Source organism: Andrographis paniculata, unplaced genomic scaffold (genome assembly GCF_009805555.1).
Source record: "Andrographis paniculata isolate CXL003 unplaced genomic scaffold, ASM980555v1 Contig46END, whole genome shotgun sequence".
Lineage (NCBI taxonomy): Eukaryota > Viridiplantae > Streptophyta > Magnoliopsida > Lamiales > Acanthaceae > Andrographis > Andrographis paniculata.
The window spans coordinates 858,418-930,506 of NW_026137580.1; the positions used below are offsets into that span (position 1 = coordinate 858,418).

At 29.5% G+C, this 72,089-nt stretch overlaps 6 protein-coding genes across 7 annotated transcripts; 2 read left to right on the forward strand and 4 right to left on the reverse strand.

Moving 5' to 3' along the window:
- Positions 1–2,253: 2,253 nt before the first annotated feature.
- LOC127252732 (uncharacterized) lies at positions 2,254–11,567 on the forward strand. The gene is made up of 11 exons (XM_051277041.1): positions 2,254–2,449; positions 4,516–5,068; positions 5,699–5,784; positions 5,865–6,337; positions 6,463–6,960; positions 7,060–7,591; positions 7,692–7,922; positions 8,036–8,160; positions 8,663–9,039; positions 10,129–10,542; positions 10,625–11,567. Exons 2-11 carry the CDS (start codon positions 4,532–4,534, stop codon positions 11,102–11,104), a joined length of 3,753 nt encoding a protein of 1,250 aa, XP_051132998.1. The 5' UTR covers positions 2,254–2,449; positions 4,516–4,531; the 3' UTR covers positions 11,105–11,567.
- Positions 11,568–13,371: 1,804 nt separating this feature from the next.
- On the reverse strand, positions 13,372–17,366 carry LOC127252733 (probable receptor-like protein kinase At5g18500). The gene is made up of 9 exons (XM_051277042.1): positions 17,130–17,366; positions 16,671–16,934; positions 15,046–15,729; positions 14,852–14,956; positions 14,648–14,770; positions 14,396–14,566; positions 14,194–14,323; positions 13,906–14,118; positions 13,372–13,781 (listed from the first exon to the last, which is right to left on the reverse strand). The coding sequence occupies exons 3-9, from the start codon at positions 15,705–15,707 to the stop codon at positions 13,662–13,664; spliced, it is 1,524 nt and encodes a 507-aa protein (XP_051132999.1). The 5' UTR covers positions 15,708–15,729; positions 16,671–16,934; positions 17,130–17,366; the 3' UTR covers positions 13,372–13,661.
- A 12,354-nt stretch (positions 17,367–29,720) lies between these two features.
- On the forward strand, positions 29,721–32,325 carry LOC127252543 (uncharacterized). The gene is made up of 4 exons (XM_051276758.1): positions 29,721–30,088; positions 30,621–31,211; positions 31,360–31,471; positions 31,573–32,325. The coding sequence occupies exons 1-4, from the start codon at positions 29,986–29,988 to the stop codon at positions 31,766–31,768; spliced, it is 1,002 nt and encodes a 333-aa protein (XP_051132715.1). The 5' UTR covers positions 29,721–29,985; the 3' UTR covers positions 31,769–32,325.
- Positions 32,326–32,527: 202 nt separating this feature from the next.
- LOC127252544 (uncharacterized) lies at positions 32,528–36,110 on the reverse strand. 2 transcript variants are annotated; one of them, XM_051276760.1, is made up of 9 exons: positions 36,003–36,082; positions 35,429–35,515; positions 34,949–35,011; positions 34,816–34,868; positions 34,257–34,411; positions 33,860–34,003; positions 33,527–33,630; positions 33,209–33,404; positions 32,528–32,879 (listed from the first exon to the last, which is right to left on the reverse strand). In XM_051276760.1, the coding sequence occupies exons 2-9, from the start codon at positions 35,431–35,433 to the stop codon at positions 32,802–32,804; spliced, it is 798 nt and encodes a 265-aa protein (XP_051132717.1). In that variant the 5' UTR covers positions 35,434–35,515; positions 36,003–36,082; the 3' UTR covers positions 32,528–32,801. The 2 variants fall into 2 exon arrangements, with proteins under 2 accessions (XP_051132717.1, XP_051132716.1); XM_051276759.1 differs by having other exon boundaries at positions 34,816–35,011; positions 36,003–36,110.
- Positions 36,111–46,652: 10,542 nt separating this feature from the next.
- LOC127252701 (pectin acetylesterase 10) lies at positions 46,653–49,923 on the reverse strand. Its single transcript, XM_051276994.1, has 12 exons — positions 49,524–49,923; positions 48,883–48,965; positions 48,556–48,685; positions 48,386–48,459; positions 48,217–48,303; positions 48,019–48,143; positions 47,868–47,928; positions 47,736–47,789; positions 47,569–47,646; positions 47,366–47,471; positions 47,136–47,281; positions 46,653–46,974 (listed from the first exon to the last, which is right to left on the reverse strand). Exons 1-12 carry the CDS (start codon positions 49,744–49,746, stop codon positions 46,867–46,869), a joined length of 1,275 nt encoding a protein of 424 aa, XP_051132951.1. The 5' UTR covers positions 49,747–49,923; the 3' UTR covers positions 46,653–46,866.
- Positions 49,924–50,516: 593 nt separating this feature from the next.
- LOC127252699 (protein NRT1/ PTR FAMILY 4.5-like) lies at positions 50,517–55,750 on the reverse strand. The gene is made up of 6 exons (XM_051276992.1): positions 55,603–55,750; positions 55,424–55,517; positions 55,128–55,345; positions 54,314–54,745; positions 53,515–53,639; positions 50,517–51,733 (listed from the first exon to the last, which is right to left on the reverse strand). The coding sequence occupies exons 1-6, from the start codon at positions 55,603–55,605 to the stop codon at positions 50,812–50,814; spliced, it is 1,794 nt and encodes a 597-aa protein (XP_051132949.1). The 5' UTR covers positions 55,606–55,750; the 3' UTR covers positions 50,517–50,811.
- Between the last annotated feature and the right edge of the window lie 16,339 nt (positions 55,751–72,089).

The window sequence follows — 72,089 nt, forward strand, 5'->3', positions numbered from 1 at the left end:
TTAAATGTGAAGTATGATACTTCTCTGTCCCAATTCAACTGGGCATTTTGGTATTTTAATTAAATTAAAATACAATAATATTTTATTAGTTAGTGAAAATGTATAAGAATTTTTGATATTTTTGTTATTTTATTTTATGTATAAAGTAATTACGTATAATGATATATTGATAATTTAAGTAAAAATTAAGAGTATTTTAATATTAGTGTATTATTAATTTTTTTAAAATGGAAAATTAATATTTAAAGTGAGAAGTAATGATAAAAATAATATTGTGAATTGAAACGAATGAAGTAAAATATGAGATAAAATATATTTTTGATTATTTTTTTTATTTACTAATGTGTGAATTTTAATCCAGTTATTTTTATAATGATAATTTTGGCCCTTTATTTATTTAAATGGTTCAATTTCAGTTATTAATTAATATTTCTTTTAAAAAATAATAAATATAATTATTACCCCCTTAGCGAATTAAAAATATGATCATTATTTTTTACATCTAAAAATATAATTATTTTATTTTTAATTAGAAATCATATATATATTTACTATAAAAGATAAAATGTAAAAAAAAAAAAAGAAAAAAAGAAAAAAAACAACATATTAAAATTTGTGTCGAAAAATTTGTACTTATTTTTTTATGACTGAGGTCATGTATGATTTCAAAAGTTTTATTCTTATTTATAATTTAAATTAATTTTTATATATTTTTTAAACATCTTCAAACAAATATTTTTCTTAGATAAATGTTTTAAAACAAATTTAAACATCAAATTTAAAAATAATTCGTCTAAATAGCATAATTGCAAGGTTTTTTGTCTTAATTAAATTGCATATGAAAAATAAAAGAGCTTTTTTTTTTCTTTTTTTTTTTTAAGAGAAAAATATGATATCAAATGTGGTGATATATATATTGTTTTTGTTGACAGGTACTAAAGAAATCAATTTTTATGAAATATATTTTTAAAGATAGTATATTTGTGTGACAATAAATAAAATAAGTATATCTATTAGTTCTTTTAGAAAAATAATAATTATGAATAAAATTTGAATTATATTAATTGATAAAAGATCAAAATTATTATTTTAAAAATAAAATAAAAAAATTGACACAAATAAGAATAAAATATTAAAAGAGTCATTTTACTACTATAGAGATTAAAATTGACAAACGTGAATAGAATGATCAAAAACATATTTTACCCTAAACTATGAATGATATAAAAATAATACTCCCTTAACATTAAAAATATTATTATAATTGTATTATTAATAAACATATTTTTGTCATTTTCTATTGTTTTATATTATATAGGTATAAATATAATAATTAATATTTAAAGATCAATATTGTATAAAGTCAATGAGAACATTTTTGCATGAGGAATGAAGTATTTTATATTAATTTTTACTTTTATTAGTCAATGAGAACCTTTTTGCGGGACGAATGGAGTATATTCTATATTGTATAAATATACCATATTTTTAATAATATTTTACCTGATTTATTTTTAGATGAGATGACTGTTATAAAAATTATAAAAAATATAATATATATAATATTTTCTTTTATTTACAAAAATTAATAATTTAATATTCTTTTCGTCCGTTGCTAAAAGTCAAATTTATATTTTGTATAATTGTACTTAACATTAAAAATATATTTTGTACAAATATTTTTCTATTAGTATTATAAGACACTAGTAAAAGTATTTTTGCTATTTTTCTTAATTCATATTATATTTTTATATAATAATTAATATTTAAAGATAACATAAAAAAAATTAAATAAAAGCGTTAGAGTTGGACGAATGTAGTATAATAATATTTTATATAAAAAATAGTTTCAGTATAATTCCTCTTACCTACTATAAAAAAATATATTTATAAAAAAATACAAAATGAATCAACGTGTTTTTTAAAATTGATACATATAAAATAATTATTTCTTCACAAAATATTATATGTAAATTATTATTTAATTATTTATTAAAATTAAATAAAATTTATAAATACCAAAATCAATGTTTACAACCACAATTATTTATAAAAAAATACTATAAAAATAATTTTGTTATTAGTGGGCCGCATAGCCTTACTTATTCAGACGTTTTAAATACATTAATTGAGCTTTGTAATATATGTATATATATATATATATATAGAAAATATATTGCGTGGGCGTGGGGATGTTTCTAGATATAAATTATTTAAATTTATTTATTTTCTCTGCAATTTCTATTGTGTTAAGTCACAAAATTTCCACAATTATATTTTTCTTAAAATATTTCTTTTTCTACGTCCAAACTGTTTGCGATGAAATCGTTGAAGGCAAACCCTAACCTACAGTTTTGAGAGGTTTCTTTTGTCTCCGGCGAACGCGATCGAGAAAATTCTAGGATGCAAGGGCCTGTGGATGAAGCAAATTGGCGAGATTGATGTCAAGGTATTTTTTTGTTTGCTTTCTCCAATTTTTTTTCATCAATGCATAGCATATGGATATTACTAGAAGCAACTTCCTTCAGGGACAGGGGACCTGAATCGTTACACGGATTGAATCTGTTGTTTTTCTGTTTAACCAATTGGGGATTTAGTGGAACAATACTAAGGATTTAGTCTTTTCGGTGTTTATTGCTGTTCTAAGTCTTGATGAATGGAATGATCGTGATTTGATTTTAAGCTGTTATTATTAAAGGGCAAATGGAATAATAAATAAAGAATACTACCATCTTTAGTGTTTTTGTAATGATAAGCCCTGAAATTTTAAATTTTATGTGAAAGCTTTATGGTTTTTCTGCCCCATTTGTTACCTTTTCCTTCAGGTGATCAGTCATTGCAAATCAAGATATTCCAAATATGAATGTCGTGTTTTGACATGTTTGACATCAATGCGAAGTGTCGACTGGATGACTTATGTTTTTGAGACTTTTGTTGGCTTTGTTCAATTTTGAGGATTTGTATTTGTTTGTGAGAGGAGGTAGTAGTGCATTTGACCTGGTGAACTCCTTATTTGTCTAAGGAATCATTCTCTGGATTTATATATATTTTTTTGTGAGAGGAGGTAGTAGTGCATTTGAACTTGTGAACTTCTTATTTGTCTAAGGACCATAGAGGCCCTTTTCAGTAATGATGATAGAAGTTTTATGGCATATCAGTAGACCTGTGTCAATATGTCTGTTGTTAGTCCAGTACCTTCTATTATTCATTAGGGTTAGTGGCTTATGTGTTATATACCATTGGTTGAATGGGGTGAGAAGCTGCATGCAGACTTATGTATCTATATGTTTATACATGTATATATATTTGACATTCCTTTGTTCATTAAATTGAGACTTTTATGTATGCCTTAACATTAGTTAATCAAATTCATTTTCCTTTACCATTACCTTTAGCAAGTCCTGGTTGTCATAGAGATGGTTTATATCTTTTCTATTTTTGGTTTCCTTGATAGTGTAATTTGAGTTAGATAACCAAAATAGAATAACGTAATCAGCTACAATTCAAGTTCTTGAGTTTCAGTATTTTATTAATAGTGAAATTAAGTTAGCTTCAGGTAATTGTGCCTGATGTGAAACGTTCTTCTTCTTACTCTATTCACACAGGGTGAAACTGGATATGATTTCAATTTAATATCAAATATGAATAATGCTTACTTGGTAGGGTTCATGTATGGTAGTTGTATCAGGTTGTGTGAGTTCTGTTGGTTTAGGTTATACAGACAAGCTATGTGGTGAAGAATGGTGAAAAAAATTCTTTTTTGAACTATGCAATATGTAGGTATGCACATCTACAACATATTGTACCATGAGATGTGCCACTCAGTTGATTTTATGAATAATAAGTGAACTTAGTTTTGGTTTCATTATGTATATTTGGGCCAGAGAAACTATATGGATATCAAGCTGCTGCATGAGTTTATCATTTATGCACTATATGGATGATTTAGAGGTTAAGGATCTGAAATTTTTGTATTTGGTTGTCTGGGAACAACTATGTGAGTTATCCTGTTTGAGGACTTGTTAAAATTATTAGAGAGCAAGTGCACAATGTGCACTACAAGTCTATAGGTATTAATCTGTAATTAATGGGCAATCAATATATATTTACATTGTTATATTCTCTCAAAATTTTTTAATTGCATTGTCAACATAGATCTGTGGTCTTGCTATCTTTAGATACTACCCAATCTGATGCCTTGTTCTCTCTCTCTCTCTCTCTCTCTCTTGCATGCACACACACACCTGCACAAATTTTTGGTTAGAGTCCTGCTAATGATGCCTTTAGTTACTCTATTAAAATCCAGAAGGTTGATTATAGGATGAAGTTTGCTGGGTCATGAAACTTATTTTCTGTTCTTTTCAGCTTGTTTTTATATGAATAAAGATCTAATGAAATCATATGATGAGCCTACTGAAGAAACATGTATGTAGCATGTTGAAAGTGGGCAGACATGTATCCTGAGCACTGTAGAGGGGACTAACTCGACTTCTGATTCTTTCTCTGAAATTGCAGTTGGTGAGGCACCTATATGGCACCTGATGCAGCTGCATCAGATGATATTTCTGTGCAATCAAAGTCCAAAAATAAAAGCGTTTCAGAGGCAAATGATGATTGCTTCTCTCGTGCAAGTAGAACTGATGAACATGCCAATCAGAAATCTAGTACCGAAGATAGTAGAGTAAAGAACAATACAGAGAACAACATTAGTGGAGAAAGTTCTAAAGGGCGACCTAGTAGTTTGCAAGCTGAATTGTATATACAAAATTCTATATTGGTGAACTCAGCCATTTCAAAAACCATCAACACTGCTGATTCAGTTAAAGCTCAAAATACTTCGTTGCAAGGTTCCAACCAAAAGCTAATGGATGTGAACAATGATACCCCTTGCAAGGCAAAGAATGAACTGGAGGGCTCAACTGAAGATTTAGTTCCATCACCCACTGGAGGTGTGACATGTGCTGACCCACCTCAGACAGTCTTAAATTCCAATGAAAAAAATGATGGCATGGAGTTGGAAGTTCCTCCGGTCAATGAGAGTGATGACTCTGATATGGTGGAGCAAGATGTAAGAATGTGGCTTTATTTTTTTTTGGTGGCTGATGATAGATTTATTCATTTTATCATAGGCTTTGACAATTATTTTCCCAAATTTATTACATAGAAAGAGATTGCATATTTAAAAAAATTTCTACAGCGAAAATATTTCAAATGGCTCGTAGTGTTTTGATTTGTGGCTACGTCTCATGGGTCATGAAGAAAATAGATAATCAATTTCTGTTCTTAATATCCTGAATGAATTTGTATTTTTAAATTTAAATAGCAAATGCAGAATCACCAGTTTAATTTTGTACAATAGTTACATTTATAAGCCTGTTCTTTGCTTCTAAGTGCTAATTTCTCCTTCAAAGTCAGTTTTTATGCCTACTTCAGCATACATTGATAGTTTAAATCTATTGTTTCACCTATCTATGAAGTTAAATGGCATATTATAGGATTTTACCCAAGTATTTATGATAGTCCTTAAATCAGTTTATGGCTACTTCATCCATGACTCTAAAAACATTCCGTTTTGATGCGGTTTATTGGTGACCATGAGTTTATAAACAAGTTATTTCATCCCATGTCACTAGTGTGTGTGTGTGTTTTTTTTTTTCAGTGACTAAGGGCTGATTAAATTTCATCTCTGCTTTGAAAGGTGAAAGTTTGTGATATCTGTGGAGATGCAGGGCGAGAGGATTTGCTTGCCATCTGTTACCGATGTAGTGATGGGGCAGAACACACGTAAGCCTTAATATTCGTTTACGAAGTGTTGTACTCTGCATTTATAAAGACAATACAATAACATATCCATTCTCTCCCAGTTACTGTATGCGAGAAATGTTGTCTAAAGTCCCTGAAGGTGAATGGCTGTGTGAAGAATGCAAGAATGTAGAGCGGGCTTCAACTGGAAGGCGAGAAAAGGCTGGAAGGATTGATGAAAATGAGAAAAATAACTCCTCTGGTCTAGCCAGCAGTGAGCACCCTCATAGTTCTGATGCTGAGGGACATAATACAAAAGGGTACATGAAAATTTCTTGTAAAAGACCGAGAGATGAGGCTGATGGTGAGGTTTCATCGAAGGCAAAGAAGCCTGCTCTTGACTCAATAGTTGGGTCACCAAAGAACTCCAATTCTAGCAAACCAGCTGCTTCTCTTTCTCGTGAGAGTTCTTCCAAGAACTTAGTTAAGGGTAGGCTGCAAGCCTCGCATCTTTCTTCCTCAGGTGCTGTCCAAGTTAATGATGCTACAGAACCAGCAATTTCTGCTTCAGATCTACGAGCACATAATTTTCGAGGTATTGCATTTGCCTGCACATTTTAATTTTTTATTTTTTCTCTCCCCGGACATTTGCAGATTGTTGGTCCTGGCTTGGGTTTCACCACAAGCATAGTTCTTATTAACAATTCATCAAATTTTCAGGTACCTTCTCAAAGTCCAATTCCTTTAATTCTCTGAACTCAAAACCAAAGGTCAAGCTTGTAGATCAAGCCGTTATCCGGAGGCAAAAATCTGCTAAGGAATATAGCTCATTTCGTTCGAAGGAGAGTGTTGGCAGACCAATGGGAAAATCTATGTCATTTAAATCTACAAATGCCAACCAAACTGAAACAAAAATGAAGATGATGTCTCCTAGATTGTCTGAGAGCACTCAGGACACTAAAACTATGAAACAGAAAACTCCGTTTGAACATCAGCGCTTGTCTAGAGCTGAGAATTCATCTATGACTTTTATGAAGGGTACATCATTGAGTCCTTCTTCAAGAAATGATAAAAGGTCACTGTCTCGAACAGAATCTTCTGTTCCTACCATTGCTAGCAACCATGAAATGAAGCCTGCTCAAGGTGAAGGCAAATCAGCTTTATCCAGATCATTCAGTCTTGCAGGTCGAAGGACCTCAGATATATCCAGCTCTTTAGGTACAGTTTCATATTGTTGTTTGAGTTAGTTTGTTGTACTTATTAGTTTTTATCCTTTTTTTTTAAATGTTGCTCTAAATTCTAACATTATCTGGGCAGGCGAAGCGAAAAGACCGTTGCCATCTAGTCATGCTACTTCAGCTAATAATGGAGTTAATAACATTGAGAAAAGATTAAACCAGGCTAGTCTGAAGGAAGAAGTATCTAGTTCTGTTTCTGCTGAAAGACCACCTTTTGTTGGTAATGAATCCTCTGGAAGAGGAATTAACCTTAAAGCAGCTATTGAAGCTGCTGTACTAAAAAAGCCAGGGGTGTATCGAAAGAATAGAACATTGGGTCAACCTGATGATTCATCTGCATCAGTTCTAGCTGGAAAGAAAAGGTTATGCACTGATACAAATCTGCCTGATAAACCCGCAGAATCTCGAGGCATAAATGCTGATTCCCTTGCAGAAGAAATTCCCAATAATGTTAAGCATTCAACAATAATTTCTGGTGAGGGTGCTCTACGTTCTGGAGGACAAGAAGGTATCTCTGGCCTGTCCTCTGGGGGCATGAACCGAAATGTTTCAGCAGCAGTTCCGTTGCTTCTGAAATCCGTACCAGTCCCTGAACATGAATATATATGGCAGTATGTACTTATTTTCTCTAATCATAGCATTTGAATTTTACCTTCTCATGATTTGGTGCTACACTAGTTTATTTGTACTGATACTGGGGCTTATGTACAGAGGATGTTTTGAGATATATCGTGGCAGTAAATTATTTGACTTATGGGAGGGAATTCAAGCTCATGTATCGACATGTGCATCACCTAAAGTAATTGAGGCTGCAAACAAGCTTAAAGACAGAATAGTACTCTACGAAGTGCCTCGCCTAAGCACCTGGCCAATACATTTTAAGGAACATGGTGCCACAGAAGATAGTGTAGCCCTTTTCTTTTTTGCTAGAGATGTTGAGAGGTGAATTTTTTATTTTATTTTTATCTTCCATTAGTAATTTGGATCATATTCATTTAATTTAAACATACTGATTTTCATCTGTTTTAAGAGTTCCCGCCTTGTTAATGGAACAGCTATGACAAAATTTTCAAAGTTTTACTGGATAATATGATGAAGAATGATCTTGCTCTCAAGGGAAGTATAAATGATTTCGAGCTTCTGATATTTCCTTCCAATAAGCTTCCTCACAAGTCCCAGCGTAAGTAAAATGGAAATTTTGTAGATTGTAATTTTACCTTTTTATTTCAATGCTTGAGAAATGCTTTTTTCTTTTTTACTCAGTTTTAAATGCATGCATTACTATAAATTCTGATGAGATGTGAAAGTTGAAGTCCAAAATTTTTGCTATTGATGATCAAAATGCTTTGTTTTAATGAGTGTTTTATGATCTTATTTGAAGTTGTTTCTATTTGAAGACAACTTAGTGTGCGTCTGTGCATATGCCTGATGTGATTATGTGAACCACATGGAGCTGAGATTATTATGCTAACCAACAATGAAATTCCTTAAGTATTAAATACAATTTTATCTGTTTGCTAAATTATATGGTTGAATTTCTATCATCCATAGATTGCTTTTATTTATTTATTTTTTAAAATATTTTATTTGCATGATAGTATCTAGTTGTTTCTTGCATATGCTTAGTATTTTCAATAGCTCAAGATTGGATAGAATGTATTTATGTTGTAATCTACTTGCAGGGTGGAATATGTTATTCTTCCTTTGGGGTGTTTTTAGAGGCAAGAAAGCAAACTGCCTGCAACACATGCCTGAATCCTTGAAACAAATTGGTGCTCCCCAAGATATTCCTCCACCTGTAATGTCCTTGCCTGATAATAGATGCTCACAAAGACCGATTACTGAGGAATTACCTGCAACTGGGGATGTAGTTCAAGTGATCAGATCCCCTACCTCAGAAACCTTACCAAACGCATTGCCATCAAGACCTGTTAATGGAGATCTTGTTGCAAAACTATCTATTTTGGGTCAGGTAAATAGCAGTGTGAATTCTAGTTCCCCAGCTGCAACACTGAGTGGTACTGAAAATAATTGCAAAGAAATGAAGAGTCTTTGTCAGGTAACCTTTTTTTTTGCTGCACAAGCATGATATTGCCTATGTTATTTAATTGCTAGTTTGAAATAAGCATGTTATTCAATGTTTAAGATCTAGATCATGCATCTTTAATCTTTGTTGCCTATATGGTGAAGAAAAGGTAGCATTTAATCATTTTTGGTGGTCCTCTGATTACGGTTGTCTTTTTTTGTTTGGAAGCTGTTACATATAAAGAATATTACTATGATGATTGATACATTCTTCTTTACTTTTTCAAATTCAGGTTTCTACAGTGCCTTCTTCTACTTTATGATTTTCAAAGCTATAACTCCTCTTACAGTTTTGTCAGTGATATCCTCATTTTAAAAATTAACTCTGTTATTTGTTTCTTGTATACATTCTACAGTTTCACCAACTTCCTTGTGTATTACTCCTTCTGATTATTGCAATTATTGAGTACAATCACATTGCTTTTGACACGCCCAAGAATTTGGGGTTTTGGTTATGTAGCCCAACATATGGGCAAGATATGGTCTTCAGGTCTAGCCTTTAAAGAAATATATTTTTTCCTAAGCATGACAAGAACATGTTTGCGCTTTCAGTACAATATTTGTTGGAAGTGATTGGGTTATGCTTTAAAATGTGTACACACTCTTCAATTGACAATTTTCTAAGTATAGAATTATTAAGCATGGCTTTTTAAGTTGTGCCTGGCACCCAGTTGGTGGTTTATAACTAATACTTTTTCACAGGACACTACTGCATAGAGGCATCTCTATTTCCAGTAAATGTCTAATTGGTATATTATTGACATTCAGTTATCAAATTCAATAACTCTTGTTTTGTTTTGGTTTAGATGCAATGAAAGTCTACGCATATTCCTGTAAAATATTATATGTTTCCGCGGTTTCCTCTGCAACTTGACCCAGCTTGATGATTTCATGATTGGCTGAATCTTGTTTTGTATTGTTCTTGTTGTTCTTTCCTAGTTGTGGGTTATTCTTCTTGAGCTTAATATCTATCAAGATTCTGCTGTGCTGATGTTTATGAAAATGTTATTATGCGGTTTTGCATGGAACTTTGATAGTTTATAATGTATTTTATACACCATAGGTTGGAGGCGATAATCCCAGCTCCAGTGCTTCCCCTGCTACGAAAAGTTCTGGAAGGGAGCAAATGCTGATGCAATTGGATAATCCCCTTGATAGAGTACAGACTTCACCTTGCTCGATGGAAGTTGCAGCTGGTAATGTCGGGGGCAACATAGTTGTAGGACCTATGTTGGATGTAATAACTGCTGGAAATCAAGTGAACACACTAGTAGATTCTGGAGGTCCTTTGAGGGATGGAAAACTTCCATTGAAGAATGAGAGGTTTAACGGAGACCTTAACATGGAGCCTGACAGATGGAGTTTTAACCACAAGGAGGGCATGCCTTCTGAGCAATATGTGGGCCCTCAAACTTCCTTTACCGCCATTGGTCCGCTGGAAATGAGGAGTCACGGAAGTAGCGGAGCACATGAAAAGGTAAAGACACGCGGGAGACTTTTTTTCTGATTTATACATGTGATGCTAGAAAAGTTATTTTGGCTATGGTTTTGTGTCACAGATGAATCCATTGGCTTCTGCAAATCTGCATGAAGAAGCTCATGTCAATACTTTAGTTAGCGAGTGCAACGACAATGCTGAAAGGCGCTTCTTCCCCATCGAGTCGCAGCCTGAGAAGGGTGGACATTTGGCTGATAGCTCCATCCCCTGGAAATTGCAGCTGCCGGAGCAAGACCAGCTTAGTGATAGGGCACCGAATCTTGAACTTGCATTAGGGGGTGAAAAATGCGTGAGAGGTCTGGATATCCAACCCTTGCTGGTTGATAAAGTACACCCGAAAGTGAATGAGGAACATATACTTAAAGAGACGGTCCCCAAGGCAGAAGATGATGTATCTGCGACACTTTCCCTTTCCCTCTCCTTCCCGTTTCCAGAAAAGGAACTCAGCGCAGAAGCTGCTCCGAAAACCAGTAGACGTATGGGTGAGAGGGAACACATGAGCTCGTCGATGCTTCTGTTTGGCGATCTAGGAGACAGTTAGCAAGGAAGGAAGGTGACTTAGTGGCCTGCCTGAGAGGGAACACATGAATACATCATCATCGATCAGCCTGCGTCTATGGAAGAAAGGTAAAAACAGAAACGAAAAAGAGAGGGAGAAAGGGTAAATAAGAAATAGTGTTGTCACTTACTTGAGAGTTGTGGTAGAGAGAGAGAGAGAGAGAGAGAGAAGAGAGTTTCCATAATGATAATTGCTGGCTGAGCTTTATGGTGGTGTTTTTTTGGCCCATAAGTAGTCTCCTTTCACTCAGGCGACTTTGCATTTGTTATAAGAAGAGAGTTTATGTTGATGATGACATGACATGACATGACATATTCCTTATATAAATATCATCATGATCCTCCACTCTTGTTTCGACACTTGATTGGACTCGTGTTTGTCCAATGTCAATCTCTAGCTCCACCTAAAACAGCCTTCTTTTTAATCTCTAGTTCCATGTGTATTATTTTGGCCTTTTGTTCTATCATTTTCAGAGAGCTTCAAAGCTTTACAATTCTCAAATATTATTATTTTTGTTAATACTTACTATTAATGTGTTTTTTTTTAATGAAAAATAAAATACTAATGTGAAATATTTAGAAATACAGAGAAATTAAAAGTTAAAATTCAACTAAAACCAAAACAAAATAATACACACGTATTTAGTTTGTGTTAGATTTTTAATTTGAATTTAAATCTTAATTTATATTAGAGCTGTTAACGATCCGAGTCGAATCGAGCCAAATTTTAAGTGTTCGTTAATGTTCGCGAACAAGGCTCGGGCTCGTTCGTTAAGCTTTCGAGCTCGTTAAGAATTTTTGTTGTTTGAGCTCGTGTTCGTGTTCGGTTCATTTAGGCTCGATTAAGCTCGTTCGAGCTTGTTTGTCTTATTTTTTTAAATTTATATATAAATTATAAAGAAAATTTTAAATTATTTTATTTATATATAAATTATAATTTTATATGTATATATAATATTTATAATAAATATATTATTTAAACGAACGTTCGCGAACAAAGCTCGAACTCGTTCGTTAACCAAACGAGTTTGTTTATGTTGTTCGGCTTGGCTCGTTAACATTCGCGAACGAACTTTAATCGAGCCGAATCGAACTGAATTCACGAAGGGCTCGATTCATTCAACAGCTCTAATTTATATAAAATTTTATTTACAAAATATTATAAAATATAAATCAAATTAGAGCCATCAATATAGGATAAATCCGTTGGATTGACAATCCACCTCACTTATAGGAGATTGGATTCTAACTTTTGAAGCTATGTTAAAATATAAACATAAGCGAGTTTAATCTAAGCGGGCCGTGAGTTAGAAGTGGGTTAGCCTGTGACCAGACAAACATAATAAATAGTAGTATCTAGTCTCAATTAAATGTATTTATTTTTATCATTTTCATTTGTCACAATAAAAAATATTAATTTTCTATTATAATAAAAGTAATAAAATATTATGCCAAAATATTTTTTGTTTTTGCATAAATTATAAATATACCATTATATATACAAGTAATTTATAGATAGGTAAAAAAATATCAAAATCATTTTATACGTTCTTTAATAAATAATATATTATTATTTCTTAATATATATTTTTTTTAAAAAAAGATATTTTTAATTGGACTGAAAAAATTATATTATCATCAATTTAAACCAATTAACCAATATTGTTTAGGTCGGTATTCTTCTTCTTTTAACTCTCTTGTCAATGTTTATTTCGATTTTTTATTATTTATTTTATTTGTCTTTCCTTTTACTATTTTATAATTTTATAGACTCCTAAAATTCATTATGATGGTTTAAAAATAATTTTTTTATTATTAAAATTTTTAAATACACCAACATGATATTTATTTTATTCTTATTTTTTATTTTTTAAATTTTAATATTGATCCGCAAACAGTCCGCTGGTTATGATCATGGTAGGTTAATCCAGTTCGCTAATCAGTTTTGTCAGGTTTAAACCAGTTGTCCGAATTTTTATTTTAGCTTGTCCAACTCTACGTACAAAGAACAAAGGGTGTGTATACTTGTCAGTCGGATTTTCCAGCTGATTTTACTATTTTAATTTTTATTTTTTTCTCAAAAAATATCAAATCAAAAATCCAATTTTTATTTATTTTATTACACTAAAATTTAATTTTACATTCAAAACATCACATCACATCACGTCAACCAACTATTTCAATTCAAAATCAAAATCCAAAATTAAAAACCTCACAAAAACACACCCAAAATGTATCTGCCCAAGAAAATAAAAAATAAAAAATAAAATAAAAATGTCAGGATCCATCCACATATATAACGTACACTATTTCCATAAACACAACCAATCATCTACCTATATTCGTTCACAAGAATTAAACACACCAAACCAGACCAGATATATATGGAGAAGAAGATACTCGTCAGAAAATTAAATTTAGAAAAAAATAAAAATAAAAATCTACCAGCTACATACATATGTCTCTACTACTGGAGGCTTCAGCAATGCCCCCAAATCCCTTCTTCATCCCTTCTCCTTCAAAATAATTTTCACATGTTATCAAGACTTCCTTTTACTCTCCGACGTTAAATCCTGACCGTCGCTTTTATCCGTGTCGTAGTTATCGCGTTGGCACTCGATCTCAATGCTGCTCGCTCGGGTCCTTCGCTGCCTCCGATCCTGCACAACATTACACTAACAATTCAAACCTAAAACAAGATTTTCATTTTTCCATCTCATTCTATCTTTAGTGCAAAAAGTTCGTAACGAGCGATGCAAAAGGAAAGAAGTCGGTCATTCATACCTCTCTCGGTATAGGATATTCTTCCGACTCGAGCATCCGAACAACTTGGCTCATCCGGGGTCTTTTGTCCGAGTCAGGATCGACGCATCTCAAAGCAGTAAGAAGAGCTCTTTTGAGGGCTCGTGTCGATGGTCTCGTATCGATATTTGGATCCACAACCTCATCCGATCGCCTGCTCCCGACCATCATTTTCAGCCAGTCCACCAGATTAACCTACCGAGAAATATTTCCTTTTATAATTCAAATTGTGTCGAAATATCGACAAGAGTTCGTGGATGGAGTTAGTACCTCAGGTGCGGGTCGTCCATAGTCGACCGGATCCCTCCCCGTAATTGCTTCCAATAGCAAAACCCCGAAGCTATAGACGTCGCTCTTTTCATTTAAAAGTCCCGTGTTTGCATATTCGGGAGCCACATATCTGTTTTATTATTTCGATCGATGAACAAAGATTTCATATTCACAACACTTGAAAACAGAATCGGAAACTAACCCGAAGGTACCCATGACCCGAGTAGTGATGTGGCTTTTTCCGGCGCCGAGCAGCTTAGCCAGACCGAAATCTGAGACTTTAGCGTTGAATTCGTCGTCAATCAGTATGTTGCTCGATTTTATGTCTCTGTGGACCACTTTCGGTTCGATTGCCTCGTGCAGATATGCGAGGCTGTCGTAACAATTGCCAAATTATTGATTTAACTAATATCGAAACGGACAGAGAAAATAATTGGTTAAATGAAGAGCTTACGCTCTAGCCGTGCCGAGGAGAACCTTCATTCGGGCTTCCCATGTAAGAAAACCGTGCTGACGCATTGCCCCGTGAAGCCACTGCTCTAGATTCCCATTGTTGACGTATTCATAGACGAGCATCCTGAGACGACTCAGACAATCTTGTTAAAACAAATACTATGATTATCATTCGACATTATCTTAAATCGATATTGAGATGTACCTATGAGTTCCTTCAATACAATATCCCAAAAGTCGGACCAAGTTCTTGTGCCTGACATGGCCAATTGCCTCGACCTCCACTCGGAATTCTTTCTCTGCTTGACCTCTGTTTCGGAAAAATTTTATTACTTAAGGAATTCGACCAGAAAAAAGCGAAAATTCATTAGATCGCAAGAAGTAATGTTAGCGACTCACAGATTGTTGAGGAGCTTCTTAACGGCAACGGGAGTTCCATTGATAAGCTGCCCTCGGTAAACAACGCCATAACCGCCTTCCCCGATAACATTCTCCTTCGAAAATCTGTTGGTCGCAAGTTCGAGGTCTCGTAAAGTAAACCAATGGCCCCAGCCCAAGTGAGAAAACTCGGGCAGTCCGGTCAAGGGAGAAGGAGCCGTTATTGGATGAGATGACGAGGACGGCTTGCAGCCCATGAAAGTTCCCGAGCTGCCCTCTTCGCCTGATTGCGATCCGCAGTCGACGTGATGGAACGAGCCTGATTGGCTGCTGTTGTCTGCATTCTTGGCTTTGGGCATTTCCAAATGGACCAGAACTTTGTCGGATTCCTTGTCGCTCGATTTGTCGTGAATTGTGAGAAGAATCCCGTCGCGCGGGACAAATTCATTTGTCGACACATGCTCTACTCTTACTTCTTTTATTTCCTTGGATATGGTGGGGATTTGGCTAACGGGAAGCTTTTCTTGCGCCCTTCTTAATTTCTTCCGCGAAGTTAAATAGAAGGTTAGCGCGAAGAGGATAACCACAATCAATATACCGACGATTATTCCAATGATTTCCCAAACTTTGAGGCCCAGAACGCCGGCATTCTGTGATAGTCCGGCATTGAGATCAGAAGCCATTCCTTTAAACTGTCGACGCAACCTGTTTGATAGAAACAGAACATGCTGATCAACGGCACAATTATTTCACATAAAAAAGGTAATACGATGAAGATATCATACGAACAATAGAGTTTGTATAACACTAATTCACATGATTAGCACTAAACGACAAGTTTATGCTTTCAAGCAAAGTGTTTATTCAACTTATACTTGCGGCAAAATGTGTACTAATTTTTTAACAAAAGGGCGACGGATTTATTAATGCTCACATCCGACCATTCGTTTCACAATTTTTAAACACATCGAACCAACAATCAAATCCAACCACATGAAAACATATATACGAAGGGCACTTTTGCATAATGTTACATTCAAACCGAAACCAATAAAAGGGTACTATACGACGACAGTTCTTTCACATAATGTTCTAACAAGGTGGACATATATTAACTGATGAGCAAACTCGACCATGTAAAAGGTACGTATAATGAGCAAATTATGTTTATTCTGACAAAACAAATCGATGACATACTCAGCAACATAAAATGGTATGTAGGATGACACCCTTCTTCCACATAATGTTTTTAGCACAATGAACACATCGAATCGATCGACAGCTCAAACCTATCGAAGTAAAAGGGTATAACAATGGCACTTCTTTCACATAATGTTTGTATCACGATAAATACTTCAACCGACGCTCAGACATGATCCCGTAAGCAGCAGTTCATTACTCTCAATCCCTTCCTCGGACAAATTCAATCGATAAACCATTCATTTCGAGCAAAAGAACAGGGATCAAAATGTACTTCCTAATCAGCTTAGAGCTGCAACAAAAACAATAAACTAAGCAACGGCGAACAGAATGATTGCTAAGTAGATCAACAACACAGTATGAACAGTAAATCCATCGACAGACATGATTCTCGACATCATTGTGCCTAATTCATAAAAAGATCTCAAAAATCTTTCTACTCTGACCTTTAATTGAATCAGACAACACAGTATTCACCCTCAGTTGCCAGATCTCGAACTCAAAATCCCCATTCCAACAGATAAAATTGCGTCCAGCAACAGATCCCCCTTTCAAAAGAAAACCCTAAATTACCTGCAAAGAGCTCCCGCAATCCCAAATCCTCACTCCCAACCTCCAAATCTGACGAATTCCCCTCCAAACACTACACCGCATTACCAAATGCGGGCTTCTTCCGAGCCCAGACGATGACGACAATAGGGTCACTGTATCTGCACGGACAATACATAGAGAGACACACAGAAACGCGATAAATTAATTGTGGCTTCAGGTAAAGGGCTTCTGATGAATTTGTTGGGTATATATAAACAATACAATAATTTCGAGGGGAGAGAAAATGGGGGGGAAAGGAAGAGTGCAGTTATCAATGGTAGGTAATGAGAAAAGGCCCTGATAACAATTCTCACACTACAGTAGTAAAATCGAAGCATGTACGAGATGGGTTGGGTGGATGGCAGGCACCCCTCTGTCTGCCCTTGTCTAATTTTCAATTGATTAATTCTCTTCCCCTTTCTTGTGAAGATGACTTGTGAGCCAGAAAAAATCATCAAACAGAATTCCAGACTTGTAAGCAAGTTCCTTCCTTTTGCCATCAAATAGCGAAGAACAGCCTGTAATTTGATGGAGCTGAGAGAATTCTTACGGTTAGGTTTACTTCAAAAATTATTTCTTGTAAAACTGAAATTTAAATGGATAATTCACATCAGCATTATGTAAATATGTAACTGTAATAGTGCAGTGATGGGACCTAAAGTTGGACCACTTTTTACGCGACTTGCCATGTAGGGAAGAACAAAAAGAGGATAAATTATAAGTACATACATACATATATATATCTATAAAGAAGTGATTATAAATTAAAGAAAGGAAACAGATGAGTAATGCTCCATCTCCATGTCAGGCTTTGTGGACTAGTCTCTTCTTGCCTGCTTTTGATTAAAAATATGGTTTTGAACAAAATAAGAAAAAAATGGTTTTGAATTAAAATACAGATGGATAGATGTGTGATAACAAAAAATGTATATGTGGGTGTGGGTTTAAAGATTTGTGTCGAGTTGCAAGTGTACAAAAATGGATACTGTAAAATAACTCCTTTGAATATTAATAAGACATTATCTGGATAGCTGTCCAAGATTTCAAACATTCAAGTATAATTATATTTATATCATTTTTCTTTTTCGAAAAAAAAAAAAAAACATTAATATAATGCAGTCGGTTATCTATCAATCATTTTATAATGAGGGCCAAATTAAAGGGAACTGGGGGGGTTATATTTGGGTGTGTTTGGTCTCAGTTGAATTTTTTTATTTGAATTTTAAATAGTCCCTCCGCCTCGTAAAAAAAAAAAAAAAAAGATAAGGGTAATTTTAAGGTGATATGATTATTTATAAAAATAAAACTATTATTTTTGGGTATTAGAACGGAGGGAATAATAAATATGCTTAATTTAAATATATATATATTTTTTAATAGGGTTAAATATTCATATTTTGTCAAATTCAAATCAATATATATGTTCGAATTTTTTGAAAAAATCAATTTAAACTGATCTGAAATTCGAATTAAAAAATTTGAATCCAACTTTAAAATTTTGAAATTCTCTCTCTTTTTTTTTATTTTAATTTTCATAATTTTTTTAATAATATTAAATATATATAACAAATAAAAATAAGTGTATTAAAATATAATTAATAATTTTAAATTTTTATTTTTATTATATTATATATAATAATAAAATATATTAAAATATTATATTTCAGATTTCGAATTGGTTCGAATATTTAATATTGGATTTTAAATTTTAAAATTTATAAACTATTCAATCCGAATCAAATTTTCGAATTTTACATATTCCGCTTACTCTTATTTTTTTTAATAGAGTATAAATTTATATTAATATAATATTTTAAATATAAAAATAAAAAATAAGAAATTAATTCAATATTTTTGGAAAAAAGAAAATAATTGATATATAGCAAAAGTATTGGGAAAACCCCCAACCAAAGAAATAATTTTTACGGGTTGTTTGAAGATTGACATAGACTAATAGAGCCGTGTTTGTTTTGTATTATTCTTTAGTGTGTTGAAAATGATGATAATAAACTATTTAATATTTTTTAGGGGTAAAAAAATGCTACTATAATAAATTCTTATACAATTTTTTAGATAATAGAATATTTTTTATTACTAATGGTAGGTGGCTGATGCTTATGGTTAGTGTCGTATTCATAATCATAGGATGAACACAATTATATATACTCCCTCCGTCCGTCCAAAACTAAATATCCATTTCCTTTTTGCATGTAGTTTTAGAAATATTAGTATTATATTGGGATATAGTAGAAATAAAGTAGAAATGACTAAAATAACCTTATTAGTATATGTGATATAAATGTAATGATATTTGTTTAATATATTGTAAGTTGTAAGGGTATTTGTAATGTAAAGTAGATAGTACACTAAAATGATAAAATGGATCCTTTGTTATGGGACGGAGGGAGTATATAATTATAAAAAAATATGATTATAAATTATAAATATGATTAAGATTAAAAAATTAAAAATTAAAAATTATAAAATTTAAAATATAATTAAAGTGTATAATTATATTTTAAAATAATAACATTATATGAAATAGACAAAAATAAAAAAAATGAACATTTTATGTGGACGAAGAAATGAAGTATTTTACTTTATTTAGTTGTCCATCATAAAAACATTTATTTAGGGTGTGTTTGTTTGGAGGTTTGGATTTTGAATTGGGATTTGAATAGTAAAAATTTTGAATTTGAATAGTTGTATGATGTGATATAAATAGGTGATGATGCGATGTTTTGAATGTAAAATTGATTTTTAGTATAATATAAAAAATGAAAAATATATGTTTGATTTGATGTTTTTGGGGGAAAAATTTTGGATGAATAGTGAAATTTTATCCAAATCCATCAAACGAACACACCCTTAATCTATTTTCTACAACAATACTTTTACAATTTAATATATTTATAATAATATTACTCAATAAACTTCTTAAAAACAACTACAAGGAAAAAAAGTATATTCATATGCTTTTATTCAATGCAATTATTTTTACATATAAAATTCTTTTATTTCTTAAAAAAAGATATTGTTTAAAGATTCCCCATACTATAAATTAGAACCATCTATCTTAAAGTATTTTTATAGAAAATCATAATTATTATATAATAAAATAATTAGAAAATTATAGTGTTATTTAGAGCTGACAATTGGTCGATTCGTGTCGGATTGAATACTTTAAACGGGTTAAATTACTCAATCCTAACTCGACCTGTTTATTATCGTGTCGGATTCGGGTTGACTCGTGTTGACCCGTATACATAATTAAGTCGAATTTCTTGATTCAAATTAAATAATTTTTTTGTTATGTTGTCATGTTATGTTAGTTTTTATTGGTTTGAACGTAAATTAGATTGAATTATTTAAAATTGAACTTAGTTTAAATTAATTTATAATTATTAAATTATGATTATTTTATATATAATAAATATATTAATCAATATTAATATATTATAATCGGATTATCGTGTCGGGTTCGTGTCAACCCATATATAATCGGGTTGAAATATTTGACCCAAATCCAATTATTTCGTATCGAATTGTCGTGTCGGATCAATTTTTGTTAGCTATAGTTATTATATTGGAAAATATATTTAAAAGAAAAGCATTTTGGAAGTCAAAGCAACATATTTGTCTTATTTGAATATATATATATATATATATATAAATAAATAAAAAAAGACACAATAGTATTGTGTCATTAATTTGTCGACGACATATGTCCCTCGCCAAATTTTATTTTAAGAGTAAATACATACACAACCGACGTATACATATATATATATATATATATATGCAGGCAGATTCAATCAATTTGAATCTGAGTTGAGTTACTAATTATATATAAATAATAAATATATATAGGTGTCCAAATTAAATTATTTTTTTGTTTGTTAGATATGTTATTTATATATGTACCAACAAAATTAAAAAAAAAAAAAAAATGCCCAAAGGATAAACTAAATAATTAATGTAAATTAAATTAATTGCTCGAACCCCTTGTAAACATTCATGACCAACAGACAGCCCCTCATAATATATGGGCTGTACCTAATTAATGCGTGTGTGCATATTATATTAATTAATTTATATGTATTTAAAAAAAAAATAAAATGATTTTGACGAATGTCTTGCTAACTTTAAAAGATTATTCTAACAAACTTGTTTAAATTTGGCTTATTGCAATTTATTTTTAAATGAATTGATTTAACTGTAAAATTTATCGCTATTATAAATATTTGGGTCGATGATATAAAGCTAGCATACATTAAGTTCAACATCATGCTAAATTAATTAATCTCATTTGTTAGATCATTTTATTTTATAATCTCGTGGCTTATAATGATATGGACATTGTATTAAAATTATTATTATAACTTTTTAATTAAAGAAATTAATAACATTAATTGTGGATGTTATATTTGACAATAAGAATGACCCTAAATGATGGAAATTTGATATATTAAATTTTAATCGAAATTTTTACATCGAAAGTAATATGATATTGACAACAAGAACATAAGCTCTCTGCAAAGCATTAAAATAGTTTATAGTTTAAGATTACACATGAACAATGAAAAATATCCAAAAATGATGTAAATAGTACGATAACGATGATATATTTTTGCTAATCATTTACAGTTTATTCTTTTCTAAAATAATAATATTAATTACAAAAATCTAGCCTGAACTTAAGGATTTATTTTTAGGAAAATAAATCACAATTATTTACAAAAATATTTGTTATACAACTAATATAATATTTCTTATCATATTTTGTTACAATATTCTATATTATAGTATTTTATTTCTTTCAATAACAATTAATTTATAAAATTCGAGTACCTTCAATAATTAAAACACAAGCAAATCACAGGGTTTGTTTGGGTTGTTTATTTAGTTAGGGTGTGTTAATTTGTTTGGTGTTTGGAACTTGGGAATTTAGTTTTTAATATTAAAAATTTTGAATTTTTTAATTTATACTATATGAATAAGTATTAATATAATATTTTTAACGTAAGTTAAAATTTAATATTATATTAAAAGAATATGATTTTTTTTTTAAAAAATAATAAATAGTAAAAAATTTTAAAAACTACTCGATAAAAGAGTATAATTCTCCTTTAAACTACGAATTACCTTTCCCTTTCCCTCTCCCTCTGCCTCTCTTTTCTTTAGAAACTAATCTCTCAATATTTATTAGAAACACTGAAAACTAACTCTAAAAAAACAAAAGAAAAACTCTCTATAAATATGTCCGTCAAGAGCTAAACATGTTGCAACTCTAAACCACCTAACAAACAATTAATGGGTTAGGAATGAGTTTAAGAGTTTGAGTTTGGCTGTTTGGGTTTGAGTTAAATAGTTTGGGCCGAATATGATGTGGCGGGCTAAGGAGTGGGCTCGATTATTGAAGGAGGAGTTGAGTTGGGCTACAAAGGGCTAAAATTTTTATGATTATCACCTATTTTGGTCTTGATTTAATTAAATTTAATTAATACATACATACGTACAAATATAAACTTAGTTATGTCAGTGAAATTCATCATTACTTTTTGTTCATTGTTGCACTCGCAGACAAACATTAATGCAAAATAAATATATCACACATAAATCCTTATATGCACTTAGATTAAACACACACCAATTCCTGCATAGTACACACAATTATTACAATACTAAATAAGCATATAAGTAAGTTTAAATAGATTTCATACAATGAATCTACAAATTATAAACGAGCACACAAACTACTTTACGATCCAACAACACAAAATGATTTTCACAAATAAAAACAACTATATTTTGAACACGAAACTTAGAATCACATAATAGGAACTTTCCACCTTAGTTGACGTCAACTAGAAAATACACAACTCTGAGCACTAAGCACAACTATGGCACAAAATTGCACAACACAAGCACTCAACTTCTATAGTTTAAGCACAAAGTTTAACAACCTAAGCATCTACTTCGATCAAATACTATTACTAAGATCTCCTAAGAAACATCCATGTTAGAAAAGACAAATTGGAGTCTTTCCAAATTTGGCAAATGTAGCAAATGCAGCACAGTTGTCAGAGTCTGACATCGACAACAAAAAGGAAAGCCTTGTGCAGAATATATTGTTGACCGAAGATGTTACTTGGAAATGTCATAAATGTTGGGAAACTGATGCTTCAAGACAAAAGAAGACTACTCATGTTCCCTGACATTTGTACAATGAGCTAAATGCTTTAGCTCGTCTGAAGACATTTATTGCCTTGGTTTTTCAACCTCAAGGGGAAATATAAAACATGGCTTGATAAAAAAAAGATTGAGATGGCGAGTGGTGCATGGTTTTGAAAAAAAACAGAGTGAGAAACAAGTTTTGTTTTTCTCTCAACTGTACACCATATGATACTCTCCGAATTGAAGAAGAAAAGAGTATTTCCACGGTCTTGTGAAGCAACCTTATTAAGAAGAAGAATAAGTTTCATCCAAAGAAGACGACCAACCTGCAAAGTACTTTACTCTGAGTTAGACTGCGAGTCTACTGGTGTCGGCAGTGTAACAACCAGTTTGTCTGTATTTGTAAAACAAGGGGAGTTTGTATAGAGGCTAGGTTGTAGAGGTTGATTAGTGTCTTGAGTGTGTAAACCTGGTGATAGGATTAGTGAAAATATTTCTGGATTGAAATCCCCCAAATGTAGGTATTTACACCGAACTAGGTCAAAAAATCATGTGTGTTAGTTGTTTGTGTCATTGCACTTAACCAACCATAGGTTAGTGCTCATTTAACACAGTGAAGCTATAACCACGCGACAACCACATATTAAAAGCTGTGTTTACCTTGATAGGTTTCATAGTTCCGCTATGCATTAGACTCGGAGACGTTGGACTTCTTTTACGGTGGACACCCGTTTCCAACAAACCATACAGTAATAGTTTGGCAATTCACAAAGCATATAGTTCGACTGAATATTACCATAAAGAAAACCTAAAAACAAACTTGCAAAGCCTTTTCAAAGAAACAGAAAAAATGAATACACATAATATTTACACAATCACATAGACCATAACCACAAGAAAGATAATCACAATGACTACAAGCACAAAGAACACAACCAAATCAATTTAGGGCACATCAAGTTTTAATCACACAAAAGCAATTAGTACAAAATCTTCCAACATGCAATCCAAGTCAAATTTCACCACAGAGATCTCAAGGAATACATGCAAAATCACAAAGAAAACACACCATGCATCAAAGTATTATTAAGTTTCAAAAATTAGTTTTACTTTAATAACTTATGCCTATTTTCATCAACTAATTTTTTCAAAGAAATATAAAAGTTGATTTTTACTATTGACATTTTATTTTTCACAAAAAATCTATGTTAAAATTACTAATCTAAGCACATAGCATAAATTCAAGGATCTAACACATACGTCCCATAATGAATGATATGATGATGTGGAGGTAAACTCGTGACTGGGAGGTCATGGATTCAAACTCTTGATTTGCTTTGCTGAACCTAATTTGTATCTTATATCAATGGGTTTTATCATATAATACCTCTATGCTTGAGTTTGATTATGCCAAAAGAGACAAAAAGAAGTGTTGTTCCCCAATCTATTTTGATAATGACAAAACCAACTTTTCTCTTGACTCACGTCAACAATCAATGAAGGCTCGGATGGACTTCCTCTGGCGGTCGGGCTTTGAGTAGTTCTTCGGCGACAACTCGTTATCCTTCTCTGACAAAACTAACTTTAAACAACTCGGTGGAGTAAAGACAGACTTCCTACGACGGACAAGAAGCGACGCTCCTACCCAGTTAACAACGACAAACGGCAAACTTTGGTCAAAAGTGCGATACAAGAAGTTTCTTCCAGCAACGGCACATAATTGGTTTTCCGGTGGCTGGAACAACACAAACAAATCAACATCATCACGATCTTCTTTCTTTCTTTCTTACTTTAATCTACCAGTGATTATGACAACTTTCGGCTTAGACTCAAGGTATGTAAAATAGTATATGGTAACCACTTATTCCAAGCGAACTCAACAAGCAGTCTAAGTGTAACACCATGAAAATTGTCCACAAAAAAAATTTTCATTTTTCACTGAAAAATCACAGAACTATAGGTTGCTTTCTCCTTTTTCTTTTTTCTCTTTTGAAACTAATATCTCAATACTCATCAAGATACAAAAAATTTACTTAAAAAAAAGTTTAACACATATATCTCTCGAGAGTTAAATATGATTGAGACTAAAAAATCACCTAACAAAGCTTAACAAACAACTAATGGATTAGGAATAGATTTTATAGTTTGGATTTGAGTTCAAGAGTCTTGGGTCAAATTTAATGAACCATACTAAAAAACGAACCAATTTAATGATTGATTACCGAATAGTTGGGTTAACCTGCAAATGATCAAAATTTCTAACAATATGTAATATGCTTTTATTATGCATATCTTTCTAGATCGGAAAAATAAAAATACAAGAAAACATATATTCAACTAAATTTTTCAGAGTAAGTTAGAGCCTCTAAACAAGTTCATTTTCGTAGGTGTTTTTATTTTGAGTTTAAATTTTAAATGCTAAATTTTAAATTACAATAATATTTAATGTGATATAAATATCAATATATATATATATAATATTTTGAATGTATAATTAATTGTAATATAGTATAAAAAAGTTAAAAATAAATATTTGATTTTATTATGATAAATTAACAGGTCTGAACGGATGATCAAAAGTGAAAAAATAAAAAGCAAGCAGGCACGCACAGGTTTTCTTCCTTTAACAGATAATGTGTATGCCTTTCCATTGCTTCTTTTGCTTTATTTTATATAATATATTTTATTTATTTATTTATTTACACCATTTGTCTAAAGCTGTCTGCTGTTTAATTTAGTGCTCCTCCATTATATTAAAATATTATTTAAATAAAAAAATTCAAATAAAATATATTTTAAATCAAAACCACTTAATTTAATTAGCACTAAATTCGGCAAATAGACACCATTAGGAATGTATAGTTTTTAAGGAATATTTTGTGTTTACTTTGAATTTTGGCTTCGAATTTGTTGATTTGAATAGCGACCTGCGTTTGCATGAAGTTTCTTTGGTTGTTTTTGTTTATTTATTTAGTCCCCGGTCTAGTTAGAAAGTATACATATTTCTATTTTGGGACGTCCAATTACAAAGTAACCATTTCATTAAATACTCTGTTTTTTTCCACAAATACCCTTATTTTACATCACATCATTACTTTTATACCAAAAAAGTAAGGGCAAAAATATCATTTTACTACTTTTACCTACCTACTATAATTAAAATACTATTATTCCTTAATTTTCGCGTCAAAAGTAATTATATACTTTTAGCTTGGACGGAGGGAGTAATTTTTTTTTTTCATTCAACTCATATTGATTTTTTATAAAATTATTTTAATATCTCATAAAATATTATACAAAAATTCATTTTTAAACCAAAATACTAAATGAAACACAAAATTAAAGGTCAAGTTAACAAACCCTTTTGTGTTTATATATATATATATATATCAAACTTATATATATATGGATTATAAATTGGTGGAATGAAAATTAAGAACATTAATTGATGATTTGCTCTTTTTATAAGAATAACTATTCAAATAAAATATTAAAATCAAAATTTTAAATAACACCAGCACAACTATAATTTATGTGAAAGCATCAAATGTTGAAATTTATTTTTTTATTTTTTCTAAAAAATAAAATATCACATCAAAATATTATTTTAATTAAAATTATCAAAACAAACTCAATATATATATATATGCATATACATAAGAAATTGATAGTAATATATCTATGGGATAAAGTAGCAGCATAACAAGATGGATGAATAAATAAGATACCTTTGGAATCATATGAGGAGTTTGATGGATCTGATGATCTTATCTTATCTGGTTTAATTTAATTTATTTTATTTTAATTTGGCCAAACATGGAATCACTTTAAATAATTATCAAAATATGTCTAATAAAGATAAATAGTAGTGCCCAAAAACACATGTTAAAGAAATATATATATATACAAGTAAAAATAAAATATAGTGTTAATTTCCCGTCCCACATAAATGTTCAATATTTTTATTTCGATTTGTTCTACATAATTTTTTTATTTGTTTATTTTTGAAAAATAATTATATATTTTAAATTTTATAAATTAATTTATTTTTATTTTTTAATTTTGATTAATTTAATTAATTTTAATTTATAATTATTTGTTCTAATATATTTTTCAATTATTTATTAACTATAATATTTTTATATTCCCTTATCTGCATGACATATTTGGTGGAACAAAGGAAAGAAGCATACAATAGCCGGATTTAAAGTTTCATAAATTATTGTTCTCACTTTATCCCATTTTTTAAATATATATATATTATCATTTTAATAAAAAATTGTACTTTTTATATAAGATTTATAGGTTTGTGTTTTTTATTTCATAATATAATTTCTGTAAACATTATAAAAAAAAATACAATATATATAATATAGTATACACATCGATTGATATAATATATACACTTTATTCATTCATAAAAATTCAATAATTTAATATAAAATATTATTCACTCAGTCTTGCCTATCGTATTCCTTTCACTGTGGATACAGAAATTTAGAAGTTATATAATTAGTAAAAATAATTATAGTATAATAAAAATAATTTTAAATTAAGATTAAAATAACTCATTAATCTAATTAAAATTAAAAAAATTTAAAATAAAATTAAAATGCATAATTATTATTTTTTAAAAAAAGTGATATAATAAGTGACCATATGAAAATAGAAAGGTGAACATAATAAATGAGACAAATGAAGTATTTTTTTTATATTACTGATACAATTTTCATACTTGATATAAAAATATATTCAACCAAAAATAGAAAGGGATCATTCCCAATATCTAATCACTATTTTTACCTAAAAAAAGGTTTAAATTGGAAACATACTGAACACACTATATTTTTCAAAACTTAGGCCATCCTCTAAATATTTAGTTACTTTAGTAATTTTAATTCAATTATAACTCTATTTTTCACTATTATTCTTCAAATATTCAATTTTTCCTATTATTTTAAACAACTTTTTATTTTTATAATTTAAAATAATTTTTTTAAAAATTTTAAAAAATAAATTTAAAAATTAAAAAAATAAAATAAAATAAGAGAGCAACACCATTTTTTAACGTTGCAATGTAGTAACGCCAAAAAATGACGCACATTTGGCATCGATTGAAGACAATGACGTTGGGTTGGCCTTATGTCAGAAATACATATACTTAATAAAATTAATTACTTATTATAAAAATATGGATGGTGTAGGCCAACAAAATATTACTCCCTCCATCCCACATAATTTATCCATATTTTTTATTTTCGTCCGTCCTACATAATTTGTCAATTCTTTTTTTGGAAATATAATTATACACTTTAATCTCATTTTTAATTTTAAATTTTATAAATTTTTTAATCTTAATTAAACTATTTAGTTATCTTAATCTTAATCCACAATTATTTTTATTATACGATAATTATTTATACTAATATATATTTTAATTATTTATTAATCACACTTTACTTAAATTTCCGTATCTACAGTAATAGGCCATAATACATGTGACGGAGAGAGTACCTTTTAAATTTTGGGGAAAAAATACTTATATATTTATTTATCTTGGAATGTTTTTAATAATAGTATATTACTTGCATGTTTAGATGTAGCTCCAAGAATTGGATTTAGAACTAGGTGTAAAAATAAAATAAAATAAAATAAAAAAATATTGAATTAAAATATTAAATACTTGATGTAGAATTTTACATAAAAATGATTTTTTAATTAATTTAAAATAAAAAATAAATATTATTTAACATCTTTTATGAAAAAAATAAAATAATAATAAAAGCCCACCCAATACCTCACTTTCAACGACACCTTTTAGTGGTTCTTCAACATATTAAATGAGAATTTTTTTCTTTACAGCCGATATATGCAATTTCTAAAAATACAAAAATAAATTAAAAAAGTGCACAAATCCCTATAATTATAATATCCTATTGATTTTAGTTACCTCATAAGTTGAAATCAGTATAATGCTAATTTGATCTAATCAGTATATATAATACAAATATATTATCTCCGAAAATTAGTAAGTTTTTATTTATATTTGGTGTAATTTGTATAAAAAATTATAAGACATTAATATAAGTATTTTTGTTATTTTTTTAATTTGTATTATTTTTGATATAATAATTAATATAAAAAATTCTAACATACAAATAAATAAATGAGAAATAACTCTTGGACGAAGAAAATATAATATATTTTTTAATATAGTACAACATATATTCTGTTACAACAAAATATATATTTAATTATCCCGTCTCCCAAATTTATTTTCATTTTTTTTTTAGTCTATTAGCTAATTTTATCTCATTAATAATTTTGACAAAATCAACATTTAATTATAATCTTCCATTGAACGTTTATTTACAACAAATATCAACTTTATTACATTATCTCTCTTCATTTACTTTAATTTCTAATTAAATTTAAAAATATCCTTAATTATCTATTATTTTTTTAATAAAATATTTATTTAATGACAAAGAAAGTAATTGATAAAACGTAACAATTTTTAATTTATGTAATTACTTAAAAAAATTGAATATTCCAAATATAATGCATATATATATATATATAGATATTCCTAGCCATAATATTTTTCAGTCCCACCGGCACTGCACACATTCAAATTCCATCCTCTTTCTTTCCAAAGGAATCACTTTTCTTTATCAATAATATATATATATATATATATATATATTCTTCTTCTTCTTCCCCGAGATGGACCTTTCTTTTACATCTTTTCTGCACTGTGTCCGTGTCTGATGTATATCGAAATTATAATGCCCATCTTTTTCCATTCTCTCTCTCTCCATACATACATATATACATACATACATACATACACCTTTTTTTTTTACAGTACATATTAATTTGTTGTATAATGAAAATGAAGAAAAAAAACGAAGAAAAGCCTTTGAATGTGGATCTCCTTCAAATGAACTAACCAACCCCTCCCTCCTGAAAAATAGAGAGAGAAAGATTAAAATGGATTCAACAGCAGTAGCTTCTTCTCTTAAGTCGCCATGTTTGGTATTATTGTTGTTCATTCAATTCACACTACTGTGCTCATCATCACCATCTTCATCAGGTCACTTCTCTCTCTACCTATTTTCTCTCTCTCTAGCTTCTACTCTTCTCTTCTCTTCTCTTATTCCATCACAAACATATATATATATATATATATATATCAGGCTAATATTATTAGTTTCATTTTCTCTCTCTGTAGAAGAAATGTTCTTAATATTTCATACATTTTTGCCTACTGCTTTTACCAAATTTGAACATGTACTTCTGCTAATGATTTTTATTTTTACAAAAAAATATAATAGTAATAATAATATGTTTATATTAGTACATTTCCTTAAATAAACGGAGCCATACATAATACTCCTCCCTCCCTCCCCTTAGAAAGGTTACCGTTTATTTTTTTATACGTAGATTTTTTAATATTAGTATTATACTGAGTTGTAATGAAAAACACAAAAATACAGTTATTAATATTGTATAATATCATTACTGAATTAAAAAATAATAATATTTGTTTTAATACGGACGAAAAAGAAAAATAACAAACCTTTCAATGACACAATAAACAACAACCATGGCTGTTTCATCTCCAGGCTCATTTCTTCCCACACTTGATGATTCCCTACATCATAAAATCAATCCACCCTTACACCAACACCAACACAAGATCGATGCAATTCGCCGCGATTTCTTGAACCCCGGCGCCGGCTTCCCCGGCATCGGCGCAACTCCGGTAACAAATCCGGTGACAACACCATCCACGGCGGGGCTTCTGCCGCCAGTCACTCCAACTGTCCCCACAATAGTCACAGTCCCCTCAGCCAATCCAGTGAATCCTCCGGCCGTGACAAATCCTGTCACCACTCCCGGCGCTACTCTGCCGCAACCGGTAACATCTCCGTCGTCCACCCCATTAGGTGCAAATAATCCGGTGGCCGGGCCGGGGCAGAGCTGGTGTGTAGCCAGGAGTGGAGTGCCGGACAGCGCTGTCCAGTCGGCGCTCGACTATGCCTGTGGGATTGGGGGCGCGGATTGCTCGGCCATCCAGGACGGCGCCAGTTGCTACAATCCGAGCACATTGCAGTATCACGCATCGTACGCGTTCAACAGTTATTACCAGAGGAATCCGGTGCCGACTAGCTGCGACTTCGGGGGCACGGCAACCATCACCAATGTGAATCCAAGTGAGTACACTAGAACTTTGTCAAATGATCGTCTCATATAAAAGATAGTCATTTAACATGGTATCAGAATTGGAATGTCTTATATTCAAATTCCATTATCTCCTGCCGACAGATGAAATGGTCATTTAACAAACTTCGTTATATGTAGGCTTCGGTTCTTGCATTTTCACAACATGGTCGCCGACAACCACGTCATCCCCTACGGCAATACCTACACCAACCCCGACTACAGAAACCACATCAGGCGCAACGCCGACTAGGTAAATATAAATTTGAAGTAGAATTATGTAGTAGTACTAGAATGGGTGATCCCTAAGTTGAACTGAGCTCATCTAACATTCGTTCTCCGCGGTATGTCCAGCATTTCAGGCGCGACTCAGCCAATGTTTAATCCAGGAGATCCATCCCTCGGCGGCGGCGCAGCAGGCTACGGAAACAACCCTTTGATGAGCAACACATCTTCAGTATCTGCAGCACAGCGCAGTTCGCAGCCGTTTATTATTTTGGTCGCTGCAGCGACATCGATGATTACGGGACGGGTAATTTTAGGTATTTAACTGGAAACCATGTAATGTAATGGAAGAGAAGAGAAAGAGAAGCTCATAATCAATGAGCAGTAAAAGTTTTTGGGTGTATAGATCATTTAAGTAAACTTTGGTACTCTTCAAGAATTCAATTCCTCTGAAACTAATGATAGATGGTTTTAGGAATTATAACAGCATAGGCAGATGATGTACAATTTGGTTTCCAATTTTGGTGGATCCAGACATGTCATTTTTCACATTTGTTGGCTTATTTTGTTTTGTTAAATCCATCACAAACTTGTCCCAAAAGCAATTCAACTCTCCTAATAAAGACTACGTTCGATGAACTTTACAAACCCAAATTGAAACTTTCAGTGCGATGATTAAAAATAGTCCAAAAAACAATAACACTACGTACGGTACATGGAAAAAGCCTCGAAACAAATTGCTAATTAGGATGATAATGACATTTATTACAATGAATCTTTGAATCAAATTATCGAAACTCAATTTACTCAGCTGATAGCATAACAGAATCTGTAACATTAGAAGATAATTCAGTCATGCCAAACTCTGATACGGCTAAAATCGCAAACTAAAAGTTCATTGTAAGCAACAACCTGATCCGCAAAGCTCCATGAAGAGGAAAAGCAATCTCTTCAACAAAATTTGAAACACTTCAGGTGCAAAACACTCGATTCATGAAACTACAGTTTTGATTTGATTGGATCAAATCATTAAACGAAATCAAAGAGGCAATAGAAGTTTGTAGAACGGCACCAGCCAATAGACTTTAATAGAAAAATAACTTCAAGATGATATAAACAAACAGAGGCAAGTGATAATGACTCACATTAGTGGTATCCCTTTGAAAATAATACAACAATTAATCAATCATTATTGATAATGAAAATAATAAATATATAATGAAACTAAAACAGATTGGACACATACAGAGGTCGAGATAGCAATAAAAATGCTGCTAACTGTTGCTGATAATAATAAGAACAGAAACTGTCCAAAAACAATTAACATACATCATCATGCCACTCACTTTTCTCCGATATTAATCTTCATCACTCTCATTACTAAAAACTGAGGCTACCACTACCTTTGCCTTCTTTGTTGTGTTGCCACCCGAGCTCTGCTTACAAACAAAAATTCAGAATCAGAATAACACATACATATATACATCATATATAAATGTGTGCGTAGAAAATAAGAAACAACATAATTCTTTATGCCAAAATCACACTAGCATTTTCACGACACTTTTAAGATGATCAAATTGGTAATAATTTTCACTATATCCATATAAGCTTTGACATTAATGTATTGCAACTTCATGTTTACTAGCTGCTTGTAGGTTGTCTAAATCGACTCTCCACATGTACATTCATTAAGATGTAAGGTCAACGCACCAATAAAGAGTAAATTGGTACAGCATATATAATTGAAGCAAAAAAACATCACCTTCACAGTACTGCCTTTTGCAGAAAATCCGAACTTCAAAGCTTTTCGCTGATCTTGGTCTACAACTACTGTAGCACTACTAGCTGCTGGAGTTGGAGTAGGGTTTGGAGTTGGAGTAGGAGTAGAAGCAGGAGCACTTCCAGCTTCCTCCTGACTCTGCACCTGTAGCTGCTGTTGCTGCCGACGAGCACCAGCCCTGTTAAATGCAATCAAATAGAAGGACTTAGCAACAAAGCACTAACTAGAAGAATAATCCCAACATTTTAAATTCACTAAGGAAACAATAACAATTCTGGTTCATAGCATGAGCCTACATACATCTGCATAAATTTTGCCATCTCCTTTTCTTGACGTTGTTGTTCTCTTTTCTGCCTATCATCACGACTGCTGCTACCATGCATATCTCTCATTTGTTTGAACCTCTGAAATGCAGAACAAAATTTAATGGGATGCGATAAATCAATATAAGGGTGGGTGTTCGGTAGAGTTGTTTGAGAGTGGGTATCCAACCAGATCCGAATATTTTCAGAATGAAGGATGATTTGTAACTTTTCTGGCTGGATTTGAGTAGCAAAAGAGACTACTTGAGATATCAGTATAAAACTAGTAGTTAACTAAAATGTAACAATTGCATTGAGAGGGAACACAAACCTTTCTGTGGTTGTGATCATATGAACTCAGATGAGCTTCGAACTCCATCGCCAATTTATACTGCTTGTTGCAGAGCTCACAATAGAACACCTTTCGAATTTCTTTAACCTCACTCTGAATTTTTTGTTCGCGTTCTGCTATAACCTGAATTTTCAGAATGTGCAGGAAGCAGGCAGTAGAAGCCACCAGGTAATAAAAACTGCACGAAATTCTCAAGACCTCCCAAAGTTGATGATCTCTTTATGATATACCATTCCCATCAAAAGACACAAATATATGCTATATGCTGCCTTCTGCTATTAGATGCATGTTTCAGAATAAGTAAAGCATCCAGTTCAAACCACCTAGAAATGAAAACTATTTCTCTTTTAGCATCACGGGTAAATGAAAGGCTTACCTCCCTCTTTTTCAAAAGTTCATCAGTCTCTTCAACTTCAATATCCAATTTTTTTCGTTGGATATTTTCTTCAGATGTAAAGTAATCATCTTCCTCTTGTTTACCAAGCCCTAATCTTGCATCCCTTATTCCAGATTTTATTGGCTCGGTAATGCCTGGAAAAAAATAAATAAATGAAAACATCAAATTTGATTTAGAAACACAATATCAAAAAAAATAGTAGACCAGGAGACAGAGCACAATGAATACATATATAAATAAGCACTTTATAAGTAACACTGAAGATCTTGCAAATACTCACATTTGCATATAGCTAAAAGTAGAAAAGCATTGAAGGACAAATACTCAGAGCACAGGGAATCATATAAAAAGTCAAAAAGAAAATGTTTTGAACCGATACATAAGAGATGAAACTCCATGAGAATATGAAACACGAAGAGACAATGGCCTAAGGACACAGATCAACAAAAACACCTGTGTGTGGACAGGGGAGGGAAAAGGGGGGGGGGGGGGGGGGTGATATTTTAAGTTCTATCCAAAGGCAATTTATTGTCTGCACCTTGTTCATCCTTCCCAAGCCCTTTTCCTTTCCATCCCATCTTCTGTAGTAGCCTGAATCCAACATTAGATGAAGTCAACTTTGTGTCTAATGATGCTTGCTCCACATTATTCAAATCCAAATTATCTGTAACTCTATGATCAATTGGTAGACGGAAGTCCTCGGCAAGATTCTCAAGAACAGCAGCATCATATTCCTATGTCAGTGAAATGGCATTCAGTTGCATCGTAAGAGAAAATCTAAATTTAAATAATATGTAAACTTCTGTTGTTTGTGATGTTTAGCCAATGAACCAACATTCAAAAAACTCATCCAACCTTAACAAAATCTGTATAAATTTAGAAATACATTAACTTTATGCAGACACCACAAAAAATTTTCATGTAGGAAATTTCTTAAGGAGCCCCACATATTCTGGTGAAGAATACATAAACAATAAATTTTCAGTGAATTGAACATAAACAAAGTAAGAAAATTTTTCAGTGAACTGAACATAAACAAGCAGTGCGCCACAATCAATCGAGCGCAGTATTAAGTGAACCCTTTACCCTTAGCAGTAATTCATAGCAAAGTGATGATAGGAAAAAGAAATAACTATATCACATGAACATACCTCATCTTTTTTCAATTGCCTTTTATTGTGCATCTCCTGTTTGCCACTATACCATTTATTATCCATTTTTTCTTCCAATGCCAACACCTAACAACAATTACAAAGAACACAGATTGTAACAGGAGGAGGGGAAAATCTACAAACAATTAAAGACTCATAACACCAAAAGCGAACTTCTTCCCAGCTGATCGTTCGAACATATTTCAGAAAATCAAACTAATTACATACATAGATATATGATTAAAACAAAAAAAAAAAAAAAAAAAAATCCTGAACAACAACATATAAGAAAAATCGAATACACTGTAGTGTCAGGTATAAACAATTCTAAACACTAACTAATACATATTCTAAAAATTTATATATAAGAGAATCACTTCTTCTTGAACTTCATCCATCAACTCGTTCAATTATCCAACCTAGGGTTCCGTCCATACATGTCAACTATAAACGGAAAATTTTCATGAGGCTTCGAAAAACTCATAAAACGCAAGAAGATTTCATATTGATACACTATGGATTTACTAATCGAAAGATCAAATTCACCCGTTCCTGGAGATCGAAGAAGCTTTACCTCGCGTTAGTTGAACATTCGTGAGCAGAATTTGGGTTTAGTGTTTCAAATCAGGTCGTCTTCTTTGTTTTCCGGCCTTTCAGACAGAAAGAAAAAATAAAAATAAATAAATAATATAAAGGGTTGAGAGTTTGATAACGTCACAGGGTTACTGATTGCCTGTGAGTCACCGCCTCATGGGATTTGGGCTTAATCATGGGCTGGTAATAGCAAAATTTAAAAGCCCAAAATTGGTCTGGATTTGTTTGATCATGTTTTGATATATTTTTTTATTTGAATTAATCTTTTATATTGTAGAATTTTAATATAAGTACTGTTAGTCAATCAATATAATTTATTTAAGTGAAGAATAAAATAATACTATAATTCAGACTAATCAAGTAGATAATATCCCATTATTATTTTTAAATAAAATATAAGGGTGACAATTAGCTGATAGTTATTAATTTATTCAATTAGTTGGTTTGACTAGCTAATTAATTAGCGATTTGTATTCAAGTATCTAGTAAAATAATTGTTTGACGTTAAATATTTATACATAAAATGAGTATTAAGAACATTGATATATTATTTTTTAAAATATTTAATTTTATTCATTTTGGCTTGAAATTCATGAGAATTTTTTTATTAATTATTGAAAATTATAAAAATATTTATTTTTATTTTTATTATATAGATTAAAAAAAATTATTTTTATTAAAAAATAATAATATTTTTTATTAAAATTATGTAAAATATAAAATAATAAATCTTTCGCATATATATTTTTATTTTTATTACGTTAATTATTGTTTTAATATATATAAATAAATTAATAACCTTTATTTATTCTATTTGGTTTAGTTTTAAAATTTTATATATTTTACAAATAAAATTATTTATATGTAATAATTAATAATAGTAATTATTTTAAATTTACAAAAATAAAAATATAATTTAATAAATTAAATATATTTAAAATTATTAATAAATACTTCTATAAAAATATATTTATATGTATAATATAAATAATTAAATTTTAAGGGTAAATAAGGAATAACCAAAATTAAAATAAAAAATTCTTCCAAAAATTAGTTTTTTTGGTCCAAAAATCTTTTTCAAAAAATTAATTTACCAAACACCTAAATTAGCTTTTTAACTGGTCAAATAGCTAAAATCTGTTCAATAAACTAAAAGCTTTTCAAAAAGCTCTAAGAGGATGTTTGGCAAAGAGCTTTTTGAAGAGTTTTTAGCTTATTGAATAACTTTTTAGACTAGCTTTTTGGACCTAAAAAACTAATTTCTGAAGAGCCAAGCGTTTTGAAATAACTTTTTCAGTCTAATTTTTTTATTCCTTAATTGCCTTTGAAAATTTATTATGCATTTTACTTAGATAAATATATAAATTTATTAAAATTAACCCAAAATAGAAAATATAAATATTAATAATTTATTTTATATTAAAATTACATTATATAAATTTTATACTTAAAAATAATTTAAATAAATTAAATTTATTGAAAATTATAAATATAATTAACTAATCGATAATTAAAATAATAAATATATACATGAAAAATTTATTATTTTATATTTTATATTATTTTCAATAGAAAAAAACTATTTATATTTTTCAATAAAAAATATTATTTTTTAAATCTACCTATAATAAAAATAAATACTATTCCATTTTATAAAATTTTTATAATTTTCAATAACTAATAATAAAAAATTTAAGACATTATAAACTCAAAAAAATACAATTGAATATATTAAAATAAAATAAAATAGAATAGAAATGTCCTCAATTGTCATTTTACGTATAAACAACTAATATCAAAACAATTATTTTACCAAATATTTTAATAAAAACATCTTGTCAAATCAGCTATAAGCTAATTGCCGGACACATAACTCTTATATTAAAAGTACGGACATATTTTTATACAACAAATGGAGTAATAACTATTGTGGAAGAGTATGTGTACTTTAAAATAGTACTCCCTCCGTCCTAAATACCGTGCAACATTTGTGTTTGGCACAAGAATTTAGATGGGGAGTATTAAGTATGGTAATTTGAGATAATTTGGATATTAAGTGATGTGATTGGAGAGATAAATGATTATTTGTTTTTTTTATTTGAGTGATGTGATGAGATAAAGTGAAGTGAAGTGTATATTAATATATATATAAAAATATTATTAATTATTTCTAAATTTAAAAATATTGCAGTGAGTTTGAGAAAAAAAAAAAAAAAAAGAAATGTTGCAAGTGTTTGGGACTGATGGAGTATAAAATAATTACATTATAATAGTAAATATGCTTTAAGAAGATAGCCGTCAATCACTTTAAATATATCATTTTCATTAAAATAAATAACTTTGAGTGTAATATGTTGTAAAGGAATATATATATATATATATATATAGACACACATTTTTATTTGAAAAGTAATACTAATAAAAACTGAAAAATAAAATTAAAACATAAGCAAACACCCAATAATAAAAAGCTTATTATTAATACATTTGAACAATTAGATAAATGTCCAATACATTGCACAAATCTTCATCAATTATTGGCATACAATTCAACATGCAAATCTATACACACTACTACAAGCAAATTAAAATAAAAACTACATCAATAATACAAATTAATTACAATTAAATTAAAAACACAACTAATACTTGGTTACCAACATGATCACAATGATCATCAAATTGGATCAATTTAGACAACCAACGGATTAAATAAATAAATCATTAGCTAATTTTTTCCCATTTATCAGTAGTCAAGGAGATGTAGGCCGACGCCTTCTTGTCAATCCCCGGCTCGGCCACCCACCAGGTGGCCCGGTCTTCATCGCTCGGATACACTTTGTACGCCTGCATGCAGAGACCAAACTAGCATTGAAATTTCCAAGGGGCAAAATGTTATAATTTATTTAATATTTAGTTAATAAATTTAAATAAAATATAATGACAAAATTACATATGAATTTGGATAGTTTTGGAGGCCAAATTGTATATAAATACATAAAAATTGATATTTTTAATACAAAAAGATCATAAAAAATTGGGCTTGAGGGGTCAATTGCTCCCCAAGCCCTAGTGTAGTTCTATCCCTGCCTGCATGTAGTGGTCGCAGTATTCCTTGGACTCGTCCCGGCGCCTGCCGCCGGTCCCGACTCCGCCGACTTTGAAGATGTTGAACAGGGCAGAAAATGGAGATGATTTCTTGTGGCTTCTGTTGCTTGATGCCATGGTTTATGTTTGTTTTGTGATTTCTATTTTCTTTTTTTTTTGTAGTAGAAAGGGAGTTTTTTTTGTTGCACTTATAGGGGATTTGGAGGTGATCCAAGGGTGGAGAATTTGAAGAGCTTTAGGGCCGTTGATTATGTGGATGGACGGTTCTGATTGGAGGAGGTGATGAGTCATGGTCGTTGTGGACCATTTGTGTCTTCAAAAAGTTTGGCCGTAACATTTGATTGATGATGCTTTATATATATATATATATATATATATATTTATATATATAACGTGGGACTCGCAGCAGCGAATGTTCCATAAATTTTCAGTCACCCAATAAAAGTAACATTTGATTGATGATGCCTTTGTTTAATAAATTGGCTCAATTAATTTATTTTGGATAAATCTCTAGTCGAACTTAATAGAAATAATATTTGAACTTAATAGAAATAATATTTGATTGATGATGTCTTTGTTTAATATACAGGGAGTGTTAATAGTAATGGTGGATTTATACGTTTATTTTTATGATTATGAGTATAATATTATGTTTCTACAAAAGTTTGAATATTTTTTAAGATAATAAAAATATATACTATCTTCGTCCGACCCTAAGGTTTTCGTTTACATTTTGTGTGTTGATTCTTTAATATTAATTATTACATCAAAATGTAAGTACAAATTAAGAAAAAATTGTACAAATATTTATTATACAAGTATAATGATATTTTTAATGTTAAATATAATGATGTAAAAAGTAAATGTAACTTAGAAGCTTAAGAATAAAATATTTGATTGTTGCATAATAATTAATTTTTTTTGGGTTTTATTTTATAATAAAAATAGATATACTATATTATTTAAAAAAAGAAACGTGAACATTTCTTTTGTAATAATTAAAAAATAATAATAATATAAATTTGAATGATTTGATAAAGTATTGTTCTTCAAATCATTGAAAAAGTTTAAAATACAAAGAATTTTTTCGAAATTTGGATATAAAATATACTCCATATGTTATTATAAGTGAAAAATAATTTTAAAATAATAACAATTTTATGTAACAAGTGAGAACAATGATTAGATAATGTTAAAAAAATATTTGGTATGTTAACTTGTGTTTTTAGATTTTTTAGTTGTTTCGCAATGTTTTGGATTGAGTTTTTTATTTTTGAACGTAAGAAAAGTCTAATTCAATTTAACAATTATTTATGCGAAATTGTTTAAAATTGATTTCGTAATTTACTAATGGTGTTTGCTAGTAGTGACTACTTGAATAATGTTAAAACGCACAGACGTCTAATTTAGTTAAGCAATTAATATTTAATCTAATTAAAATATGTGACAACAATATTCAACCAAATCAAATATTATTAAACATTAAAATAAAAAATTATTATAGAAATACTTAGGAATCAAGAAATAATATAAATCGAAACAAAGTCTAATATCAAACTTTCATACCAAGTTGTTTCTTTCACTCCTAAATTAGAAAAGTAAACTACTCCCCAATTATATGAGAAATAACAAAAATAAATATCACCTGAGTTTGATCGGATTGACAGGGAAGAACTCGAATTCTTTTTGGAAGAATCTTTCTTCTTCTTGCCCTTGCGTGATTTTTTTCGGAGACTGTTCTGCACTGTGTTCTCCTCCTTAGCATCATGTGGCGCTCCTCCCTTATTCTTTATTTTATATTTGTCGTAATTTTGTAACAATTGGGCGTTTTGACATTTTAATTAATTTTCCATGTCAAGAGGGTTAAGGAGGCGGTGCAAATCTGATTTTTTCTATACTTTACTGCCAATTATGTCAAATTTCATATTTGTCATACGCACACCGCGAATAAACAATACGCATATAAATTAGATAGAATTCAATCAAAATAAATCAAATATCGCATATAATATGAACATTTGACGCATGTGATTAATACGCATATATATTGTATTAATTTATAATATTAATTGAGAATCGTTTAGAAAAATTAAATTGAGAGAACACGTTGATAAAAAAAATGGTCTAACAACTAAATACATATTTTGTCTTGTGATTTGTTTTATTAATTTTACTTTCTGTTTGAATAATAACTTGATGTAATATTTTGTATGAATGACTATTATTTTTTAACAATAAACTATAAAAGTTAAACATTAAAATTTTGCAGAGTAACTAAAAGAAACAAACCACCTTCTCCATGATTCTTAACATTTTTTTTACTCATATTTTTTTAATAAAAGTTTATTATATTCTGTTATATGATTATAAAAGTTATTTCTTCGATAAAAAAAAATAAAAATTATTTCGCTCAAAATATAAGGACGACAGTTACCGTACTAATTATATTTAATTATCGTCATGCTGATTGCACAATAATATATATACTTACACAATACATTATATATAAATATATAGTATACATATAAAATAGAATTGATAACAGATACTAATATTTTATATAACATGTATTAGTTGTTGTATTTTTATATACTACATATAATATTTTTATATACTGATTGAGACAATTAGCATGATACTGATACATTTTCAATTTGAACCCTTAATGAAACGATATATAAGCAATGAGTCTATTGCGACAATCCCATCAGTCATTTTGATGATTAGATTAGATAGCTAATCAAGATGCAAAGAACAGAAAATGAATAAAGAAATACAAGAATATGGTTCTATCATTTACTTTTTATATATCTACGTGTAATTTTAAATTTTCTTGAGAAGGAGATTCCATATTACCTATGAATTATATTTGTATTTCGACTTGAATTTGAATTTAATAGTTTATAGTCCTTCATCCGTCCGCTTAATAAGTTTATATTTAAATTTTATGTCATTGTACTTAATATTAAAAATATGCTTATATTTGTATAATTTTTTTTTTGTATAAATGTTCTTCTATTAGTATTATAAGGCACTAATAGAAGTATTTTTGTTTTTTTTCTTGATTTATACTAAGTTTTGATATAATAATTAATATTTAAAAATCAACACACAAAAAACAAATGTAAGCTTTTAAAGTGGATGGAGGAAGTATATTTTTATCAAAAAGAATAAATGTTGCTTAGTTAAAAAAAAAAAAAAAACTTAAAAATGCGAAAAGAACAAACTCTATCATTACCAATATTTTAAAAAATTTCTATGCAAACTCTTTTTTTTTTTTTTTTTTAAAGAAGATGAACTATCGAAAAGAAATTTGTATATTATTAATACAAATAATCTAATTAATTCTCTTAAATCCCATCCCAATTTGGAGTATCACATAAGAGACAAATTTTACTTTTAATTAGATCAATAATTATAATTTATAAAAGGAAAATTTTACGTTTAAAATTAATTCGTAGCTAGATCAATATTGTTTTAAAAATTCTCTGGCACCAAAACTTTGTCCGTGTTGATTTCACGATCTGATCCGACATCGCTGAAATGAACACGATTTTTCCAATATAGTAAATATATCAACACATAGGTAATATAAATACCCAAAAAGTAAAACGACAATGTCGAATTAGTTAAAGACGAACTTATTTCTAACAAGATTAATTAAGTAAGAAGAAAAAAAATAAAGAATGGCAGATATAATCTAAAATATATAAATTTTCTTTCTCGATACTAAAATAAACTACAAAGTTCAAACATGTAATTTGCAATTTTCCTTGCAATAAATTACTAAATTTTTATTAAGCTATATACAGAATTTAATCTATTTGTGGGTGTATATATATATATATGGTCGAATAATTTCTCAATTCTTGATGCATATATGCATGATATAATTTCCATAGCATGTGAAGATCAATAAACTACATTTAAATAAAATTTGGATTATACATTTATTACATTTTCATGTCGACATTGAGTCTGGTTGTTTAGTGTTTTGATTTGAATTTTTTTTTATATGAAGTATAAAAAATTATGTCTGGTAACATAAAAAATAATATTTTATATTGAATGACGATTTTTTTATATGATAAAATATATATTAAAAATCGTGTTAGAAAGAAAAGTTTAAGCAAAACAAACCTATTATTTATTCTTAAAAAATATCACATCAAAATATTATTTAAACAAAAACTCGAACCCAACTCCCATTTCAAATCAAATCAAGACCAAAACAAACTAATTGTTTGATGTAATTTGTATTCTAGTCCTATTATATTGTTTTTGTTCATAATGAAATTTGGACTTAACAATAAAATCTTATACACTATTTTATGTCAATTTTCTTTTTATTGAAGAGAGCATGTTGATTTTAGACATGAAAGCTACAATAATGGCACTCACAAAGAATCTTGCAGTAACCTCTTTATTTATTTATTTATATTAATATATATATATATACACCCTTACGGAAATCTGTACTTATTTGACCGGACATGAATTTTAATAAAAATGAGTTATAATTGTTAATTTTTCTTTTTATAGTAAAAAACAGTACAAAAATGAAATGATTTTTAACTTAAAGAGAAAATGAGAATATTTTTCAATGACAACCCAAAAAAAAGTGATAATAGATTTGAATGACTGATGAAATATTTATTTATTTATATTAATATATATATATATATTTGTGTGTGTGATGTTTCTTCAAAATCTTTTGGTGTGTTGAATTGAATCATGTTTGGAATTTGAAGTTGAAACATCAATCTTAGGACCACTGATTTTATTCCATCTGCTCTAACTAGCTTTTCTTTTCTCACTAAAAGCAAATTAAAAGAATCTCTCTTCATTTCATAAAGAAAATATTGTTTTTAAAAAATAATATACATATATTAATATAATATATTATAATATATATTTCATTTATGTATAAAAAAAATTAATTATTTAATACAAAATATTATTTTTAACATTACCAATATAAATTTTCACCTATAATATAAAAATACATTAATTTAAAAATATAAAATGAACACACTTTTTTATTTTACTTTAATGAATTAATTCAAATTAAATATATAAAAAAATACTCTTTTATTTAATAATTATGTTGTGTTCTGACGATGAAATGCCAAATTAATTTATCTTTAATAATATATTATTTCCGTTTAATACTAGTAAACTTTTCATTTTATTATTTTAATACGTTCAAATTAAAACTTCTAATTTCATTTCTTAGAAAGAATAATTTTTACATAAATACCAAAATATTTTTACATAAATACTAAAATATTTTTACTTTTTATTTTCACATTAGTTTTACTTTAATATCAAAGGTAAAATGAACATTAACTACTATTTCATTACTCTATATATTAATAAAATACTAATTTATATATAATTAAAATAATTTTAAAATATGTATTTAAGTATTTTTAAATTATTTTTATATAAAAATATATTTAAGTTAAATAGTATTTTAAAAAATAAAATTTTATTTAATATAAATAAATAAATATTCATACATGATTAATATAAATTAATTTTATTAGAAAAATGATGAAATTTTGAATATATACATAAATATATTTTTTAAATGAATAAATATAGAAATTAAGGGTTTGTTTCTTTAACAAAACATCTCATCTCCATATATTTCTCCCCTAAAAATTAATATATTATACACACGTTGATTATTTTTATATTATTTACACAATTCTCTATATTTCATATAAAAAAAATTTATTCGAACCAAAATACAAAACAAACACACCGAAAGAATACACATGAATCCAAAAATAAAATATTTAGGAAAAATTGGAAGTATAATAAAATAAACCAAACAAGCATAGAATCAAAATTTCGAGTTGAAATATTTTTGCAATTTTTTCTTAATTTGTATTTGATATAACAATTAATATTCAAACATCAAGAGACCTTAGAGTCGAACGGAGATAGTATTATTTATTTTCACAAAATATTATGTAGATAAAAATATTATTTAGGTTATAATTTAAATAAAAAAATTCAATTTCAAACCTAAATGAAACTCTTTTCTGAAAAATAAAAATCGCAATTATAGATTTATATTATATTTAATTGCATTAAAAATTTATTTCCAATTATATCAAATATCAATTCATATCACGCTAAATAAATTTGAATATAAATTAAAATTATTGATCAAAGGGGTGGATCGAACAATCCAATGCTTTCCCAAACAGAAAGAATGTGTATAGTGGAATAAGAATACAGTCCGAGAAAAGGATCTATTTTTATACTCCATTCGTCCCATAACTATGTATCTTTTTGCTTTTTACACGGAGTTTTAGAAATATTAATATTATATTAGAGAGTAGGAATAAAGTATTAAATGACTAAAATAACCTTAATATAAAAAGTAATGACATTTGTGTAATATATTTTAAGTTGTAAGGGTATTTGTAATGTTAGGTAGATAGTACAATTACTTAAAAAAAAAAATAAAAAAAATGAATACTTTGAGACGGACTAAAATAAAAAAATTGAGACGGAAGGAATACTTTTCTTTCTGTGCATGAGTAAGTTTATCATTTAATTTTTGTACGCAAATTAAAGTAAATTATTTTGTTGTTTATAATTTATAAGAACTTCAAATCCATTTTTTTTTTATAACGTGGGAACCCGCAGCCGCTACCGAAGAGCGAACTTCAAATCCATTCTTGTGTCTACTGATGGGGTGCGAACTAAACAATTACTTATGTTGATTTATTATAAAAAGCTAAGGATAATAAAATCCGATGGTTGCTATTTAATCAATACAACATCAATTACTACTACTATTATTAAAAAACTATATTGCAATACTTTTTTTTTTATTTTTATTAATAGGAGTATATATATATATATTTATTTTTTCTTAAAAAAAATTTAAATATACGATCAAATTTAAATTTTTATATCCGATTTTTTGATCGGATACTCAAAACCCCGAATCCAATCTAAACTATCCGACCCGACCGAACGTCCACCCCTAGATAATCATAATAAAGTGTATATTATTTGTTAGCATGTTTTTAATGAAGATATATGTTAAATATTATACTTTGATTGAAACATAGAATAGTTTTTTAATGTAGATTGCAAGTATATATAAGTAATCACTAACAAGTTGATTGTTATTATTATATTGTATCATATCATATCATTGTTGGGGTGCAAATTAAGTCTCACATCAGAAGTTGTAAAGAAAATTTCACACTTTATAAGTCCCAAGTGAACTCCATTACTATGAGGTCTTCAGAGAATATCAAAAACAAATCCGTGAGCGGACAATATCATATTAGTGTTGACCCACAATCATATCATAGAGATAGACAACATCAAAATATGTAATAGCAACTCATTGCAAGGTTTCAATATTCTTGCAGTTGCAGAAGCATCATTTCCCTCTGATTCCCAAGACAACAAATTGTCCTGCACAACAATCAATTTTCAACATCTCAAAAATATTATTACACCAAAACACCTCAACTTCACACAAATCTTGTTCAAATAATTTTCATTTGAAGGAGTTTTCCACAACAATTACACAAAGAATCATGAATCGGCAATTGGGATTTCATTGCCGTTCAAAATACAACACATTAACTAACAACACCACCATTAATCAATTATCGCGGCAAGAATACTAAATCATATACATATTCATATACGTATATAATTCGATCCATCGAGTCTCACACATCCATCCAACGGATTCATTTGAATACCAGGTTGTGACATGTCCGATCGCACGGATACGCGCAGTCAATTTCCTTGACACTTTGTCGATCGAAGAACCAGTTTCCCACGGCAATCGCGACCGGCTGCAGTATTTACCATAGCATGTTATAAAGACACAAATGCCTAATATAAACAATCTATTAAGGTCGAACCGATGAATTTTTCGCTTAATTTTTCATCTAAGATGAATGAATTTAAGGGAACAAGCTCGGAAAAATGCATAAGCTCGAAAAAGTCGGGTTACCATATTGTTAAGAAGGGGGGAATCGTCGGCGAACCAAGTGTCCTGCCTCTCCGACTGGCAATGAGAAAAACAAGAATTAATAAACATCCCGTTTAGCCTCGAGCCTGCAAAGCCTTTCACCGCACTCAGCATGTCATTTCTAAAACCTGAATCCCATCAAAAAAAAATTTTCGATTAATTTTCTTGATTGTAAGATTGGCATCGACGAATTGACGTATTTGTTCATCTACCTTGCAAAAAATGTATCTGTGATTCGGAACATAGTTCATTGTTTTGCTTGCAATTGTGCCAGTTTCCGTGAGGATCGGCTGTCGGAGGAGCCAAACTCGCTTGAACCTAAACACAATACAAATATATATATGTATATATAGTTTTATATATTTGTATCGAACTATAATCATCTAACTTAAAATCGAAAGCTTTTTTCTCATACCTGCCACGAGTCGTAAGCAGCGTTGAGAATAAAGAGCGGAGTTCGGACATTGGAAATTAAGTTCTGCGGGAAGAAGCACTGCAAACGAAAGAAGGCGCGCCAAAATAAAGACGAGAAACCAAATATCAGTCGATTTGGAGAAATATATGAGCCGTAAATACACTTACAGAAGTCGGGTCGAGATGGTCAGTGCAACCACTAGGCAGGTTTCTCCCGACACCCTGCAAAATACAACAAATTTTCATCGATTCTTCTATAAGTCTCTTACAAGTGACGGAAATAAATGAACTTCTTGATACCTGCAAGCTCACGACGCCCTCAAAGAAACCTCGGAGTGTATGTCCGCCTGATACATCGGCGCTGCAGGAAGAAAAATAAAAATAGATTTGAAAAAAAAAAACGGGAGTAACGTTCGATGGTGTTGAACAACGGAAAAGGTAAGGAGATTACGCGTCCATAAACAATCCCGCGTCGCTCATGCACTTTACTTTGGTGCTTTGAGGAAACAAACTTTTGAATTCATCGCAATGCAATATCGTAGCCAATCCACCGGCGGAGCAGCCCGAAAGAAGCGCCTGAAGCACAAAAATCATATCTTGAAATATGGATAAAGGGATTTCGACAAAAAAGGTTAGTTACGACGAATACTTGGTTGGCGTTGCGCATTCCTTTAGACATCAGATCTTCCATTGCCGCAAGCCATATCCGTTGTCCTCTAAACTGCAACCCTGTAGCCTACATAAATATCATACGCCGGATTTATTTACCGAATATTCTTTGATTGTTCCGATAAATATTAAGCAAGAATTTGAAAAACCTTATCTTCACTGTCCCCGGCAAAGGAAGCCCCGTCACAATATCGAATCTTCACTCTATTCCAGTTAAAGAAATCTGTATTCGTAAATTGAATTACTTTCGACGAACAACTATAGCAAGAAATGAGCTAAATCAACGGTCAAGTTTTTCTTCGGTTTCAATTATTTGTACCTGGATTCTCCTCTGCCTTGTTGCTAAGCACCCCGGTAAATGGAATTAGTTTTTCAAAATAATTCGACGACCCGCGGTGAGTCGTCTTACGGTACACACATGACCTGATATTGTTGCACCACCCCCCACCCTGCCAGATGAGTTTGACAAAAAAAAAGGCATAGTTTTAGCTTCAATCTATTTTAATGCTCGTCATCATATAACATCGAATTTAGTAATGTAAGCTTGCGTACATCAACATTATTTCGACAAAAATACTTCATCGTCTTACAAATTGTGTGGAGCTCAATACATAAAACTAAACAATTTCCGAACTCACTCACTAACCTCTAAATGGACGAGCCAGCTGTCGGCTCCCATCCCGAACCCGCGATGCAAATGATAGCCCGGTAAAGTTCCATCCAGACATACTGCATGAATCCAAGTCCGACATTAGAATATTTGAAAACAAATTACATCTTATATTACCCACATAAACTCCATACAATGAGACCTTTTGATAAAGTCCAAAAACAAATCCGTTAGTTCAAAGTGGACAATATCATACATTTATATTTATCGTATATTTATATACATTTCTTTTGAAGTTTTGACAATATACATCAATAACTTATTCAAAAAGAAAACAAAAAACTATATCGTATCAAATATCAAAGTTATACTATTCTGAAATTTCATCAAGAAGGCCAAAACATCCAAAACTATATAAATATAAACACAGAGAAGCTTCAAGTTCAAACCATCTTAGTTGCAAGACAAAACATACAAAAATTAATAAAGAAAGGAAGACCAATACATAATTATTTCAAGCAACAAAACTACCCTCCCTATCAACAAATCACCAGATACACAACTAAAACTACAACAAACTAAAGCATATATTCGATCTTATATATATATATATATTACCAAGAAATTAAACCAAAGAAGTGAAAGAAGAAGAGCAAGAGTGAGAAATCGATACATACCAGCCCTCTTAGGAGCAGCTCCTTGGATAAGTGTAAGGCCCACCATTAGAGCGTCGGGAGGGGCAGACACTCGATGATTTACTGACGAGGACATTATCGTCTCCAACAACGTCGTCGACTCATTCCTGCTGTTGGTACCAAATGGTGTGAAATCTCTAGCACCGCAATTTCCGAAAAAGAGCAGAGCACAGCTCAAAGCCCAGAATCTCAAAATCCTCCCCATGAACGAATCTTGAAAAGGAGGCACAGAAAGGAAGAAGAAGATAACGAAAAAGAGCCAAATGGGGGTGGGCACAAGTATTGGGTATTGGGAGCTCAAGAAGAATGTGGTTTTTCCGTATCTGTGATTGATTTAGTGGTGAAGGTAAAAATGATTGTTGCAGAGATATCTAAAAAGGCAGCAGTGAATTGAATTGAAGTGAAGCCAAGAGTAAGAGCGGCGTGGTGATTTATTACTTTACTATTATTATTATTATTATTTATGTGAAGGCAAGGCAAGTTAAGAATCTGTGTGGCGAAAACACTTTTGAATTTTACTATTGTTTTAATGAACATATATAATTTATTATGTCATAAAATTAAATAAAAAGAAGACGCATCGCAACATTTTTTTATTAATTAGTTGACTGAATAATAATTGAACCTGGTCGACTTATTCCTACAGTGGTCTTTCTACGGTTGTCTACAATTTGACTCTGTCGGTGTAGCGTAGCTAATTACACCTTTTTCCCCAAAACTCGTGTACAATTCCGACCCCGCCGCACGGTACGGTACGGTACAGTAACTAATTGATTAAACAAATCAGCCGTTGGCGGAGGCAGTGCTGTTTTTGCCTTTACATAATAAATACGCTTAAATATTGGGGAAAATGTTTTTATTAATACACTGTATGTTTGTCTATACTGATCCAACTAAGTTAACATGATGCTGATTTGATGGATAATTAATATATATGTTGAATTATAATACAGATTAGAAATATATTTAAAAATATATAAATATATATATTTATTTATTTTCAGGCTTTAAAAATCTCCATTAAAGCATTTCTCTTTTTACAAACACATGCATACATACATATACACACATGCTTACTTACTTACATCATCAAATTCCACCATATGAATCATTTCTCATAATACGATCAAAACCACTCACACACAAACACCTAATGTACAAAAACCACATTCAAAAAAAGAAAAAGAAAAAAAAGAGCACCAATTATCACCACTGTATATATATATAAAAATTATCTCTCTCTTTAATTATTTTCCTCAAGTACCTTTCATTAGCCTTTCCCATTACTCTGTTCTTCCACCACATAGCAACCATTTGATGCCATAAACACCTCTCCCCCCGCCTCCTCCGCCGCACCACCACCACCACCACCACCACCGCCGCCGCCACCACCATCTTCGACATTCTTGCACTTGTACCATCTAGCCCAATACAAATAATTCAAGAAATTGAGCCCACTCAACACAGCCAAGAACAAATAAAACAAGTTGAGATTGTTCTTGTCCAAATCCTGCCCCTGCAGCCACCCCTTCCGGCTCGGCGCAATCCGCCGAGTCACCGAATTTATAACGGAAACAAAAACGCTGCTCAAAAAGTACCCGAACGACAGCGAAATCCACGTGAAAGAAGTCGACAGCGTCTTCATCCCCTCCGGCGCCTCCCTGTAATAAAACTCGAGGAGGCCGACGAGGGTGAACATGTCGGCGATCCCGAAGGTGCCGTACTGAAAGGCGAGCCAGAAGAGGCTGATGGGTCGGGTTGGGTCGCGGAGGGATCGGCGCTTCCGCCTGAGCTCGACGGCGGCGGCGGTGGACATGGAGACGGCGGAGAGGAGGAGGCCGACGCCGACACGCTGGAGGTGGGTGATGCCGGAGGGGTGGGCGGTGAGGCGGCGGGCGAAGGGGACGAAGAGGCGGTCGTAGAGGGGTATGAGGAGGAGCATGAAGAGGAGGGGGATGACGGGGATGGAGGCGGGGGGGACGTGGAAGGAGGAGAGGCGGGGGTCCATGCGGTAGCCCTGCTGGACGGAGAAGGTCTGGAGCTGAGCCATGCACGTGTTGAGGATGATGGTGCTGCCGATGATGGGGGCCATTCTGGCCAGGATCTTCACCTCCTCCACCTGGGTGGTTCTGCAGACCTTCCATGGCGACGCCGCCGTGTTGGGAGGGAGGATTGCGGCCTTGTCTAGCCATCTTCAGTTTTTGTAAAATTGACATGGAAATTATTTACCTTTTTTATTAAATCGATCATCGCCCAAGTTAATTTTTTTATATTGACCTTTTTATTAATAAGAATATAAATATTACTAATATTATATTGGTAATATGATAATTTTTTTTTTGTTCTAAAAAATAAAATAAAATAGTACTTTCTCTATTTCACTTATTGTGATTATCTTTTTATTTTCATTTGTCTCATATATTTTTTTAATTTTTTTTTAAAGAATTGTACACTTTAATTTCATTAAAATTTGTAGGTTTTTAAATTTTAATTAGACTAATTAATTATATTAATTTTATTCTAAAATTAATTTTATTATACAATAATTATTTTTATTAATATATTCTTAATTATTTACTAATTATACCCTTCATAAATTCTAGTAGTAAAGGGGACACGGTAGCCACGATGAAGGGAGTAGTAGTTTTACGATGATATGATTATTTAGGAAAATGAGACTATTGTTTTGGGACGAAGAAAAATACTCTCTCATTTCAACTTAAATTATCTACTTTAGATTAAACACGAAGTTTTAAGTATCGGGTATTTAGTAAATAATTAAGAAGTGTATTAGTAAAAATAATCATAAATTAATATTAATATGACTAAATATTTTACTTAAAATAAAAAATATTATAAATTATGAATTTTAAAATTTGATTAAAATGTATAATTATATTTTAAAAAAAAATATAAATTATATGAGACAAATGAAAATAGAAAGAGTTGAAAAATTAAGTGGGACCGAGGGAATAATAAATAAGACTATTGTATTGGGATGCATGAAGTATTATATTCTATGTAGCAGAAATTTTTTTATGTTTTGGAAGTACGAAAATCGTACTCCCTCCGTCCCAATACAATAGTTTTGTTTACCATTTTTGTCTGTTCCAAAACAACAGTCTTGTTTTTCATAAATAACTATATCACCGTAAAACTGCCTATACTTTTTCATTTTTATTACACAATTTTCACTGTTTTTTACACTAATACACTAACAAGGGCAAAAAAAATTGTACTTTTTACCAACTACCAATATAATATCAATATTCGTTAAATCTCGTGCCAAATTCAATTAAGACTATATTAATGGGAGGGTGGGAGTAATATTTATTATGATTTTTTACAAAAATAAGAAAATTAACCTTTTTGAAAAGTGAGTGTATACTATTTTTTTGATATCAAAGAGTAATATACACAAACTAACTCACACAATATGCCATATAAATATTCTAATAAGAGTAAAAATTTAATAATTTAATAAAAATATTATTTTTAGTATTAAATACACACACTAAAAAAACATTTTCAATTAGAAAATCAAACAAACACCATCGTTGTTTTTGGTAAAAAAATAAATAAAATTATGTTTTTTCTTTGGATATTTTTACTAAAAAAGTTCCCATGATTTTGTACTATTCTATCTATCCCACCTAAATAGTTTTATTCTCAATTTTATAATGTTCAAAGAAATATGCAAGCAAGTTTATTATCAAATCAGATCGATAAATATTCCATTTGTCCTAATATTTTACTGTAATTCGTATTTGAAATGTCACTAAAATAATGTTACTATTTATTTAGGGCGTGTGCTTTGTAGAATTAAATAAAATAATTATGATATCCTAGCGTGACTTTCTCGTCGGGTCTGTTTTGCAAGGCATTAGGTTAGTTCGGGGTTTATCCAGTGCACACTTTCGGATAGCGATTGCGAATTCCCACGTTATAAAAAATAAATAAATAAAAATTATACCTGAATTGTTCGGTATGGGCAATTTTGGTAACCGTTGGATTGGACTCCTTTTCATTGATCTCGTAGAGCTCATTTGAACTCTCCGGATATGGCAATCTTCGATTTTTAATCGCAACAACAATAACCTAAGAAATTCAAAATACTTTATCAATCAATCACATAAATATATATATATATATATTACAATTTTGATTCCATACAATTTTTTACTTTAAAATTTAATTTCAATTTATTTACTATTTATTATAAAAATGTATACTTTCTGTCCCAATTCAAAATACATTTTTTTTTATCATTTTCCTCCGTAATTATACATTAATATCAAAATATTCTTTTAATTTTTACCTAAATTACAAACATACCATTACACATATAATTACTTTTTATATAAAGTGACAAAAATATTAAAATTTCTTACACACTTCTACTTGCTAATAAAATACTAGGATTATATTTTAATATACTATAAAACTCAAATAAAGCCTAGATCAACAAACCCAAATTTTGGTCCTACACTAATAGAATCATCATTATGTTCATGACCAAGGGACAAAATACTCAAATTTTTATCAAAAAGGAAGATCAAATCGTAGTTGCAATAATTCTGAAATAAAAGTAATATATGGACCCTATGTATTATCTAGATAGAATTTTTTTTTTTTAGAAAATTTTATTGATGATAAAGAAACTAATTATTTGATAATATAAATGAAAAAAACAAATTGTTGTTAAAATTACTAAAAAGACAAAAGTGTCTAAGAGATATGCAAAAGCTGTAGGGGCAAAGAAGTAATTTCACCTGAGCAACTCTAATAAGGGGGCTATCGGAAGGGGCTCGAAGGCGGTAGAAAGGCTTGCCGGCGATGAGGAATAACAATCCGACGAATGTGGCGACGGCGGTGATCAGAAACCCTTTCCACCAATTATGATTATTCTTATTGGTCGCCACCCAAACGACGACGGTGACTCCGACCGTCGCGCCGGAGACGGTGCTGAGCAGCAGCCAATTGAAGTAGCTGGCGAGGCTCTTGGCCTCCTTGGGGTGGTGGGGGTCGAACTGCTCCGCCCCCAGCGGCGGCAGCGACGCCCGAACGCCGCTGACCCCCAGCGCCAGGAGGCACAGCGTCGCGTAGAAATAGACGGCGACGCCGCCGGCGAGACAGCTGGACTTCCCACACGGCTCCGGCAGCAGACTATCAGTGTGGGCTTGGATTGTCATCATCGATAAAGCCTGAAAAACCAGTCAATCAAAATCGTCCACGTGTCCCTTCCTATATTATATATATACAGATTGTTAATTTTAATTAATTAAAATTAAATCAGTAGTAGTGATCTGTAAAAGCTAAGCCACGTGCTGAGAGGACCAAAAACAAGTGGGGATACAAAACAAACACTACACTACTAATTACTCTCAATCATTAACAATACATACACACACATACATACATATATATATGTATCTATCATGTATGTATCCATCGTCGTCTACAAGCTTTGTAGGGGAGAATGAGATGATCGATCGTCGGATTAAGTTCCATGCACGACGAGCCCAAAAGGGTTTTTGAGAAAACTATTGATTTATATATATATAGATATAAAATGGATTGAATTACCAAGACTTCGAGGGTTCCAAAAATGAGAGCAGTTTGGAACCTATTGATATATGTGTCTGAAATGAAGCCAGCAATAATGGAGAGCAAGAAAGTCGAGCCCATGAGGTTAGTGAGAGTGTTGGCTGCATTCGACAGATCGAAGTGCATCTTGTAAGAAAAGTAGAGCACTAAGCTAACCATGTTAGCCACAAATCCCATATGTTCCAATGCCACCAAAGCTGTAAGTACATTACCAAAAATTCAATCAATATCAACAAATTAAACAAATATAATTGTTAATTAATAGTTAGTCTCACCATAGATGAAGGAGGTAGCTCTAAACCCCCCTTTCCTAATACTTGACGGCCTAATTAGCGCGGCGTCGCCTCGCTCCGAGTCGTCCCCCGGCGTCTGCGCAATCGAATACATCCAACATAAGCTCACTTATGAGTACCAAACAAGAAAAATGCACAATAGAAATTTCGATCACACTCACCATGGCTTGTTTGCCAATGAGACAATGCTCTAGATAAAGATCGAGTTTTGCAAATTAAAATGGGGTTGATCAATTATTGATGGATCGATCGATGTTAGATTTTCTTTCTCTAGAGAATTTGCTCGATCGAGGTGTGAGAGAATATAATGAATGGGTTCATGGTATTATATGATTGGCCTTAAGGGAGGGGTGGGGGGGGGGGGGGGGGGGTATGTATGTATATAAAGTGTATACACATGTGGTGATCCCTCTTTCTTTGTTTTGTGATGAGTGTCCCTTTTGCTTTTTCCATCTCTCACAAGAGTTCATGATTAGGACACAATGTGATGGCAGCTATAATAGGGTTTCATCACAAAGGAATAAGTGGGGGTGGGGTGGGGTGGGTTTGGGGGGGGGGGGGTATGGGCAGTGGGCCCACAGGTTGGTAAATGATGCCCCTTTGGATCTTGGATATGAATTTGTAGGCTCCATTTTTAGGACAAGTCAGTGATCAAATTATATATATATGCAGACATTCACATAAGTACATGAGCAAAATATTTGCAAGGAAACTAATTAAAGAGGTTTACCTAATGAAGATTTGGGATTAATTGTCTTGTTATACTTTGTAATAATTTGCTCAACCATATACATATATACTTAATTAATTTGCTCATGATCCGATCATCTATCTATTTTTCAAAATTGGATGCTCCCATGTAATAATCCCTTTATTGTTTAAGTTTGTGCTTATAAATTAATTTTTTGACACAATTTTTAATATGGATGTATAATTTTTGTATTTTATACTAAAAAAACATATAAAAAAATCAAGAAGATATATAATTTTTGATGATGTGGAAACCCTAATACCTTGCAAACCAGGCCCGACGAGAAAGTCCTGAGAAAATCACATTAGATGAACCATGTGTAAGTCCAACCTCTACACCACCCGGCTATCCCTCACGGGAGGACTAGATAGTTCTTATTTAAGGCTATGGAATATGTATCACACCTATTTATAGACCTTTATTTTTATTATGAAGATATACTACAATTCTTGCAAATTATAAGATGACATAATGCATTGCAAATTATAAGATGCCATAATGTATATATATATTCCCTCTATCCCATCATAATTGAACCATATATTTCATTAGAAATATTTAAGGTAAAAATGTTCAAATTATTTTATTATTTTTTTATGTAATTAATAATATTGATAATTTTAAAGTAATATATATGATTAAAAAAATTAAAATATGAATTTAAATATTTTAAAAATTATGTAGCAATAAAAAAATATATGCAATATGAATATAATTTTGTAGAGAATAAAATTTTATATAATACAAGTAAATAAAAAATATTTGTATTTATTTCTAATTAATATAAATTAATTTTACAAAAGAAATGAAGTTTTAAATATAGATAAAATACATATTTTTTAAAAGAGAGAGATAAAAATAAAAGAGTTTTAAATAGGTCATATGTATTTATGATGTTATATGTTATGTAGTTAATTTATATTTATTAAGTAAGTTTTGATTTAATAAATTTTATTTAAAATAGAAATGTGTCAATCGTTATGGGACATACAAAAAAGAAAATGATGTCAATTGTAGTGAGACTGACAAAAATTTTATATAACACAACATTCTAATGCAATTTCATTGTTATCCATTCACAAACAATTGACACCGCCCATCCCAGCATCACCACTGCGCCAAAACCAGCCACAACAAACAATTTCATCGCCAACTGCGATTGTTGTAATCATATGACACATTCACTTGATCTCTTGGTCAACTATATTTTCTATGTCCTCTCCACACATACATATTGTCAATGACAGTCACATGGATACATTCAGTAAGAATCTATATTTTTACCTTATACACATCTTTCTAATACTTATTGTATTTTTTTAATTAACTTTAAATCTTGTACAGTCGGCCAATTAGTTAACAATAGATTCACTATTACTTTCTCTTCTTCTGATGTATAGATTCAGAATCAATATACAAACTAAATTCTTGCGACAAGTCGAAAGATGAGTCACCTATTTGAAGTTTAGTCTCTGAGATTCTTTCCCGTAATTTCTCTGTTGCTACTACTTTCACTATTCCTTCTCCTCTTCCTACTCTAGTCTCCAATAACACTTTCAATTTGGTCATGCACTTTTTATTTTATTTATTTATTTTTTTATAAATTTGATCTATGGCTAGTAAGAGTCATTCTACTAATTTTGAATAATTTGATTGCTTACACCATTTTCTAGTAAAACAACATGCTTTACCGTATTAAAAATTATGTCAATTACAAGTAAACAATTTTTTTGATTCATTATGATATTTGAAATCATTCTTTAGTTTTTTCTGTAAGTGAGTGTCATTATTATGAATATAGTTTTTAAAATAATGTTCGGAATTAATTCAAGTATATTCAATATATCCACGTGATTAAAACTCAATTTTCTTGTTCTATACAAAATTTCTGTATTGATAATTGACTTAAGTATAGGATATTCTTATTGATTTTTCTTTTTGCTAATGGTATAGTAATTCAACGTTTTTGTCTATATAACTTTCAGCAATATTGTTGGACCAAGTGTAAATATAGTGATATTTAGATATTGTGTGTGCATTTTTTTTATTTATGTATTTTGTTTTAATAGGTTGTAGGGGAAAGTTGTCTTTACTGCCATTTATACCATAAGAATTGTCTTTCATCATCTATCATAAGTAATGTAACCATTTTTTAACGTCTATCCATCTGATATAACATTTTTCGTTCATTCAATAATTGTAGTTTTTCTTCGTATATCTTCGCATTAATGTTCTAAACGATAATCTTGTGCTCGTCTGTATAGTATTCTTGGTTATGAGGTAGAATAGAAAAGTTATAGGCTTTGGGATCTTATATCTAAATAGTTGTATATTTATCATCACGTTACATTTTGAGTGAAAATCCTATTTTTCTCTATATCTGAATTCTATGTCTTTTATGTTTCCAAGTTCACTTTCATTTCTATCATCACACTTTTCTTTCTTTCCTATTTCTCATGGTGTTATATCAACTGATTCTACGAGCCTATTTCCATCTTCAAATTATGTTTCAATTGACGCTTTCAATCCACCTTTGATCTTGTTTCTTTATGTTGACCCGGATACGATACCTCGCTTTGTTTTACCTCGGCGATCGCATCAAGTAAATCATCAACTTGCTTATCTATATGAGTATCACTATATATATATTTTTTTGTCATCTTGTCCATGCATGAACTATGTCTTTTATAAAGCAAATAATGATCCATTATAGATATATGCTATGTCTAACGAGTTATGGATTTTTGGAGAAAACTCGTACATAAAGTTTAGTTGTTCTACTTTTAGATAAAAACACATATTGGTTGTAAATAAGTTTTTAAGATTAAAACTAACTCTAATAGATATTTTGAGCATTACAAGGCTCAGTTGGTTGCAAAATGCTACTTTAAAGAATATGACATTAATTATGAGTAAAACTTTGCTCATTTTGCGTGTTTTACCTATATTCCTTATTTAATTGTGATTGTGGTTATTCTTAACGATCTATTTTATTATTTAATATTAAGAAGATTTCCCTCTACAGTGATATCTTTAAGGATATTTATATGACTCCAGGTTCTATACTTTCTTCTAAAGTCGGCAAGTTATGGTGTTCTACGGTATGAAAGAGGCGTCACGTGCATAGTTTTTCATAAGTTAAGCTATTATTCAATTTGACTTCACTTTCAGCTCATATGACTCTACCTTATTTATTTGTCAGAGTTGTTCTGGAATTTTTATTTTGCTCTTTTATATGATGATATGATCCTCATTAAGAATAATCAGTTTGATATGAAGAGTATTTGTCACATTCGGTGTTTCTTTATTATTTAAATTTCTGATAGCTCTGATGAATATTAATGTCTCTCGTGTTAGCTTCACTAATTGCAAGATAGCTTCGACACCTTTCGACGTTGGATGTCATATTATATTGATAGATGAGACTCCTCTTGATGATCATTTTCTTTACCGCCAATTTATTGAGATATTTATTTATTTGATAATCACTCGATATTACCTATGTTGTTCACCTAATTAGTTATTTGATAGTTGTACCTAGCACTATTGCATGGAATACAATACTTAGTGCATTTTTTTTTTTTTAAAAAAATATATATTCTATTAGGTTATTCTACTAGCACTACAAAAAATTAGTATATTTGTAACAGAATTCCGTTCATAAAGTTCATGTAGCTAACGTAATTCCATCTCTAATATCATTAGTAACAGAAAAAGTGAATTTAGTAACGAAAAAATCTCGTTACAAAATTGATAATTTCTTGTAGTGTAGTGATTGGGGAAGTGATTTTTCAAAAAAAAAAAAAATTAACACTGGTTATTTTATTTATTAGTGATTATTGTCTTCTAACATATCATGAAATAAACAGTGTTGATTTTTCTTTCAATATTTTTAACATTTAATCAAAAGATTTTGGCAATGGTAAACTACAATAGATAAATATTAAAATATCAACATTTCTTATTCCCATGTTTTTTTTTTTTTTCTCAAAATTTCAAATTTTTACTATTTGAACTCTGCATTTCCCGAAAAAAAAAATACTTTTTTCTCTCACAAAATATCCCATCGTACATTATTTTAATATAAACTCAAACTAATTTTTTTTAAAACCCATCTAAAGAAACATTAACTTATAGACTTACATGCTCTATTGAGTGATTAATATATAATTTGTGACGTTAGAATAATAAATTCAAATGTAAATTTATTTAGCCATTTAGAGAATTGATGAGACCTGATTTATATCTCATCATTAAATAAAATTTGTACTTTCATATACCAATAATTAGTGAAGAATTAAAGTGAAATGTATATGGATGCACAATTGACCTTCAAACCCTACCACAAACATCTTTTTGCAATTACCAATCAAATAATGCAAAAGTATTTTGGTATTATGTGACAAGCTACTTTTTTATTTATGTAATTTGTGTGGCCCAGTATTTTAATTTTAATTATAATTTTATTATTATTTTTCTCCTAATTATCTTTCAAAGTTATTTTCTTTTCTTATTTTGTTCCTTTCCATTTGTGTGTAAACTGTAAATGCACCTGCATTGATGATAACTGCTACTTAACACAATAATTAGAGTAAAAGGGAATAATTTACAATTTAATTATACGATTAAATAAATAAATATTAATTTCCATTTGTTATTGGTTATTTTTGTTGGATTTGGGTTCGTATATAGAAGGCCCAACAATTGAAGTTAGTCCAAAAAAATCAAGAGTCCATTTTTGCCAATTGTTTGCCCTAGCAGTCTTAGTTGTGAGAGTGGTCAATTGGGTGTAGAATTTGAGAGAGACAATTGTTATCCACTCACGCGAGAGAATCGACAAACAAGAGAGAATTTCTTCAACTCGGTTCCGATCAACGGTCTCGTCATCTTCGGATGTTCCGTTTGGTATCGTTGATTTCTCCTTATTTGTTTGGATTCGATTTTTTGAATCTTATTGGTTGGGGATTTGAATGAGTTGTTTGTAGTTGGGAGATCTCTTATGATTGAGGTTCGATTCTTGTATTTGGGTGTGGAGTTTGATAGCCTTTTGGTTGTGGTTATCTTTGATTGTATAAACCTCTTTTGATATAGTGGATTTTGCCTTGGGTTGGGTGATAGGCCTTGTAGTTTTTATTCTTTACTTTGAAGGAGTTTTCCACGTTTAAAGTTTTGGTGTCTAATATTGTTATTTCCGTTGTTTATTAGTGGTTATCATTCATCTTTCTTTTGGTAGAAAAATAATTGATTGAATGCAAAAGTTTTGGTAGAACAATTTGAACACACTGCTTAGGCGCCACGCTTAAGGAGTTCATCGAATCTGATTTTGGTTTGCATTTTGGCCTCTTCCAGTATTCTCCCAACAATTTTAAATTGCGAAAGTGTTATAAAATATTTATTTTTATTTTTTTTAGATTTGAAAAAAAATAATACTACTATATTTTTATTAAAAAATATAAATATTTTTTTATTAAGATGGCTAAACTGATTTTTTAATCCGTAACTGGACCCTTTTATCATTTTAGTCTTAGTAGGTTGTCTTAAAATATTTTTGTAAGTGAAAAATTTCACACATTTAATCCTCGATGCTTATGTGGCACTTTCTTGCCATGCTGGAGGGCAGATGTCTGCCAGGTCAGTGTCACGTGGCCGATACGTTTGATAATTTTTATTTTTATTTTATTTTAAAATATAAAAAAATCTATTTTTTTAAATATAAAATATAAAATTAAATTAAAAAAATATAAAAATTAAATTAAAAATAAATAAAATATAAAATAAAAATTATTCACATATCTGTTAGACCTCGCCACATGAGGTTTAATAACTTATATATTAGATTTTTTAATTATATCTTTTATATTTATATTTTATATATCATTTTTTAATTTTTTTTATAAATAATAAAAATTATCCACGCATCGACCATGTGGCGTGACATGACATACAAGTGGATAATTTTTATTTTATATTTTTCAATTTTATTTATTTTTTCAATTTTAAATTTTTAAAATTTAAATAAAATAAAATAAAAAATAAAAATTATTTACGTATCAGACACATGTACGCCACACAGGTGCAACATAGGCATCGAGGATTAAATATGCAAAATTTTTATTCATGAGATTATTTTAAGATAATCTTCAATTACAAGATTAAAATAACAAAAAAATTAGTTATGAGACCAAAAAAAAATTAGTTTACCCTATATATATTTATTACGTTGGAAAAAAAATCACATGTAATTTAATAAACAACTTTATAGGTTAATTTTAATATGTTATATTATATATTAATTACATAAAGTTAGCTATCCAATTGACTTCGATTTTTTTATATTTTTATTTTTCCATTTAAAACTGTAATATAAACTCGATTTTTTTTTTAAAAAAAATAAATAAAATTAAAAAATAAAAGTATTCTATTAAAATTCAAAATGAGATACAATTTTTACTCTCTAATATATTACCAGCGATGGAGACTGCTCAACGTTTTGAAAGTTATTTTTAGGAAAAAAAATTTAAAGTCGTATTAGTGATAAAGACAGTTGATAAGAATATAATAATTCAAACTCTACTCACGTCTTTGTCAAAATGATTATTTTTAATTCACTCAAGTGTGTTCATTTATTTATTTAGTAGTAGTATTTTTTTTTTATTTTTTATTTTAGTATTTTAATGCATTGCTCTATTTAGTTATTGTGCATTTATTTCAATTTTGTTTTACTTTATTATTTTCTATGTATAAATATTGATTATTGTGATACTTTATATGAAAAAATAAGTATTGAAATACTATATTTTTGAAAGTAAAAGAAAAAATTTGAATAATGAAAGATTATGTTGAGAAACACAAAAGAACACATCCGAACTTCCCTAATACTACTAATATATGATGTTTCTTGAATAAGTTTTGTTTATATATATATATATATATATTTGTCTTTTTAAATAATCATTATTCCATTCGTTTCAAACATGATGCAACATTTGTTTTTACGAGAATTTAAGTATATAATATTGAATATAATAATTTGATAATTAAATGATATTATGATATTTGATTTTATATTATTTTAAAAATAAAAAATAAAACGAAAGCTATTTTAACAAACACCAGATCAATACATAACTAACTAATTATTGCACTTTGAAATTGAAATATATACCCTCTCATTCACCTCATTAAAATAATTTCAGAACAATCATCTATTAAATTTTTTTTCACAACAATTGTCCTTCGTCGTCGGAATCCTGTGTTGTCGTTGAGTATGCTCACTGGAAACTGTCTCACAATTAATTTTTTTTTTTTTTGGCAGAAATTGTCCTCCATGGCCGGAATCCCTGAGCTGTCACTGACTAGACTCGTCGGTAGCCCACTCAACAACGACGCGGCGATTCTGACGACGGAGGATAATTTCTACCAAAATTTTGAATTTGGGGAACCAAATATATACAAACTCTATTTACTTTACTAAAATGATAGAGAAATTAAATGCATGACTAAAAAATAATTTTTCAAAATATTAAATCATATAATTATATATTTTTAATTATACTAAAAATAAATTCCATATTTAAAGTATTACGTCAACCATTATTTATACCAACTCAAATAATTGTTTAAATTCAAAATTTTAATATTGAAAATTCAAATTTATATTCTAAATTCACAAACAAACATACTAGTGTTCGAGCACTTGATGTGTGCTTGTTTGTAGATTTGATTGTTGGGTTTAAATTTTTTAATAGTAAAAGTTTAAAATTAAATTTGAATAGTTATTTAATTTGATGTGATTTAAATAGATTATAATGTGATATTTTCAACATAAAATTAATTTTATAAAAGTTCACTTGTCGTCCATATAGTACCGACAGATCAGACATATCTACGACATGTTGGCGCCTGGCAATTATATCATCAAAGATGTGTCAATTCCAATGACGGAAGACAATTTATGCTAACAAATTAGTTAGGGGACAATTTAAATACAGAGTCCATTTAAAGTATAATAGGGTCAGATATGAGAAAAAAAAAATCATATAAAAAATAAAAATAAATATTTAATTTAATATTTTTTGAGAAAAAATGAATCGTAAAAATATTATGAAAAACTCATTAAACAAAATTTTGTAATCTTTATTATTACTCTTTTGTTTTAACAATTTAATTCCTCCATTTTTGTCCAAAACAATTTTATTTAAATTCAATTTTCATGCAAATATACTACATCGGAAAAAAAAAAAGAAAAAAGAAAAAAGAAAGTAAACATAATCTACATATATTAAAAATAAATTATATAATTAAATATTTTAGATATTTTGAAAATTAATCTGATTAGGTTTTAAAGTTTACTAACTCCACTAATATGGTCGGTTTAGATGAACTATAAAATCCTAATATATATGGATTAAAAACTAATACTCCCTCCATCCCATATCTATTTGTTTTTTTTCACATAATTTTAGAAATATTAGTATTATATTGGGATGCAAGAGGAATAAAATAGAAATTACTAAAATAATCTCGTCAGTATATGTGATATAGTTTGACATTTGTGTAATATATTGTAAGTTGTAGATAATACAGTTACTAAAAAAAGAAATGGATGCTTTGTTATGGGACAGACTAAAATGAAAAATGGATACTTTATTATGGGACGGAGGGATTATATAAATCAAATCAATGTCAGTTTAAATCATGGTTAGTGATGTACTTCAATTAAATTACCAAATACTTATTAAACAAAGTATACAATCTCTGAACATATATATTTTATATTCTAAGTTATGCCAATAACATCTGATTTTAGCAAAATATTCATCCACTATTAACAAATATTTTAGAAAAAATAAATACAACCCAAGATCTAATATATATATATATATATATCCAAAATAAAGCTAATTATCTTAGCTACTAAACAAATTTAATAAACCAAAAATAAAATATAATTAGTCATAACGTTTCAATTAGAGTGCTAATTAGAGATTTATCAGCATCATGCTGATGGTTCCAAACAACACATAAAAATATTATAAATAAAATATGAAAATATAACATAGAACAAGTATTTTATATATTATTGTGTTATTAACACAATGCCGATTATTTTGATAAAGAAAGAAAGATGATTTCCATTACCATTGTAACCATCGACTAGCCATAAATATTGTGATTAAGAAGAAAAATAATTTTCATTATAAATTTTCACTATTTAAGTGAAATGACTCTTACAGCAAGAATTAAAATAATCAAACAAAATGAAAATTTTAAGTCAAGATTGAATATAATTTTATTAATAAAAATAAAAGCTTAAATTGAAGAGAAACAACTAAATAATTATAAGTTTGAAAACTCTAAAGCCTAAAAAGAGTTTTAGACCAAAATAAGAACAATTGTATATTAAAAAAAATATATATAGTAAAATGTGATTTCAAACCCTAAATGACTCTCAAATGGCTGAAAAAACTTTGATATTGTCGTATCAGAGATGGGATAAGTCTGATTTGTTGGGTTGTTTCGGATGAACCAGACAAATTTCATCCAATTCCGAGTAAGTACATGAAAAGATGAAAAAAAAGTGGACAAAATGCATCAAAGAGCCGGTATATTTTATATACCTCTTGATTTAAAAACTGTATAAAATTTATTTGTATTTCCTTTTAAAAAGTTATAAAATACTCTCATCGTTAAAATTTAACGGATCGATGATATCATATATTTTACCCGTTGAATGCAAGAGAAATGAATGGTTTTATTTTACTAAATATGCAACATCAATTTCAAATACAATTTAGTGCATAAAACATTATTAACCAACTACTCCAAGCAAAAAAATTGCAAATAATTGATAAGGGTTATCCATATATAGGTAGTGTGTAAGTATGTATATGAATATGAAGAAGTGGTTTGAATGTGGGGACAATTAAAAAGTTTATTATTATTATTATTATTATTTTATATCGTTAGAATCTGCAGCAGGATTTAAACACATAATTTCATGGTCACAATACCGTCTTTTACGGGATGACAAATAAAAAGTTTATTTGGATATATAGTGGAAGTGATATATGAAGGAGGGTTTGGTATGGTTTAGTTGTATAGAAATTTATATATATATATATATATATATATATATCATATGGGATGTCTAATTTGCCAGAAAGAAAGCAACTAAGTGTCAAAAGTGATGCAAAGCTAAACGACACCATTTCGTGGTCAACCTCGTGTGCATGTCTTTTCTTTATCAAAATTTCTTTTTCTCCAATAATTATTTTTATATTTATCATCAATTTGCATTGCTTTCCATTTATTCTTTCTATTTAAATTTCTGAATATTATTTTATCGATTAAAATGTGTGATTGATATTGATATGAAGAGCCTTTTCCATTATAAACCACTTATTTTATATTTACGATTTAAATTCCCTACCGGATATTATATAGTCGAACATAGTTTGTATATGTTCTTGTTTAATTACCATATATATATATATTTGTTTACTATATAAGCATTTATAAAATTTGCATTATGATTCAATATGTTTATACTATGGTTCAACATATCTATACTATACGATTAAAGAATTTACTTAATCACCTCATTAGAAATTTATTTAATGTGTGAAAATATAGATTTAGAAAATTTAAATGTTTGTAATTTTATTACATATTGTAAATTTAAGAAGTTTAACATGCTTGTGATGATGTTGTGTCGATATGATAGTGACGCATTATAGATGACAAATCTTCGGTAATAAATATATATCATTTTCATCTGTCGAAATGTGTAAATGGAAAGCTCCCCTTTTGGACCTTTATATCATACTTATCGACAATTTAGAATCATAGAGAAGATATTGTTGTGGAAACATTGAATTTGCAACATCTTGGCATTTTTTTTTTTTTGGACAAAATTAGTTCTTTCGAGATATTCCAATGATGTGTAATGGTCTAAAAGAGATTTCGAAATTATTTGATAACATCTTGATTATGAGGTTTGTGCACTCCAATAATGAGTATATGTCAGATGTCCTTTAAGGTCTATTTCTTTGAAGTTTGAATCTAATGGCATACTAAAAATAAAAAAAAAAAAATAAAAAAAATAAAAATCTAAATTATCAAATTAAATATTTATTTTGATTTGATTTATTATCATAAAGTAATTTTTCTTAATTTAAAACATCACATTGAATATTATTTTATTTTATTTTTATTTTTTACTATTTTCAAACTTTAAACCAAAATTCAAACCTTAAAGAACACACAGATTTTTTTTTTTTGGATCGATAGCAAATTGTTTTGCATCTACCCGGAGCTTAATTAATTAAAATTGAATGAGCAATCTACGTTGTTAAGAGATCATAATATTTGTAGTTGCATATGTTAATACTTGAGAAATCCTAGGATGTGTTTGAATTTGAGTTTAGTTTTTATTTGAATTTTGAAGTTTGTTTGAATTTATGTGTTTATTTTGTGTTTGAATTTAAGTCAAGTTTGGACAATTTTGATTAATAATATAAATGTGTATTAATTTGCATAATTTGATTATAAATTTATTTTATATCTACATGTATATTTATAAATTTTTATTTATTTGTATTATAAAAAAACATTATTCTCTAAAAAATGACTTATATATTATATATATTTTATTAAAGGTTAAATTGCACAAAATTCACCTATGTTTCGTGAAATTGCACCAAATTCCCTATACTTTTAAAATTGCGTCAAACTTCCTTATGGTTTCATAAACTCTGTGTCTAACTCCATCTGAGGTCCTTATTTAACGGTATTTGACCTAAATGCGCCCAAATTGCGAATAAATTTTCAGAATCTCAATTGTTAAACCTCTAAAATTACATATATATTTATTTTTCTTATATTTAGCCCCAAAAGAGTAAAAATAAACTGTTAAAACCTGAGAAAAATAACTATTTTTGAATATATTTACTTATTTTTAGACTAAATATAAGAAAAATGAATATATTTATAATTTTAGGGGTTTAAAAATTGAGATTCTAAAATTTATCCGCAATTTGAGCGCATTTAAGTCAAATATCGTTAAATAAAGACCACCGAGAGGGTTAGACGCAGAGTTTATGAAACCACAGGGGAATTTGACGCAATTTTAAACGTATAAGGAATTTGACGCAATTTCATGAAACCAAAATAGATTTTGTACAATTTAGCCTTTATTAAATTATAATTATTATTATTTTTTTTATATTTATAATTTAAAAAAAAAGAAAAAGAAAAAATGTGACAGCCTCGGTCAAGGCCGTGTCCCCCAAAATCAAACAACCCAAGTTTGGGCAGCAGAAACACACCCCTATATTTTTCCTTTGTTGTATTCATTACAACCTCATGTACTGCAACACTTGAGAAAAATAGTAAAAATATGACTGACATAATTTGAGAGTTTAAATGGTTTTTATTACCATTTAGGTTACGAATAAGTACTTGAATTTGAGCCATCTGAACTTATTGAATTAAGTTCAATAAATACTTCATTTAATGGGAGCTCAAAAAAAATAATTTTTTCATCGGAAGTAAGATGACCTTTTTCATTAGGGACAGAGGTTTATAATAGTAGTTATAATATTATTTTATTATTTTTTATATAAATAGTTGTGTAATTATTTTAATATTTTAAATATTTTAAATACTATATTTAAATATAATATATATAACATAAATATCATTAGATAATAAAATTTTATATGATACAAATAAATAACAATTTCATGTCGGACAAACTAAAAAAGAAAGATAATTTGTAATAGCACGTGTATTAGAACAATAATTGCAAATGTTAAATAGTGTAATTGTTAGGCCGTTGAAGCACCAAATTCACACTATTTAACTATATGTATTTTAAAGTTATCTAATAATTTTATTTTTTTTTCTCAAAATAGTATGCCGGCAATTTTATATCTTCATATATCTCGTAAATAAACAAATATACTTACATACATTGAAAATGAAATTATTTCTTGTGGTTTTATATGATATTGATACGAAACACATGTAAATATATATATATAATACTATTTATCTATATTATATAAAATATTACGGTGTGATTGTTTTTTTATTTCAAATAAAAAAGTTTACTATTTATCATGTACGATTTTTAATAAAAATATATTATTTTTTCTCATAGAATATCACATTAAAATACTATTTAAATAAAAACTCAAACCACCATCTCAATTTCAAATCAAAACCTAATAAATTTTATAACCTTTAAAATATGATAAATCCTAACTTCTTGTGACAAGAAATATCTTTAGATATAAAGTTTTTGAACTTTCGAAGTTTTTTAAAAAGTTGATATTTAATATAATATTTTAAAAAGAATTAAATAAATAATGGCAAAAGTTAAAAAAAATACTCCTTGCATCCCGCAAGAAGGTTACCATTAGCTTTTTGTATGTTGATCTTTGAATATTAATTATGATACCAATACGTAGTACAAATTAAGAAAAGAAAACAAAAATATATTTATTAGTCTCTTATAATACATATACAATGATATTTGTCAAGTAAATTATTCAAATATAAGGATATTTTTAATGTTAAGTATTATGACGCAAAAACTAAATGACAATCTTCTTGCGGGACGGAGAGAGTATATGTATAATATATATGACAAGCCTCTATAAATTTGCCAATATTAGCTTGATACACTTCTCTAAGTTAGCACCATCAAGAACCACTTGATCTCACACTTTATGGACAAAATTAGAATTATAATGAAAATTTCATTAAAAATATATGTAATATAAAATCGGCACACATGTAACATAAGATTATAACAATATGCTCTTTAGCGCAACATATATTAGTTCAAATTAAAGCATATACTTGTGTTGTCTTTCACTATATATTATGTTTAAATAAATTAAATACTGTCTTACATTTGACTATAGATTGTATTGAAATTAACTATAAAATGTGATGAAATCAACTATAGATTACGTTGTTACATATTTATTATGTTAACATAGAACGGATAGTATATATCATGGTCAAATACAATACAATATTTAATTGAATTCAACATAATCTATAGTAATATATAAATATATACAACTATGTGAGCATGTCCTATTTATATTTATAGCGTGTGTTGATTATCAGTTTGTTATATAATGTCAATATTGTGTTTAATTTTTTTTTCAATCAACACAATAATCATGGCCTTAATCTTATTAACATATAGGACTTAATATTGTTCCAAAGGAAAATAATAATAACAATAATAATAAATTAATTCCCGTTTTGAGGTAATTACGACTAGAAAAGCTTATGTAGGCCGCCGTCATATTTAGATACTCTAATGGTGATATATATATTTTCTAAAAGATACATGAAATAAAATATCTTACACTTGATTGTAGTATAAGAAAGTTCGATATTTTTTTATCTTCTATATTTAAGTAAAAAGGGAACTAACGGTATTTCCAATTCTATAGCATGTCACACAAAGTAGTTCCACATGCTAGCGCTGGCCAACACTAACCTCTAATGGCCTACGACGATCATCGGCCTACGACAATAGTATTATATATTTTCTCAAGTATTATTTTTATTATTTTTTGTCTGTCTCATTTAAAAAAAAATTATTTCTAATTATGATAAAAAATAATTATATACCAATATCAAAATACTATTAATTGTTTCATAAATTGTAAACATACCATTATATATCTATAAAGTACAAATAACAAAAATATCAAAATCACCTTACGTAGTTTCACTAACTAATAAAATATTATTATATTTTATTTCATATAAAAATCTAAATATATATTTTTATCCGGGACGAAAAAAGTATACGACAAGGGATAATGAAAATTAACTCGAATAATTTTTTCTGGACGGAGGGAGTATAAATGTTTGAGTCTCTTTTTAATCATAAACATCGATCTTATAGAAAACTTAATGATTGAATCATCTTATTGACACTTATAGCTTGTTCTATCAACTTTAATTTGTGGATCCCAAATTAAATGAAATGTATATATATGTATATATATATATATTCATGATTGATATGTGTATATTTGACCAAAATCCTAAAAATATGAAAACTTTGTTTCACCTTCCAATCAAACACAATAATTTTGATTTTTGAAAGCAACCCCTAACAATAACATATCAATTATTCATAATTATGACATGAATTTTGCTACCCAAAAATGATAAATTGTACTGCTCTTTTTTAATTTAATTTGAATAAGCACCTATCCTCACAATGTTGCATCCACTTATATATATCCAGAGCAATCTAGTACAATTTTATTTATTTGGAAAATGTTTGATTAGATATACTTTTTAAAATATTATTTTATGTTTTCAATTATTTATAAATAAAAAAATATAAATAGAAAATATATGGGATGTGATATATAAGTGTTTGTTTGGAGGACTATTCATTTCATTTTTTCCCATAAAAAAACATCAAATCAAACATCTATTTTTTATATTATACTAAAAATCAATTTTACATTCAAAACATCACATCAACGCCTATTTATATCACATCGTACAAATATTCAAATTCAAAATTTTTATTATTCAAATCCCAACTCAAAATCCAAATCACCAAACAAACACACTCATTGAGTAATTTTTTTGTTTAGGTAATATATGTTGAATATAAAATAGATATTGAATTTGGTTTTCTAAGTTAATAAAAGTAATGAATAATAACAGAACATTTTAAAAATAATTTTGGCTGCCTCAATTAGTTTTAGAAAATGATTATAGATATTTTATTTAGGTATTATTTTAAATAGTTATACTACATTTTAGATTATTATAATATTATTTTTTGTTGACTACGTACGATTACATAAATATATATATAAATCCATTAACAAAAAAATT

Bases quoted from the DNA above. Each gene is read 5' to 3' on its own strand.
- LOC127252732 (XM_051277041.1), top strand. From the start codon at position 4,532: ATGGCACCTGATGCAGCTGCATCAGATGATATTTCTGTGCAATCAAAG. The intron at 9,040-10,128 runs GTAACCTTTTTT...TATACACCATAG, and splicing joins AAATGAAGAGTCTTTGTCAG to GTTGGAGGCGATAATCCCAG. The intron at 10,543-10,624 runs GTAAAGACACGC...TTTGTGTCACAG, and splicing joins GTAGCGGAGCACATGAAAAG to ATGAATCCATTGGCTTCTGC.
- LOC127252733 (XM_051277042.1), bottom strand. From the start codon at position 15,707: ATGGCTTCTGATCTCAATGCCGGACTATCACAGAATGCCGGCGTTCTG. The intron at 14,324-14,395 runs GTTAGTTTCCGA...ATAATAAAACAG, and splicing joins CGGGTCATGGGTACCTTCGG to ATATGTGGCTCCCGAATATG. The intron at 13,782-13,905 runs GTATGAATGACC...AATGTTGTGCAG, and splicing joins AATATCCTATACCGAGAGAG to GATCGGAGGCAGCGAAGGAC.
- LOC127252543 (XM_051276758.1), top strand. From the start codon at position 29,986: ATGGATTCAACAGCAGTAGCTTCTTCTCTTAAGTCGCCATGTTTGGTA. The intron at 30,089-30,620 runs GTCACTTCTCTC...TTTCATCTCCAG, and splicing joins ATCATCACCATCTTCATCAG to GCTCATTTCTTCCCACACTT. The intron at 31,212-31,359 runs GTGAGTACACTA...CGTTATATGTAG, and splicing joins CATCACCAATGTGAATCCAA to GCTTCGGTTCTTGCATTTTC.
- LOC127252544 (XM_051276759.1), bottom strand. From the start codon at position 35,494: ATGGATAATAAATGGTATAGTGGCAAACAGGAGATGCACAATAAAAGG. The intron at 35,012-35,428 runs GTATGTTCATGT...TCACTGACATAG, and splicing joins GGCAATTGAAAAAAGATGAG to GAATATGATGCTGCTGTTCT. The intron at 32,880-33,208 runs GTGATGTTTTTT...GTTTGTAAGCAG, and splicing joins CAAAAGGCAGTACTGTGAAG to AGCTCGGGTGGCAACACAAC.
- LOC127252701 (XM_051276994.1), bottom strand. From the start codon at position 49,746: ATGGGGAGGATTTTGAGATTCTGGGCTTTGAGCTGTGCTCTGCTCTTT. The intron at 47,790-47,867 runs GTATCAAGAAGT...TGTATTTTGCAG, and splicing joins AGGGCGTCGTGAGCTTGCAG to GGTGTCGGGAGAAACCTGCC. The intron at 47,647-47,735 runs GTAAGTGTATTT...TTTCGTTTGCAG, and splicing joins ACCATCTCGACCCGACTTCT to TGCTTCTTCCCGCAGAACTT.
- LOC127252699 (XM_051276992.1), bottom strand. The intron at 54,746-55,127 runs GTAATTCAATCC...CTGGTTTTTCAG, and splicing joins TTGGAACCCTCGAAGTCTTG to GCTTTATCGATGATGACAAT. The intron at 51,734-53,514 runs GTATAATTTTTA...CAAAAACTGAAG, and splicing joins GCCCATACCGAACAATTCAG to ATGGCTAGACAAGGCCGCAA.